Here is a 72,089-nt window from a genome sequence, read left to right on the forward strand (position 1 = left end):
AAAAGTCCGTTTCAAAATCGTTTTTAGCACCAGTCCTAAATTTGGTGTTCTTATCAATGTAGGGCCTAAGCCACTGACTCTGATTAAACTGAATGGCCTGGTGTACTCTTTTCAGAATTAGGCCACGCTTTAGCGCTTCATTGAGTGCTCTGATATGCACCACATATATTTCTTCTTGCTTCGCAGATTTGGTACCAATTTTTTAACCTTGGCAATCGTGATCCGCTCCGGCAAAAATGGCAGTTTATTATGTTTTTTATGCAGCTCACTTGCATAATCCACATCAACCTGCAATATGTACCCGTGTTTATTTTTCTTCACCAATTTGGCGATCCTTTGGGATGTGAAATCATCGACATTAGTTATCCATGTAAAGTCATGCGCTGGTAGATCCTCCTGCATAGCCCAACCATACAGATTGTTGGCATCGAGGTGTTGTAAGTACGACGATTTTACATCAGGATTATATTGATCGCCCATGTATTTGTTGTTTGCCTTGGCATAGCGATGAACAGCCTGTACAATGCCACCCCGAATAGCTTTTTTTAAACATAAGGTGCATATCTGGGTCATTTAGTAGTTCCAATTCAATTCCAGTGAATTTTAATGAAGCCTTTCATGCCAGTCCGGGAGCACTGTAAAAATGTGCAGGATCCAACTTATAATTTGTAAGACATACTCTCCTGAAATTTTCAAATATATCTGCTAGGAGTAGCACGTCGGTGGTCAGATACAAATCATGGTAATCGGCCAGTGTCACTTGGTCACCCTCTGGCGCGATACAATGCCATGCTTTTTGTGCATATTTATAATCGATGTCAGATATGCACTCCATATTCAGCTTACTGTAAAATTCTCCTTTGGGGGTAACTCCGATTCTTCAAATCGTTCCCAACTATCCATGTGTTCGTAGGGATACAGTCCTTTTCGGAGCATCAATCGAAATATATCATCCTTATCGAAACAATTTGCCATTGAGGGTTTTTAATTTTTCTTGACTCAATTCTTTACAGTTTCCAACTTAAAATTTTTACAAAAAAATCTTGCAAAATAATCATCATTGATACCCTTAAATTCTAAGCATTTTTGTGCACAATGTTTACATTTCATATCACTAGCGTTTGTTCCAATTAGATTGCTTGATAGTTTACTCAAGCCTGGTGCCAAAAATCGAAAACTATCGATGAATCGAAGAGAGCTTTTTTTCAATACCTGTTCCCTGCTAGAATTAGTAACACCTGTTAATGGCACCATGATCTTGACGTTGAAATTGATATATTTCTCCTTATTTTCCGCAATACAACCAACATCCTCAGTGTTGAATTTTTTACCTAATTCTCTGATAAAGAGTGCGCGTCATACCCACTCAGATTATGGAATATGATGGGGATGTGGTCAGGAATTCTATATTTCAAATTACAATTGTTATGGGCTGCACCTCGGTAGAGACCTGTATAATAGCAATGATCTCGCACTTTTCGGTTTGATGGATCCTTGAATAGGTTCATGTAAATATGACATTCTGATGCGTTATTATGCTTATTTTCTTTCTCTGGTGTGATTACCATAGTTTTCTCTGGAAACGTATTATACAATCGCTCAACCTCATTTTCCAAGTGCCCTATAAATTTTTCCACGCAATCCTTGCCACGGTATGTTGTTAGTGGATCTAGTGGGTGTCTGTAGGCAAATCTAATCTGCATCAGAGAGAGAGAAGCAGCGTATTCACGTCTGAACCCTAAAACTATACAATTTAATTTTAAAACTATACGGATCTCCATCGGATCTCAATAGAACCTAGGGTTTTCCGCTTTAACCCCGAAATCATGTTCTTGGATATCGGAAGTAGTATTGGGACAGTAGAAAAACAACACTGCGCTAGATCATAGAAATTATAATCTCTAAGCTTTTGGCTAACATACCTTTTAGCGTTTGGGTTAAAAACCCTTTCGTCAAAAAATGCTATGTTAACCAAAAATCTCTGGCGCTTATATCTCTTTATTAAAATTATTACTCGGGCCTCATCAGAAATGTTTGCATTTTTCGCTTTAAAAGATTCACCAGTCGAAGGCTGTAGCTGTAGTTCCACTTTGACATCTTTACAAACTTCACGTACAACTTCACGGTTGTGGAGCCGTAGATTAGTGGTTATAGCTCTCGTGTTCTGTGCGGGAGACCGAGGTTCGATTCCTCTTGTCGGCGATTCAACATGAGCGAGTGAATGTTACCATATCCCCGGGTTAACCCAAGCCATGTGAGGGGAATTGGGGAAATGGCACATTATGTGGGCCGTTGGATGTTGCCGGGAGTTGTCTAGTAGAGCGCAGGCCCTAATTGAGTCCGCGTAGCTCAAAAAGAGCATTAAGTACTCTAGGACTCTCCATCTAAGCCATGGTCACTCCTGGAAATAATAGACAGGGTATAACCCTCGATATTTGTGAGGCTAACCATGTAAAATATGCCCATCATCTATCTATCTACAATTTTCCGCGAATATCCTAGTCATGCGGGATATTTCGGTGGAACTAGTTTCCCGGTCTCTTATAAAAAGGCCCTAATAGTGCTTTCTTGTGATACAGGTTGGTCTAATAAGAAAAGGCTTTTTTTTAATTCTTATTTTTTCTTTAAATTTTTCAATTGGATCAGGAAAATGTTTTAGATGTGTAAGATTTTACGATTAAAAAATGTGCCATTATCATTTAGGTTTATAATTTTTTGTAGGTTTATCATTTTTTGTTTCTTTAGGCTTATAATTTTTTGTTTCTATTTTGTTCCAGTGGCCCCCAGTGGAAAGAATCCACTAACTATAGGGTTTTGTGATTTTCTGGGCTAGCCACTTTAAATATTTATTATTATTATTATTATTATTATTATTATTATTATTATTATTATTATTATTATTATTATTATTATTATTATTATTATTATTATTATTATTATTATTATTATTATTATTATTATTATTATTATTATTATTATTATTATTATTATTATTATTATTATTATTATTATTATTATTATTATTATTATTATTATTATTATTATTATTATTATTATTATTATTATTATTATTATTATTATTATTATTATTATTATTATTTCGATAAAGCCCGTGGAAAAATCCACTGAGGCAGGATAAAAATGAAAAAGAAGCGTCATTTAAATTTTCATGACGTTAGCAACCCATCCACAAAAAAATAATTTAGAACCTTGATTTCACTTTGCTTCTATTGTGTAGAGTTCAAAATTCTGAGCAAAATAATGTATAGAATCATTTGCTTTTGATAAAAGGTTAAGGAGATATAAGGTGTTTAAAATTTTGCTGATGTCAGCAAAGACCTGCGAAAAGACGAAAATTATTTTTTTTGAAATTTTGATACCCGTTGCCTTTATCGTATAGATCTTAGAACGCTGATCAAGAAATTATATAACACCAGGAACTTTTGACAAACGGTTGCAAAGATATTAGGGTTTGAAGCTTTTTTGGTGACGTCATCAACCCGACCATTCCGAAACGGATTCGAGGACTCAGGTTTGGGAAACTTACCCAAATTGGTCCCAGGTGGTCCCTAGTTAACTACGCAGGAGATGACGTCAGTTATTTCCACCCTTTTCCAAGTTATTTAGTCAATATTGCTTTAACTTCAAAGTTTGGTAATTTACAGAACAAATTTATAGACGATGTTTTATAGACTTTATTAAAGATATTCTATCCACTTTGCAAAAGTCACAGACAGACAGAGAGACAGAACTGGCGTATTATTATATAGACTAGTCGTTGCCCGTGGAAAACCCACGGGGTCGCCCATCCTTTATATTTAACCGTCGCAACAAAGTGGATGAAAATATATCGCATTTGATATTTGTGTTTCCGTAGCACGATTTTCTAACTCAGCGGGGGGTCTGCGCAGAGACAGACAGACAACGGCTATTTTTATTAGCGTTAATAAACTAGTAGTTGCCCGTGGAAAAATCCATGGGTTCGGCCGTTCATTATATTTACCCGTCGCAACAAAGTGGATAAAAATATGTGGCATTTGATATTCGTGTTTCCGTGACATCATTTTCTAACTCAGGGGGGTCCGTGCAGGGAAAGACAGACGACTGCTATTATTATAGAGACTAGTCTTTAACCCGTGGAAAAATCCACGGGGTCGCAAAATAACTTTCCCGCAACAAAGGCTGAAATAAAAACACAGTTTACAACCGTTGTGACCCTGTCATAGCAAAAACAATCGGTCAATATTATTTTATTTTGCGGAATAAGTTTTTGTAAAAGTTAAAAAATTAATCGTGACACCGGACTGAGAGCTTAGTACAGTTAAACGGTGTTACACAGGTGTATAGGGATAGAAAAAAACTTTCTTGCAGACTCTATTTAAATGAAAACACAAGAAACAGTCCTTCGCTTCTTGCACAGGGCTAAGCGGTTAGTCCAGGTAAACATTGTTGGACATTCGTACAGGCGTGATTCCCAAGAAAGCTTAAAAATTAATTGTCACAGTGGGCTGACCCGCATAGGCGTAACAGCCTTTTCCAAAAAACAGGCTATTGTTAACACTGAGCTGACCGCTTAGTACAGTTAAACAGATGTGAACAGTACCCTTCTCCAAAAAAACTTTATCACAACTTTGGTTTAAATGACAACACAGGAAACAGCCTGACGTTACCCCTCCAGCTAAAGCAATTGCTCAGCCATTTTATTTGCAAAAAATTTTTTAAGGAAAATAATTAAAGATGTAGCTACCTAGCTGAACTGCATTTAGCATAAGATTTATTGCTGAGAATATTGCGATATTGATAGCCAAACTGAACTTTTATACTCTCACTTTTTAGGTAAATATGTAGCTAAATGGCTATATCCTCGACATAAAAATAATTGTTGGGTTGGAGAAAAACCTCTTATACCAAACAAAATTAGTAAAAAGTAAGGCTATTAGCTAGCTAGCCTTCAAAATATTCGTTCCTAGTCAAAAATCCTAAAACTGGGGCGTTTAAGATCTGTACGTAGCTAAAAAAACGTGACAATATATTTATCTTCACATTTTAGAACATAAAAAAAACAAATATTACAAATATAAAAAGCTTATAGAAGACAAAAAGGTGAAACAGACTTAGAAACAACACTGACCACCATTACTTTTTGAATTTCCGCGCCCGAAGGTGTAGGAAATTCTTTAAAACCGTCGTTTTTTTCTTTCGGAGCATTTTTTGAGAAAAAATCGACCCTGGGATTTCACGTTCCTCTGAGAGGAGGATAGTATTGGTATAACCTTGGAGGAAAGAATACGTATTCTTTCCTCCAAGGTATAACTGACTAACTAACTGACCCTGACCCCAAATGGTCAAGCTCCCTAAGTACTGGGAAGTCATCTAAATGACGTTTCAGGCCAAAATTCGTATTTGTTTTCGACAAAATTTGGCACAGTTAACAAAATAAGTATGCTGAACATAATGGTGACACCAAATTTTTGATTTCTTGTTTCCTAAATGTCATTTTAGGCCAAAATTGGTCCAAAAATTAAAACTACTTTATTTTTGACAAAATTTGGTACAGTTAACAAATAAAGTATGCTGAACATGATGGTGACACCAAAATTTTGATTTCTTGTTACCTAAATGTCATTTTAGGCCGAAATTGGTCCAAAAATTAAAACTACCTTATTTTTGCCAAAATTTGGTACAGTTAACAAAAAAAGTATGCTGAACATGATAGTGACACCAAAATTTTGATTTCTTGTTTCCTAAATGTCATTTTAGGCCAAAATTAGTCCAAAAATTAAAACTACTTTATTTTTGACAAAATTTGGTACAGTTAACAAAAAGAGTATGCTGAACATGATGGTGACATTAAAATTTTCGTTTTTTGCCACCTTAAATGTCATTTTAGGCCAAAATTGGTCCAAGAATTAAACAACAAAATTTAGCAAAGTTAACAAAAAAAGTATGTTTAACATAATGGTCACATCAAAATATTGATTTTTTGTCAACTAAATGCCGTTTAAGACCATAAACGTTTCAATCGCAAGACTTTCAACCATGAATGATAGGCTGTATTTGTTGTTAGCAATTTCTTTTAAAATGTGAGTTTATTATGACACGTTTCTTTTTTTTGCGTTTGTTGTAAGATATAATGTCACTTGCGTGCTTTATCTTCAGAGCTTTATGCACCATACCCCTTCGAATGTTTGGTACGACAACACAACGAATTAGCAGGTTGTCATCAAATATTGTGGTAGCGAGCGGAAATTCTTAGAGCCCCCAGGGCTTCTTGTTTAAAACTAAAATGGCCATCATGTTTCTTCGTTGGCATGTCTAGGCCGCGAAAGTCTTGATTGGTTTTTCAAGGAATCAGGCGTTTTGATTGGTATACACGTGCGAGCGGTCAAAACAAAGTCAGTTAAACTGTCAGTAAAACCATCCTATTTGTTTTCTGTGGCTCCTGAGCGGAATCGGAGATTAAGGTCACGGGTAAATTATTATTAAAATGGCGCATTTAAATAATGAATTGATTTTAATCACTTAATTTGTTTTTTAAATTAGAGGTTTATTAATTAAGTTAATTAAATTATGTAAGGAAGTAAATTAATTTCTGTAATTTAAGACTTCCAATTAAACAACCCCCTGGTTTCTAAAAATTTGCGGAAAGATCAAAGGAATATCGGTAACCCTTTTGAACACACAAAATACGGCTATTATTATAGAGACGGAAGCCGATAGGTGCAAAAAATCTTTCCGAAATAAGTGAAGATCTTTTTCAAAATGGTGAAAATCTTTTATAAAATGGAGAAAATCTTATTCAAAATGGTGAAAAGCTTTTTCAAAATGGTGAAAATCTCTTCCAAAGAAAGAAGAAAGTCTTTTTCGAATTCGTAAAAATGTTTCCCGAAAAAAGAGAAAATATTTCCCAAAATACATGACCTTAACCTCATTTCCAGGGTATATTATATCTTGCATCGACTACAAGAACATAGCGAAAGGCTATGACCGCAAAGCTTGGTAACGAGGTACAAGACCTCATCTCTTTTAATCTACAGAAGATACAACCGAATTGGTATTTGGTAGGTGAATTAATAAGAAATTAGCTATTTTAGCAAAATTACAGAGTTAGAGACTTGCCCCTTTTTACCCAGTGCACACAGCCCCACCCAGGCGAACTATTGTTGGAACGAGTTTTTACTTTTGCGCCGCAGATTTAGGACGCTAATCAATCAGAATACGGAGTTTCAAAAAAAAGACGGCTTCGTTACCTATTGGAAAACAGACTTTAACGGAAAAACGATTTTTCGCTCCTTTAAACTTCCTAGTAGTTATTGTGGTTCCAGTAGTTATACAGGAGACAGTGTCAATAGGGATTCAACATGGGCGAATATTCAATTATTTAACTCTAAAAAAGAAGTAACACAAAGAAAAGTTCATCTTTATAACATGACGGTATACAAATGCTTGGCCGAGTGGAAGTTCTCAGGTGGCGACATTCCCACAAAATCAATCAAGTAGTTGAAGTTTGACCACAAAATTTTCCAGTCTGCAATCCACACTCAGAGAAAACATGATGAATATATAGTAAAGCTAAAGGACAATGTCCATGGCCTATTTCCTGGACTGTCCATTTCATTCTCTTTACTTTACTTTTCCCGCTAAAAAAGGGAAATTTCGAAAAACATTTTCACACAATTTCGAAAAAGATTTTTTGCACCTATCGGCTTCCGTATTAAAGAGATTAGAATTAGAAGCGTGTTCCAGACTATTTTCGTGTACTTTTTACAAAACAGCATAAGAGTGTTACAAATTACATTTGAAGGCCACGATGCGTTGTTGTTTTTCTAAAGTTTTTTTATAATTGAGAAAAAATGAACTTAAAGTATCTCATATATTCATACTCCTTATATTTTGCTTTCGTTTGTGTGGTGGTTTACAATGACGTTAAAGCAGAAAACGTACCAAATAGTTCAAAATCTCAGAAAAGTCGAGCAGTTCGGATGAGCAAATATGCTAAACAGCATCTTTCTGACGAGAGCAATCCAAATAATTATCCACGTCTCCTTGGCATTGATTTTCCTGGTAACATTTCCTAATTTTTTTAAGTGCCGTGTTTTTCTTTGCAGCTGTTCTGCCCAATCTTGGAACGCGCCCCGTCTTAAGACTGGCCAGGCCAATCTTCCGACAGTGACAAATGGGGGGCCAGTCTTAAGACTGGACTGCCCAATCTATTGACGTACATGCCCAATCTTAGAACAATTGTGGAAGACAAACAGAACAATAAAATTTTTAGAATTTACCTCTTAATAGGAACTTTAAATTGAAACTTTTCTTGGAAATTCAAAAGCCAAAAATTTATATATACCATGTATTTTATGTATACAAAATTGAAACTACTCAACCATTTTAGCATAGTCTATAAAGTTTTTCTTCTATAGACTATGATATTAGCTAGCTGGCTACAGCTCGCTAGCTGGCTAAACATCTCATCCAATGAAATTAACGTCTAGCTAACTAATAATATGGTTGAATACGACTTTTCTGATACTTCATAAATATAAACATTTTATTTTTAAAATTTAGCCACTATTACAAGCTGTATATAAATGCTAAATGTATAACACATGCTCTACCAGCTACCTAGCTACGATTTTCACTCTACTGTGTCCAAAAACAGGTGGGGTCAATTCAACAGTACCCAAAATAAGATGTTTTAATGTGCCTGAGAATGTTTGTTGGGAGTCGCAAAAAACACAGCTCGTGTGGTGCATCCCTTCCTTAAAATTTAATCAGCGCCAAAGATGGGCCTAACATGGTCTTTTGCCCAATCTTGTGACGCCCTGCCCAGTCTTAAGACTGGCCGGCCAGTCTTAAGACTGGGCAATTTTATGTCCAAAGATTGGGCAGCGTCCTAAGATTGGGCAGAACACAGCCGTGTTTTTCTTTACAGCCATGTTTGAGTGCCATAGTCAGCCATGGTGCAGGGAAAAATCAGGTTGGCCCCTCCCAAATAGTAATGTACTGTCAAAAAAGGAGTAATGATAGCTATAGATGAATTCCGGCGTGACTTCCATTGTTAACTTTTTAGCGGTAAGCTTCTTGGCTCTGACATTTGCGTGGCAGAAAAAAAAAATGCTAGGATTTGGTGAAGAAAGGTCTTTTACTGTGGATTTCTTCTAACAGGTACTTTGATTGTAGGTTGATGCCTTCTGATTTGTTTGAATTCATTAAAAGTCATAAGAATGCCTTTGTGTAAAGAAATGAACGGATAATGACTTTGCGCCGAAAGAGCTTACCGTTGAAAATGTAAACAACAGAATTCTTCTATATATAGACGGATTTCAATGTTTACATTTTCAGGTGCATATATTGCGTATGCACTTATAAGTGGAGCTGTTCTGACCCAACTACAGACACCGGCCCAACTTTGGAGGCAGGACTCGTCCGTCTTTAGACAGGCCGCCCCGTCAAAAGACGGGTTGGTGCGTTCGCAATCGGGATGTCCCATCTATTGCCAACCCAGGCCTAACTTTGGACAAATGTATGCAAATACGTCTTAAGTTGGTACAGGCCCAACTATTGACGAAGTAATCTCTTGCTTTTAAAAGCAGATGGGACAAACTTAACTGTACGCAAAGCAGGCCTTGCCATGAGCAAATAATCTCTCGAGCAATTAATTGCTCGCGTCAGAGTGTCCACGCGAGCAATTTTGCTTGCCATATTTTCGGTAAAAAAACTTTACATTTAGTCCCTAAGGGCATATTTTTCAGGAGAAGCGTGCGCCTTGGCCACACCTAAATTGGTTCAGGCGTGTGATTAAAACGTCCAATAGATCTCCGTATTGGTCGGACACTTTTAGATCTCAGAATTATTGAATAGTCTTGGTTTTTTAAATCCATGAGAAAGCCTATTCATAGCCAACCTGACCATCCTAGCTAATTCACCGACTCAAGAAATCCAGGCATGCGGTTCTTACCTAATGCGGAGGTGAACGCCGATGGAGCACGAATGATGACATTCTGCAAAACTGCACTTACATGCGGAACAGACAATTTATCATGGATTTAATTGTAGATAATTTCTTCATTTGACGAAACAATTGGAAACCATAGCAGGTCCAAATTTAATGGATTATTTTCTTTATGTCGCAACTGTTACGCAAACAATTTTAAAAACGAAACCTACGTGCGGTATACTTTATTTTTTTTGTATAAATTTTATGTACCTGACGTGTACCTTTTAAAAAGAGATTTTATTTATTAGTTTTATTTAAACCATGCGGATAAAGATTTTTTTTAATTTGAAAACGAAGCATATTTTTTCCTATTTGCTTGTGATGACCTGAAAAATAAACATTAAATTTATGAAAACGACAGTATAGTCATGCATACTATTTCGGACATGTAAAAAAGGAAGTTAAGATTGAGAGAGTTGCTATACCAGTAGACGCTCGATCATCGTGTTTGGGGTTCACGATTAAAAACGTCCCCCACTTTTCTACTGCAAAATGTATGCGCAACAAAGATTAACCTTAAAGCCTGTATTGTGTTTTATAAAATGGCGAATGAACTGTTGCACGATGGGTGAAAAATAATCACACCAAATATCTTTTCAGTTTCACTTAAAAGACCAATCAATTCTTGAGAAAAACGTTTACACTTATCTCAAAATGTTAATAAGATGGGACAGGCCCAACTATTGACACTTTTTAGAAACAGCCACAACATGGGTCAGTTTGAAGACTCCCAGACTAAAGTTAAGCCTTGTAACATGGAAAACACACTGTTTCAAATTTTAAAAAATTGAAGACAGGTCAGGCCCAACTGTTGACAAATGCAGTGTCAAAAGGAGAGGACAAAAAAAATATATACAGAGAAAAATAAATCATGAATTCTCTAAACATAATCTATTACAAATATAGCTGAAGTAATGAGCAATACAAATACAATGGCAAAATTTGTTTCCTTAAAAATTGAACAAACACAGACATAAATTCACAAATATTAGTAGCACAGTCGGTGGAGGGTACAACTCATTTCCAAGTGGTTGTGGGTTTGATCCCCACGTAATGCTGTTGTCCAGTTATTATGCCATCCAATTATTTCAATCATGGATGCCCCAGCTAAAACAATTCTCACTCTCAAGTTATGTAATAGGTCAAGTTGCGATAATTCCATTACAGATTATATTGAAAATTAAACATAGCAAAATAGCTTAAACAACAGCTTTAGCTATACTATAGCTAGCTACCTGTGAATATATATAATATGAAATTACACTGAAGTAAATGTTATATTTTGATATCTGAGTCATAACTATTTAGCTAGTCATTATGCACACAAACATCTCCAATAATTCAACAAGAAAGTCTCTGACTGCTTTTTAAAATGCAATCGCAGATATGGTCTTGTGCCAAGAGTTGCCAAGTAGTGTTGTTTTTGCTACCCACAACAATCTGAAAATGCATAACTCGATTTAATCTCAGCTAGCCATATACAACAATACCTCAGCAAAAGTTGTAGCAGTACAGTTTTTTCACTTTATTGGAGTTAGTTTACGTTAAATACAAGGTCTTGAAGTATGCAAACATTTTTTAACACCATGTTGCAAGTTGGTCCTGGCCTGTCAATTGACAGGGCAGCATGTCAAAAGATGGGCCACCGTGTCAAAAGATGGGCCACCATGTCAAAAGTTGGGCCACCGTGTCCAAAGATGGTCCGTCCAGTCTTAAGACGGGCCGTGTTCTAACTTGGGTCATAATAGAGCCAAAACATTCACAATCTTCTCCATTAGTACTTAAAATCAGAGAAAGATAGTAGCTAACAGATCATCATTGTGGCTACATGCTAATAAAAACTGGCTAAAAAAGTTATAAATAATGCTAGAATATGCAGTGTGCACTCCATTTCAGGTATGTTTGGTTTATAATTCTAGTGGTTTCTAGTTTTAAAGAAGTTGGAACTTGTATTTAGTTGATGTTTATTGTCCCAGTTAATCCAATAAGAGCAATCCAATAAAACCAACAAAAAATCCAAAAAAGCAGTTTTTGCTTTTTTTACATTTTAGGGAGAAAGTCTGATGAAATATAAAACCCAGACTATGTGCCCTTAGTTTTCAAACACAAGTGTTATTTTTATTCAAACAATTTTAAAAATGAAATCCACATGCAGTATTTTTTTTTCTGTATAAATTTTGTTGTATAGTTAAATGATGTATAGCTAAATTTTCTGAATGAATTTTGAAGTTTTAATTGAGCCACTTGATAAACTTAAAAGATTTTTCCTATTAGCTTGTGATGACTTTACAAATAATAATAATAATAATACAAACTTAAAAACTTATTTTGTTTTATATGTTCTAAGTTTTCTTTAGTGACGGCATTTTTGGGATAACATTTGGTTTATTAAAATGCTCAGCCTTACTTTGTTTTTTAACGGCGATACATTTATTATTTGTGGTAGTGTGATCATAATTACGAAACTTCCATGATGGCACATGGCAGATAAAAACAAAACGAAATAGATGCCGAACGAAGGTTGATTAAAAGAGACAGATTATATTTGAATTGTCTCGTTATTTTACATGTTTCGATTTTTAATTTTTGAAGTTATAATAAAGGACTGTAAACTGAATGCATCGTATATATAATTATTCTGGTAGATATATAGATGATCTGTATATTTTATATGGCTAGCCTCACAAATATCGAGGGATATACCCTGTATATTATTTCCAGGAGGGCCATGGATTGGGAAGTCCTAGAGTATTTGATGCTCATTTTGAGCTACGCAGACCCGATTAGAGTCCACGCTCTACCAGACAATTCCTGCAACATCCAACAGGCCTCACATGGCTTGGGTTAACCCGGGGCTATGGTAGCATTCACATGCCCATATTGAACTGCTGCCAAGGGGACGTACTTGAGGTACAATTTGTCAATTTGAAATTTCGGAAGGTACATATGAACTGTGAACTCTCAGTTTTCTCAATATGACAAATTTCAACATACAGATTCTCTGAAAGATAAATTCAAATTTGAGAATTTGGATTTAAAAATGATAATAAACAATCAAACTTATTGAATTCAATAAATTGATTTCGACAAAATAAATCCTGTATTGTCCACAGGTTTCAAAACATGTATCGCCTGCTTATTATGTTACTTGTTTAACAAAGATATAAAAAACCAGCTTGATTAAATTTTCATACATATATTTAATATATAATATACCTAGTGCATCACTCAAATTCCCTTTTCAAATCTAAGAGGCAAAGAGAGTTAAAGAGACAATAATTAAACAAACTGGTTTTAATACAGTTTATGATAAAGTTGTATTCTTGTTTCTTATTTTTAAAACATATTTTCTTTTTCAGATCAGCTGTTATAAAACCATGCACCATCAGTATTTTCAAAAAATCTTCAACAAAAGAGTAAATTTTGAAGGCCTAAATACTGAAATATTCAAATGCTAATATATATTTAGTGCTGAATTAATTAACAACGAACTACTTCATTCATTCAAATTGAGCTTGGTCAGAAGTTATTATGTTCGAATCGTCAAGTTTAACAATTTCTATTCTGAAATTTCCAGAATTTTCCTGGATCAGTTTTAAAAATATCTATTTAAAGTTTTAACTGTTATTTTCATATAGCTATGTAAAATTTTTATTTTTTATTTATTGAGTAGTATTTCAACATTGCAGGTTAGTTGCAATAATAATTGAGAATTGGGACAATCAATGATTTGTTTAACCCCATACTTCTCCGTTTTCAAGGTCTACTTCAAATTTTAAAATATTTCAGTCTAATGACAGAAATCTTCAAGCCGCAGGGCTTCTTGTTTCTCTTTGTTGTTGACGAAAATGTGCTATGTAAAATGTAATATTGCAAGACTGTTAAACAGACCACTATATGGGACACAATGCATGCAAAAAGACAAGGCAGGATATGCTTGCTGTAACATCCTCCTCCGTTATCGGTTTTAAATAATTTTAATGCTGCAAAAGCCTTAGGTATTGCTAACTAAACTATAATTCATCATCATCATCATTCATCATTCTTGGCTTAACGTCCGTTTTCCATGCTAGCATGGGTTGGACGGGGTATATTAATGACCCTCTTCAAATCTGATCTAGATTGTGTTAGATCTAAACTCAACTTCCTCTGTATCAAGTCTGTCCTTATAACCTCCTGCCAAGTCTTTCTCGGTCTGCCTCTGGGCTTTGCCCCAGGAACTATCAAGTCTCTACACTTTCTTACCCAATTATCCTCCTCCATTCTTTCCAAGTGCCCCAGCCAATTCAATCTTCTTATCTGGATAACATCTTTAATTCTACGGAGACTTAGCCTGCTTCTTAACTCATATGAACTCTTCCTGTCTCTCAGACTGGCGTTACACATCCACCTAACCATTCTCATATCATTCCTTTCTAAAGGGTCAAGATCTTCCTGCTTCACTGTCCATGTCTCACTACCGTACAACATAACACTTCTTACACAGGCCTCATACAACCTACCTTTTACCTCAATTGACAGGACTCTGCTAGTCAACAAAGGAAGTATCTCTCTGAACTTTTTCCAAGCAGAACCTATCCTGCAAGTAACACTTCTTCCAACACCTCCTTCACCGCCCAACATATCACCTAAGTAACAGAAGTTCTCAAGTATCTCTAACGAGCCACTGTTGTACATCGTTGAAGCTGGAAATACTCCATTCTCTATGATCTCACCTTTGCAACGCTTGCATACAAACTGAATGTCAACTCTTAACCTTCCACTAATACTACTGCACTTCTTATGCACCCAATGCTTGCAAGTCTGACAAAAGATTGAGTTACTACCAACCCCTTTCCTGCAAACTCCACAAGGCCACTTTCCAACTACAAGGTCACATTTGGCTGCAATGCTACTAATCATGACTTAAGACTTTGCTGTGTTTACCTTTAGCCCTTTCTCTTCTAGTCCTTTCTTCTACTTCTCAAACTTATCAACTAATTCTTCCATCCACTCTGCTATGAGAACCAAATCATCTGCATACAATAACTTCCACGGACAACCTGTTCTGAACTCCATCGACAGCGCTTCTAAGACTAGAACAAACAACAAAGAACTAAGTACAGAACCCTGATGTACACCAACATTTACACTAAATTCATCACTAAGTGAATCGTTAATCCTGACACGACTTCTAGCATTGCTGTACATGGACTGTACCATCGTAACTACCCACTCATCCACACCTAATTTTCTCATAGCCCACCAAATAACTTTACGTGGCACTCTATCTAAAGCTTTCTCTAAATCTACAAAGGAAACAATTCACTGTTACACTCGACTGCCACTCACTCGGAATAGCACCATCCTTTATAATCTGGTTAGCAAGACTTGTAATAAGCTCAACTCCAATATATCCAGATGCTTTCACCATCTCTGCAACAATACCTGATACTCCTGCAGCCTTGCCAATCTTCAGTTTCCTAATAGCCTCCACTACCCATTCTGTCTCGATCTGCATATGCATAGCTGGCCCTTCTACAACATCATCATCAGACAAATTATCCTCGTCCCAATCAAACTCAGTGTTAAGCAACCTCTGATAATGATTCTTCCAAGCTACCCTTTTCTCCTCCTCTGTGCTAGCCAAAACACCATCATTACGTATACACTTCTCACCTACAACATCTTGATTAGTCTTCTTCATTTGCTTTGCTATCTTGAATACCTCATTGCGCTGGTCTTCCCTTCTTAACCTGATTTTGCCTTATACACCCAGCCCTTAAAATTAGAATTTTTTACGTCGGCAATAAAACTGCCGACGTGAGATACATTTTAACTGATTTGCGTCGGCATTGCTTCAGCATTTTTTTTTTTTGTAGTAAAATTTTCAGCTGGCAAAAACTTTCGTCATTCATCTTGTATTGGGGCTAGACCTCACATAAATTCGATGTATTGATCTCCGAAAACGATGACAAATGGAAACGGAGTACAAGTCCCATTGACCTACCTTCCCGATGATGTACTTCGTTAAGTTAATAGTTCACTGCCAACTGGCTTGCTATATGTTTCGAGACGAACTCATTAGAAAGTACGTTGTGCACGTGCTATTTACGAAATGAAGGTCAGGGCATTCAATAAGTTGTATATCGCGAAAGTCGCCGGTGACATGTTTCGAAAATTCTTGTCACCGGCACAGTTCACCATGAAGCAATACTGTACAGAAGACTCAATTTATAGAGTTTTCGCAGAACATCTTTCCTCACAAAACCGAGGGCAGGGCTGACTTATTGCCTGCTGTGTTGTGAACTTCCGGACTTTTTTTAATACGATATACAATTTTTCGATTATTATTAATCGAATGGCACCACAGTAATTCTGTAACATGAATAATTTCACTGAAAGTCAAGTGTAATTATTCTTCAGTCGCAATGAGTGGTAGAACCTCGAACAATACCACAATTAACATTATGATGAAATTATATAATACATTAAATATATCAATCAATGGCAATAAAATCTCGAAAAAAAAGACTGTCACAGTTCTGAAAATAAACAAAGCAGAAGAAAAACAACAACGTATTAAAATCTCCTTATATGATGTAAACAATGGTTTCATTGGTTGTAATTCTAACAAAAAGGCAAAATAGAAAGACTGTATCAAATATCACTGTCACACAAATCCTGATAAAATTGTCACATGCTCAATCAGAGTCACTGCTGTCTGTCCAGTCGTCATCACTGATCTCTTCGATGTTGATATCGTCCAGCAATAGGGCAGGGGGCTGCTGTTCCGAATCATCCTCACTGCTACTGTCAATAAACAAACCAATTTTTTTAGTTGGAGTTTTGGGGGGCTTCTTTTTTATGCTTTAGCCAACTGGACGTCATGATCTTTTACGCACTTCTCCGTAAGGGTAAGTAGAAAGAAAAAGATCGATGGCCTTGTCATATGCATCATCGGTGAAGTGACAACCACGTAACTGCAACAGCATTTCCAACGTTTCATTTTTGTTTGATAGACGATCCTTTCGAACTATTCTTGTAAAGAAAGAAAACACCCGTTTAACTTCAGCATTTGACATTGTAGCACTATGGATATTTCGATTACATTTAATTATGTTCGATTACGTTTAATATTATCCAGGCGTTGATTCGATGCGAACACTTGTTGCCATGTTTTAGTCGGATTACCATGGGAACAGAATTTTAGAATATAACTATGTAATGTCTCCATTTCGTCACCAAGCTTCGAAAGATCACAACTGTTAGCTTCGAAAGGGTGCTTAAAATGATCAGAGATGACCATTACAGATTCCATGATATCTTGTGGTGTTTTGTATGCATATGATTTAGTGTCAAGTATGGATGCTGCAGCGACAAAGATCGGATTCTCAATAATCTCTTCCATTCTGGTTTTTAAGGATTCTTCCAGTTCGTCCAAGATGATAAGAAATTCATTTTTAGCTTGTGTCATACTTTGCTCTATAGAACCACGCATTATGTAATAATGATATGATTCTGTTAAAACAGCATCATCCTATTGTTCCATGTTTGCAAGGGACATAAAACCTGGACAAGATGATCACCAATTTCAGCCTTTTCGATGCGATACAGCTTGACGTTTGTACTTGTACCATCCGATCCCAGGCCGATTTCACTATGTCAACGGTCAAAAGTAAAATTACCTTTAGCGAGGGCTTTGTCGAGTGAACATTTCAATCCATCAGCACTGGCTTCTTCGGGCTCTTCAAGAGCGATCACGTCATGCAATGGTCTACCAACTTTACATGTTTTCATAACGTAAACTTCCTCGTCGACAAGAGTGGCAGAAGATGATCCGTCAAACAAAACGCTGAAATATCTCCTTTCACCACTATTTAATGGATCAATAATGTTCTCCTGGAGGGAAACTTTGGAAAGATATTTTAAAATTTCTTTTCCAGCAAAACTAGTTAAATATCCGTTACCAATGTCAACGTGGTGGACATCTTTCTCAAATTTGCCAAACTTTTCGTACTGTTTCATGGATAGGTTATTAACAGCAATGAAAAAAGCAAGTTTAAATTTCTTACGAAGTTGTTCACGTTGTTTACTACTCACAACTTGAATCAATGAAATAATATTACTTTGTGATTTTGCAATGGAACTAGATGATGCAACAGCGACGGCTTCTTGTCGAGAGGTGTCTCCGTTGTCTGTTGTTACGGCGTTCATTGTTACTGCGTTTTTAATTGTTGAGGACTTTAGAGCAAGAACTGCTGTTTTGTGAAAGTTACTTTTAAGATGATCCGTAAAATTATTTTTTTTCACAACCTCTGTACCAGCAGTCCACGATTTGATTCTGCTTGCCACAGTTCCTTTCAAATTTTCATTATTTTTGTTGTTTTGATAATGACATCTACAAACTTTGCAAAACACTTTTGCGATTTCATTAGAGTCATTTTCCAATTCAAACCCTAACTCAGGGAAATTCCACGAAAGAACTGTTTTCTTTTTCACCATGTTTACTTTTTTATTTTATTTTCGTGAATTCAGGAAATTATTCCATCCGTCAGTTTCGAATAAAATAAACCACCCGCCAAATACTGTGTGCATTCCCGTGTGCATTTCCATGTGGGGACCTGGTTTCTTTTAGGATAAGGAACTGAGAAAAATGTATGCTAGTTTTCATATTACGCCAGAGAAAATGTGATATAAAAATTCACTGCAAAGGCTTTAATATTACAAAGAATAACATGTGATCAGTTGAAAAGTTTGTTTTTCAAAAAAAAAGGTAGTAGAAACCAGGTTATAATACGTAAACAGGTACGATAGAAATATACATGTTCTTAAAAGTCCGCCAAAATAAAAATTAATTCTTTGTTAATTTTTTTCTTCGTTGATGTTGAAAATGAGTTGTTGTTTTTAAAAATTTCACAGAAAATTATGTCCGCAATTTTTTTGCTGACGCAACTACGGTATTTTCTCATTTTACGTCGGCAATCACGTTGGCAGTGCCGAATGCCGACGCTAATTTTAAGGGCTGTACACTGCTGTTCGAGCACGACGCTTAGCTTCTAAGTAAATATTTTTACTACCACCTGACTTCCACTCTTTCAAAAAAGGTTCCTCTTTTCCTTTATACACTGGTCAACCTCATTATTCAACCACCAGGTCTGTCTGTGTCTAGCCGGTCCTTTCGTCCACCCAAAGATATCATCAGAAGCTTCTAGAAGACAATTCTTCAAATAGTCCAAGTCTTTTCAACATTGTCACTATCACATTGACTATTGTAGGCCAACTGCTGAACTTTTGCACTAAATTGTCTTGCTACAATCTCTTCCTTCAGCTTCCAGACTTTTCGACGGGGCCTGTACTTTCCCTTGGCTTCTTTAGCACTCTTCAAGATAATATCACAAACCAGCAACCTATGCTGGGAAACACACTCTTCCCCCAATATAACGTTTCACGTCCTTAACCACTTTCTTGTCTGACTTTCTAACCAGGAAGTAATCTATCTGTGTCTTACAGCCACCTGACTCATATGTTATCAGCCTACTCTGTCTCTTACTGAATGATGTGTTGCAAACCACCATGTTCGTTGCTATTCCAAACTCAAGCAATCTCTCCCCTTCCTTATTTCTGCTCCCAAATCCATAGCCTCCATGCACACCTCTATAACCTTCAAATGACTTCCCAACATGATAAAGTCGTCGCCCACCATGACAAGTTCAGTCTCTCCATACTTTGATGTGACTGCTATTAACTCATCATAAAACTTATCTTTATTTTCCTCACTGAGTCCACTGTGGAGCATAAACTGACAGAAAAGTGACAATCCAATTACCTATCAAAAACTTTATCACTATTATACGACTATTAACATGCATAACATCCATTACTTTTTCTACCCACTTCTCTGCAACGAATATGCCAACTCCTCCATATCCATCACTATTACCAATCCAAAAAAGCTTATACCTTGCCCTCCTACCTTCCACAAATCTCACTGAAGCTCCTCTCCACCTGACTTCCTGAACACAACACATATCAACAGATCTACGTTCTAACATTTCAACTACTTCACCTGCTCTACCTCTCGTACCAACACTTACACTAGCCATCCGCAACCTAGTGTTATCTACCTTGTTTTCCATAAAAAAATTTTTGGAACATGTGGGACTTTAGGTTTTGTTATAAGACTATGCAAAAATAATTAAAAGAACACTGAAATTTTTTATAAAAACATTTTTCTGTTGTTTTTATTATTTGGTAGGAGAACAACTTGGTATAAATTTCCAAACTGCACAAGTATGACTTGCTGTATAACTTTCGAAACAATGCAAGTATATTGTGCATAACTTTTAAAATAACACAAGAAAAATCCTTGCTGCATAACTTTTAAAAACAAGTTTTTTAGCATACAAGTATTATTTATCTTTTTACCTTGACAGCAACTTGTTTTCATAAATCAAAACAAGAGAACAAATTCATCTAAACACTTTTTTTGGCAAGACAAAATATTGTTTATTTTTCCTTTTCAACAAAATGTTATTAATTATCTGCATGCATAAAGCGAAAATACAAGGAAAATTATGCTTGTCGTAACACCCTTCTCTGTTGTAGCCAGTAATTGAAGAATTAAAAATCTTCATCATACCCACCATTATGAACCATTTTTAGACATCACAAGATTTCAAGCCTCAGCAGTATTGTATAGACTCACTGGAAAGCCTCCATGGGTTTTGTGATATTTCCAAATGTAAAAAATCCTGCTTGAGAAGCTACGCCTTGACATTTAAGATTTTTAATAAGTTTGCAATGTAATATAAGTTTGTAATACCACCAAATGAATCCAATAGAACACATTAGAACACCACTAGATTAAATGCAATGATTTTACCAAGTGCTTCTTATGGAAAAATAACAACTACACCCTGTCAAAAATTACTTTTTTTTATTTAATAATTAATTTTATTTTATAATTATTATTGTTACTATAAATTCAGACCAATTCACTGAGATCACCAAAAAAATGGTTCCTGTCTAATAGTATCAAAATCATATTGCATTTGTTACGACAAGTGTATATGCTAATTAAACACCTCCTGATAGAGCCTGATCTGAATATCTTGTCCCTGTAGTTCAGCTAAACTACTATCTTAGTCTATTGTTGATCGATGTTTAAAAATGCCAAAGTGCTGAAACATGCATTGCAAAGAAAATGTGCCATAATTTTTTTGATTTTTTTAGGATGCAAGATCCATCCATTGTTTGAACAGGTCAGGCCAAGTATTACCTAATCTTTATTTGTATTTGATCAAGGACTTTGTTATAAAGGTATTTCTTTATAAACAATATAAAACTTAATTAATCAAAATGGATTACCAAGTAAAAAAAGTGTCAAATTTTGTTTTAAAGTCTTCGCTTTTAAAGATATTCACATTTTATAAGATTTTAAGATTTAATTATGCTGCACAAATTATGATGTCATATTTTGAAAATTTTGACATTTTCTGTCATCACCTTTGATTGTTCCAGGCCTTTTAAATTTATGTATACCTGTATACCTTTGAATCTGCACGTTGGTCATATTAAAAGTTTGTAGGTAGTTTACTTGTATAGTCAAGGCTCCTGTTAATGAATATCTCAGTTGACAATGAATGTTCTTTTTGATGTTAGTCAAGTGATTTGATAAAGTTGGTTGCAAGCTATGGTACAGAAGCTGATACAACAACTCTACAAGAACTTGGTATGTAAACAATATTATTGAAATCCATGGAATATTACTAGCCCTTATTCTCTATTGATTGTCTGTGACAAAGAAAACAGAAAGTTGCCTTTCAGTACCTGTAAACAGAAAAAACTGCCAATGACCATAAGATCTTGACACAGACAAAAAAGCTGTATTTAGGACACTTTATTTGGATATAAAAAAAACTAAAATTGGCTTTGCAAATGTAATTTTGCCCAAATAGGACAGCGTTAACGAACTGTGTCTGTAATTTGTTGTTGTTGTTGTCTGTTCAAAGGGTACAGGAAAATTAAATCATAATAATTGTTAAGCATTGAAAAGAGCATTTTTTTTTTACTAATCTTCCCTAACAGATTCTGTAAAGATCAAACACTGATCAATGTAAAGTGAGACATCCGGTTGTATATTGAATTAATTGAAAACGGAAGGTCAAAACCTGACAGATAATCTAAAGGGAAAAGTGTGTGAAAGGTTTCTTGTCTGCACATAATCTGTTAAAACCTTTTTAAAGCAAATTTTTTTAACTTAAGTTACTGCCCACCTGCAAAATTAAGTGCAAACAAAATTAAAAATTACTACCTTCACTAAACGGTATAAACATTATTTGCCCAAGGTTAAAAGTGACATGTTATTACATGTTCAGTTACAATTATTTTTTAGCACAAGGTTTTGATGCACTGCACTCTTGTTCTCCTGAGGAAAGTTATGAAATCTTCGATGCCATCATTCAGGTACAAAAAAAGAAATTATTAAATCAATTTTATCAAAAAATTCTTGCTTTGTTATGTATGTAATAATTAAATAATATTTTTATCGTGATTTGTTACAGCATTTCCCAGACTCCATTTTTTCCTACATTGGGCGTGCGATCTCACTTGGGCGTCTGGCCAACAAGGTATATTTGTTTGCTTGCTTTTTTTGCAGACTAAAAATAAGATGTATTTTAACTAAAATAATATTTTTTTGCATTTAGATCAAAGCCAGTTCTGAAAGTGCTATGAAAGATTTTGACCATGCATTAAATTTAAAACCTCATTTCCAATTAGCATATCGCTGCAGAGCAGAGGTAAATTTAAAATTTCAAGAAACTTAAAGATTTTGTATTTTCAAGTTTCCCTGGACTGTAAAAACTTTGTTTCTTTCCTTCTTTCTTATATATTTCTTTTTAAAACAGGTTCATTTCCTTACTGGGAGATACCAAGATGCTTTACAAGATGCTGAAAAAGATCTCAGTTATAAACATGATGGCTCTGCTTATGTAATGGCAGGAATTATTTCATACAAATTAGAGGTTCTTCTTTTTGCATTTTGTTTTGGTGTAAGAATATAATTATATTGGGTTAATTGTGAACTATTACTCTTTCAGAAAGACTTTCAGGCAATGCAGTACTTGAAAATGGCACAGAAATTTATCAGTGGTCATAATGCAATATCATATGAATATCTTGGACTTGCCTACTTAAATATGGGTATGTTACGGGTTAGTATAGTTAAATTGTATAGTTCTATACTTTAATAAAATCTTCTTTTTTTATTTATTTCACTTTTTTATTTTTTAGAAATCAGTTGATGCTTTAAAAACGTCATTAGAATACGAAGGAGAGAACCTGATTGCACTTCAAACTTTGGGCACATTGTTCAGGTAAGTTTGAAAACACCTCAGCCATATAAAAAGCCAGGTATGTAATTTTGTTAACTTTTTTTTCAGTGAGTTAGGGGATGCAAAAAGTGCTCACCATTACTTGGATTTGGCTTTAGGAATGAAAGCTGATGATGTGAAGGTATTATTTATTTGTTTGTCCTTCCTTTGATCATTTATTCTTTTATTTACCCCTTTGCTTATTCATTCATTTATTTACATATTCATTCATTCATTCATTCATTCGGTAAAATGAACATTCATTCGGTTAATGGACATTCTTTCGGTTAATGAACATCCTTACGGTTAATGAACATCCTTACGGTTAATGAACATCCTTACGGTTAATGAACATCCTCATATTTTTAAAGATTATCACATCCTATTTTTCTTCTTCTAGAGTTTAGAGACAAAGGGTCATGTTTATTATTCCAGTGGAAATTCTAAAAAAGCAATAGATTGGTACAAGGTTGGTTTGTATTTTATTCTTTCAAATTAAATTGACTAAGATTATCACAATAAAAGTTTATGTAGTGTCAAATTTGTTTCTAAGAAGTGGCTAAGGGTGAACACAGCAAAGTCTAAAGTCATGATTAGTAGCATTGCAGCCAAGTGTGACCTTGTAGTTGGAAAGTGGCCTTGTGGAGTTTGCAGGAAAGGGGTTGGTGGTGACTCAATTTTTTGTCAGAAGTGTTATGTTGTACGGTAGTAAGACATGGGCAGTGAAGCAGGAAGATCTTGACCGTTTAGAAAGGAATGATATGAGAATGGTTAGGTGGATGTGTAACACCAGTCTGAGAGACAGAAAGAGTTCAGATGAGTTAAGAAGCAGGCTAAGTATCCCTAGAATTAAAGATGTTATCCAGATAAGAAGATTTAATTGGCTGGTGCACTTGGAAAGAATGGAGGAGGATAATTGGGTAAGAAAGTGTAGAGACTTATAGTTCCTGGGGCAAAGCCCAGAGGCAGACCAAGAAAGACTTGGCAGGAGGTTATAAGGACAGATGATGATGATGATGATGATGATGATGATGATGATGATGATGATGATGATGATGATGATGATGATGATGATGATGATGATAATGCTGAATTGTATTTTATCGTTAATGTCATCATGTCATCTTATCAGTATTGCGGATGTTGAGTAAAAATGTGTTCTCTAGTTGTAGTTGTTCTTCTTTTTAGTCTTGTGTGCGTTATGACGCAACTGCATTTACGTGTGTCTTTATGAGAGCTGTAGCATATGCAACTATTGGACAGTTTTATAACGCTGTCAAAACTATGACAAGAGTATGTATATTTTTCTTTTCCATTGTTTCTAATTCACATCCATCAAATTTACAGCTTTTTAGATCAAACCATAAATAGTATGGACAGAAATACCATCAACTTCCAAAAATACTTTTTTTAAACATATGTATTAATCTTAAATGCTGGTTTGTCTTGCAGGTGATGTTGTCAAGTTCTTGCAATCATGAATACAGAGAACCGTTATATCTTAGAGGTAAAGACTGTTCGCTGTTATGTCCGCAAAGGAAAAAATAACAAACTTTTACGTCATAGTTTAAAATTTGCCAAGTGAAATATAAAAAAAAAATTATTACAAATTGTGTCTGATGTGTTTCATGATTGAAACAATCGATCATTTTTAAACATCACAAATGAGCGCCAATGGTTTGGCATGGGGGGAGATATAGCTGCATTTAATCGGATCGATTTACCTACCACACCAGACATAATATATCAGAAAAAAGGCAGGAGTTACAAAGATCGCAACCATAAGCAATTAGGAATGCCGTTTTTGAGTAGCAAGCACAAGGATACCAATTTTTGCTGACGTAACCATGTGTTGATTTCACCATATTTCAGATCTTTTCGGGTGATGCAGTGGATTGTATATTGTGAAAAGTGCAGTTAGTGCATTTTTCGATGTTGCTCGACGCAGTTAAGGTGGGTTCCGTAAAATACACGATTTTGGGGGATTTTCCATTTCTTCAACTTAAATCTTAAAGTCTTGCTTAATAATGTTTCAAGGGCCTTAAAAGTGATATTATATATGGTCTGCAAGCTTTCGGATTTTAAATTAACTTCTCATCTACATTACTTAAACATTTTTAATGAAGTTATTCTTTTCTAAAGAGGGTGCACTTTTGGTAAGTTTTTTTAAAAATCGCATGCTTATAATAAAATATCCTGCTACACGTGACTTGTTTTTATGTTACGTCATTTGGGGCTATACGTTTCATAAAAGTATAGGGTTTTTTTTTGAATATATAAAAAGATAATACCAAAACACATGCGTCTTTTTTTGCTATATGGTACCTAAATAGTCCACAAATTTCGATATGCGCATTTAAGTTCTGTAGACTTTACACTGAACGTTGTACTAAGGAATGCTCTTTCCAAATATCACATAAATTATATCTGTTTAGTGTGATATAAGCATGCGAAAAATCGATAAAGAGACCTAGTACCTAGCTACAAAATCAAATATACAAAAATAGACAAAGTTTGTTAAATTGTGATTTCAAGAACAGAACATACAAACAGTTCTTGTCCAATTAAATCGTTAAACGTCATCAAACAAGGCAGAATAATAATGGCAGTTTGGTGGTAATGATAAGAAAAGGAACACTACAGAAAATATAACCAGAATGTTTAAAGTATAGTTACAAATAAACATTTACTTGAAAAGGATTTTTGGAAATTATGAAAGTTATCTATACTCTTATTAAAAGAGAACTAAAGTATAAGTATAAAGTAAAAGTAAATAATAGATATAGTGCTTATTTGAAAAATATTTTAGATTAATTTTATTTAAAAGTTAGCCAGTAAAGTGGTAGTAGAAATTCTTAGTTAAACAGGCAATCTTACATACTTTATCAGATAGCTAGCTACACAATCTTGCAAGTTTATACGTTGAAGCCATTAAGTGCTAAAAAGCCAAAAAGTGTATCAGTATTTCTCAGAAAATATATATAAAACGCTGAATTAGAATATCGTTCCATAGTTTATTTATTTCTAAGATGATGCCCCTGCTTGTCAGTCATCAAATGTTGGGTATGTGGAATGCACGCGCAGAGGTCAAACGACTTGGCACATGTATTTAATATAAAGTATACATCACTGCAGCAGAAGCTGGAATGTCTGTCAGCTACGTCATACGATCGAAGCACATTAAACAAGAAACTTTTGAGTTATACAGATAACATATCGTTTGTTTATCGTCTCAATGAACACGAAGTTAAACTTGGATGTAAAAATAAGAAGCATGTACTCCTGAATATGCTATACAGTGTATTGAAAGGAAGTCAGCGTGCTCCAGCACTGCTATATCCATCACCAAACTGTTCTTTATCCCGGTCTGGTCTCGCCAATTACGAAGTTTTGCCTTGCAAACCATTACATTGTATTGCTAGCCATTTAAAAAACTTTTGTTAAGAATTGCCAGTCAACCAAAACAAGGACGATGTAGAGTTATTCAAGACAACACTTGCAGCCTCGTATAGCGGTGAAGTAGCCAAACGTGCTGCTGATTACAGATTGAGCTTAGCAGACTGCACCAACTACTTATGCGAGAAAGTGGATCCAAAGGTTTTCGAAGTTCTTAAAACAGCTTGCGAAATTCAGGAGATCATGTATAGTCCTGAGCGGTGCCGCACAGCTATATCCATATTGCGACTATACAATACCACCTTCTTACATGCTTTGGCAATTAATAAAGTAATTAAAAGTCCAAAATCGTTAACCAAACGCAAACTGCATGAACACGCATCGTCAATAATTACGTCATTTAATTTGCTTTTTTATTGCTTTTTAATTAAAACCCATGGCACACAAAAAAGCTGCGAAGTCTTCCTTAATTTCGTTGAGTGGCTACAATAATATTTCCAGGGTTGTAGTTGTTGTTATTTTTTAAGATAATAAACTTTTACAATAAAGCTCTCGACAGCGAAATTGCGGTAACTAACGTAGTGTTTAGCGTAAAAATCGTTTTGTGTTAGTATGTGCAATGAGAAAAAAATTCTGGCACCTTTTATTTCTGTTTTTAGATTTTTATCGTTATTTAAATCATAAGTTGGACAAACCTTTAAAAGAATACAGGTTTGACGATGACCTTCCTGAAAATTACAGACATATTTGGGCGAAGAAAGTCCCACCCAACCACTTTGTAAGCCTGTTTTTACGTTTTGACATCATATTTATTCTTGAGAACTTTAAGCTATGAAGACAGTCGAACACCTTTATAAAGATTTATCCCAAGAAATGTATATAACAAGCCCTTGAGCTTTATTAAATATGATAACTGCCTCGGTTTTTTGCTATGCAAACAACATTCTGCCTCTTATGAATTTTTTTAGAACTACACGGAACAGCCAGGAATTGAGCCTCACATGAGGTTAGATGTTGTATATACATTTCTCAAATAGATCGCATAGCATAATCTATAATATAAAAGTAACAGCGCATATATAATAATAATAATAATAATAGTTTATTATTTTTTTTCTTCTAGAGATGTAGAACATGTGGAGTTTTTTGAACTGAACAAAAATGCGAAGGTAAGCTCAATATTGGTAACTTTAGTATACTTCTTTACAAGAGACCACCATGGTAAATTGGCTAAACGTTTAGTTGTTGGGTAATTCTAAAGTTAGTCATTGCTTTTGAAGAGAAAAACACAAACATGTGTGAAATTTCTTGCGCTTGGTAAAACTTTATCGCTTACCGATCTTCAGTTACCATTTTGAATCTGGCATTTTAGATACTATTATGTAAAGCGAATCAATTGTCTCACTTATTTCAATATCGTGTTGATGGTTTCATGCCAAACTTGCGATGTAACAAAGCTATGGCGCTAGCAGCGATGGATGTTGCTCAGACTGCACTGAGGTATGTATTTATGCGTCGTCACTTTTTATAATTTATTTTCTGTATAAGGAATTAAATGCTTAGTGAATGTTTTTGAGAAAGCACCCATTATCTTAGAACTGATTGTTAAACGCTTACTTTTTTCACTCGATCAGTCAAATTTCCTCAGTCTCTGTTATCCCATTTTTTTCCCTGCCTACTCTACGCTCTGAAAACGAGCTGGCTATTTTTAAGAACATTGTCCTATTCGAAAATACCATTTGAAAAAAACTGAAAAACAAAACAAACCGAAAACGTTTTTGCGTTGTTCGTTTGAGTTGCGTAAGGTTGGTGTCAGGTTAAGTAACAGCTCATTCAATACGTCACAAAGTACAACAAATGGTTTGAATTATATAGCATCATCATCATAGCATATATAGCATCATCATCATAGCATATATAGCATCATCATCATAGCATATATAGCATCATCATCATAGCATATATAGCATCATCATCATAGCATATATAGCATCATCATCATAGCATATATAGCATCATCATCATAGCATATATAGCATCATCATCATAGCGTATATAGCATCATCATCATAGCATATATAGCATCATCATCATAGCATATATAGCATCATCATCATAGCATATATAACATCATCTCAAAATGAATGTCAAATAAATTTAGTAGTTCGATTAAAGTTTGATTAGTTTTAGGCAACGTTAGCTACAAAATCTTCACTTAAGACACAAATCAGAAAAATAGCTTTGGCTTGGTCTACAGCTTTTTGTAATTTCTGATAAGTATGGATTAGCTAGATGAATGAATTGAGATTTTTAACAGTTATTTTTCGATTTTTGTGATAGGAATAAACAGTATGATAAAAAATCATCTTTACCCATAAAGCGAATTGACGTTAACGTTTTCTATAAACGAACCATCTGAACCTACTTTTTCTTTCTCTGTATCTATTTTACAGATTGCACAACCTGTGCAAAACTTGGCCGTCGTCTTGGAAAAGAAATAGTCCTCGTAAAATTTTTAAACTGCAACATTAGTTGTTGGGAGGAGAGGAACTTTTACATATGTTATTGCAAAATTTAAACACATCCTTTTATTCAGTTTCATTATAATTTAATTCGAAAAAATAATATTCAAACTGTAAAAAACAATGATGTGGTTTTTACTGTTTTAACAATGTGAAATTGTGACGTAAATTGAAACAACAAGAAAAAAGCTCCTGAAAAACAATGTTGTTTGTTAACGTTTGCTTTGTTCGATTCATCAAATTTTAAGACGCTGGCCAGAATGCTCTATAAAAGTACGTGCAACACTGCAAGGTTAACCTTTATTTCTGCTTTGTATAAAAATATTTTTACTACGCGCGTGGTTAGGATAACTGAGCCTGATTTTTTCATTCTCCTTTTTTGATTTTTCCTTATTTTTTGTTAAACAAACATATTGTGAATATCTTTTTCCAGGGCTTATTTTTTCGCAATCTAGGGCCGGGCCAGCACGCATATATCAAAAAGTAAAAAAAGAAGCTCTGGGGACAAGATTACATTTTACTCCTAGGAACTTTTTTAAAGACCTTGTTTAAACTGTCTAATGGAGCAGATAAGAGTTTTCTCATAATTTTGTCATGGAGTATAATGTAAATATTTAGCTTGCGACATAGGGGTCTGTTCCCGCTACGCAACCCTTTATATATTTATATCATGTTAGATATTGGAATAATTCAAAAAGTACGAAAGGCTGGAAAGGGCGTCAGTTTTCGTGGAGAGATCTATTCGAAGTAGGTGTAAAGTGGCGCAAACTTGTCTCGATGGACCAGCCAGTTATATGGTTGGATCAACTTCCAAAACAAATTGTCGATGCTGGTTTTATAACGCATATGTTAATGAAGAAAGGCAACGTGGAGATACCACGATACTCGACGTACACTGTTGAAGCATTGCATTTAGCAAAATTTATGATACGAAGTTTACTTGGTCAAAAGTTACCTGTCAAGGCACAAGAACAAGTCATGAAAGCAGTGACGCCGAGTAACATTCTAAGCGTGTTGAAAAAATATGACAGCACTAATCCCAATGGCGGTAAGCGTGTTGAAATTTTTGTATATGTTTTTACCTAAAAATATTTAGTAATATAATCTATATAATAATACGCCAGTTCCGTGTGTCTATGACAGGCAAAGTTGATATGCTTATTTTAAAATTGTCAAGCAGAATCGCATTCTTAAAAAAAAACTATTAAAGCTCCAAATTCTTAAAGTTTTTACCACGTTTTGTTAAAAGTAAAAAAGCTAGCCATATTTGTTTACAATGTTTTTGCATAATTAATGTCTCCCCTGGTGCGTAACTAATGTATTTGTCCTAAAATTCAAAATGCTACACAAAGCTGTTAGATGGCAAACAAACTAATTTGCTGGACAAACGGAAAACTTTGGTTTGTTGAAATCACTGTTATCATTTTTACATTACTATTGTTTCCCCTTATAATGTCTTTTACTAAGCATAAATAGCTAGCTGTAGACCCAATTAAGTCTCCCCTTAAGTATATTTAATATTCTTAAGTATATTTAACTGGGTGTCTTTGTTAGCTGATAGCTAATGTTAACTTTCAGGCTCCATCCCAAACTTAGCTAGCTCTAACCTATCTCTTCTTTTATGAACACGAATTATGATGTAACAAGCTAGCTATAAAATCTTTCTTGAACTTTTAGGATGGTGTGACTCATTGTTATGCCCATAGAGTATATTTTTTCACATTACCCGTGAACTTTACAAGGGGACCACAATATGACAAGTGGAACGAATTTTATAGAATTTAAAGTGTGTGTGTTAAGTTATTTTTATTGTTTTGTTTCTGACATCCCGTTAAACTTTTGTCAGCCTACATGTAATATGCAAGTTTTTTTACAGGGATTTTTTACATCGATTTGAAATTTACGTGGGTTTATGACTTGGGCGGGTTAAAAAAATTATAAGAGGATGGTATGGTTGTCAGTTCATATTGTAGTTCATATTGTTCGTGTTGCAAAATGCTGTTTTTTAAAATTTTGTGTAAACTTTTGTGGAAATAGACCACATGCAATATATATACTAAAAGAACAAATCTTTGTAAATCAGACTTCACTGTAAGCTGTTGTAAAGCTGATGTCTTTATCGGTAAAAATAACAGCCATATTTTACTGATTAAGAAAAAATAAAACGAGTTTGAAAGTTAAAAAGTATTTATTTGTTAAGCTTTTCGTACACTAACTACATCTTCAGGCTATATAAGCAACTTTGTCTTTATATTTCGTATTATAAACTTTTGTTTGGGAGAACTAACTGTATGTGATGTAATTTTTGCTGGAAGAAAATACCATGGTTTCACGTTTTTGTTTTTCTTGAGAATTTTACAAAATTTTGTAGGGATAAATGTTTGCTGATGATAAAAAAATTATATACTTAATGTTCTGACGGAAACTGTTTTTGTTTTTCATATTTTGTAATCTTAATGCGAGGACTGTATGCACTGAAATCACTGATTTTTTAAAATTTTGATGTGTTTCATAACCTTTTTGTGGAAGATTAATGGGTAATGGCAATATACGACATGCTGAATGAACTTATTTTGGTTGATTTAGATGTGTTTCTTAAAAACCGAACATTTTTACATTTTGTGTAAACTTTTGTTTACGAACCGTATACAATGTTTCCAAAATAATGATCTTTGTTGTTTCAAGTTTATTCTTTGCTCATTGATTTTTTGACATTTAGGTTCATAATTGTTGGTAAAGGGCAGTACGAAACTAAAAAGGAAAATTTTTGTGTTCTTAACTGGTTGATTTTTACATTTTGTGTAAGTTTTTGTGGGAGAGGTTGGTATCCAACCGAAATGACTGATTTTTCTAGATTTAAATTTGATGTTTTCGAAACTATGGCTTTTTCATATTTTTGTATAGGCTTTTAAGGGAATGACAATATTTAAAATGTGTAAAATAACTTTTATTTGTTGATTTGTGCTAACACTTGCAGGCCTCCTTTTTGACATTTCAAAATAAAATACTGAGGGTTTTCAACATAATCACTTATAAGATGTACATATTTGAGATGCATTATTTCTGAGATTGTTATTATCCGTGTTGTGACTGTCGGTGTTGTAACTGTCGGTGTTCTTACTGTCGGTTTGTGAGTATTGGTGTTGTGAGTGTCGTTGTTGTAACTTTTTACACCTTGCAAGCTGTTCTTTTTTATTTTGTGTAAGATTTGTGTGGAGGATTTAATGCGATTTGACATTTTTTTTGTATATGCACTACTAACATCAGCAAAACACCTAAAACAACCTATTTTTCCTTGGCCTTTTTCCTAAGTGGAATTTTCCACGGGCCTTATCGACTATCTATTATAATAATACAGAGGCTGTGTCTGTCCGTAACAGGCAAAGTGGATATCGTCATTTTCCTTTGATGTTGCCGAAAAAAAATGTCTAATATGTTAAATTTTCTGAATGTTAAGGTTTTGACGGGCGATTGCTGACATCAGCAAAATTTTTAAACCCTTATATCTCCTTAGGCGTTTGTGAAAAACATACGATACTATACATTATTTTGATCAGCGTTTCAACACAATAGAGGCAACGTGAAAACAAAATCTAAATAATGCATGGGTTGCTGACGTCATCAAAATTTTTATCCTGCCTGAGTGGAATTTTCCACGGGCCTTATTATAATAATACGCCAGTTCCGTGTGTCACTTTTGCAAAGTGAATAAAATTTCTTAGATAAAGTCTATAAAACATCGTCTATAAATTTGTTCTGTAAATTATCAAACTTTGACGTTAAAGCAATATTGACGTCAAAGGAAAGTATATTATAAGATTAGTGAGGCCATTGCATTGTAGTTTTAAATTCAAGGCTAAATAACTTGGAAACGGGTGAAAATAACTGACGTCATCTCCTGCGTGGGTAACTAGGGACTACCTGGGATTAATTTTCAGAATGGACGGGTTATTGACGTCATCGAAAAACTTTTAAACCCTAATATCTCTATAACCGTTTGTCAAAAGTACATGATGCTATACATTTTTCTTGATCAGCGTTTTAAGATCTATACGATAAAGGCAACAGGTATACAAATTTCTAAAAAAAAATTTGTGTTCTGACATGTCTCTGCTGACGTCATCAAAATTTAAATGACGGTTGTTTTTCTCTTATCTGCCTAAGTGGATTTTTCCACTGGCCTTACCGACTAGTCTCTTATAATAATACGAAGACTGTGTCTGTCTGTAACAGGCAAAGTGGATGTGTTCATTTTCCTTTAATGCTGCCGAAAAATGCATGTCTAATATGTTAAGTTTTCTGTCGTTACGGCGCGACGTCAATAACACTACTTTAACGTCAATATCCTATATTAAATTAATGAAGCCATTACAGTGCACCTAAAACTTTGAGGCTAAATAACTTGGAAACGAGTTGGTGACGTCAATGATTTTTCACCGCGTGGGTAACTAGGGACCACCTAGGACCAATTTTGGTAAGTTTCCCAACCCTGGGTTCCCGAATCCGTTTTGGAATGGACGGGTTGATGACATTATCAAAAACTCTTTCAAACCTTAATATCTCTGCAACCTTTTGTCAAAAGTACACGATCCTATACATTTTCTGGATAAGTGTTTAAAGATCTATACAATGAAGGCAACAGGTATACAAATTTCTAAAAATAAAAATTTGGGTTTTGTCGGGCCTTAGAATTAGCTGAAATTTGATAGTAAAAAAAATTATATTAGCAACTCTGGTGTGTCAGTCTGTACTGTCCCGTGTGTACATCAGTCTTTACTGTCTCATGGTTTATACTATGAAAGAAATAAATGCGAAAGGAATTTTGTATATTAATTTGGGATTTTTCTGCTGTGATATAAATCGCATGAAAATAGAAAAAAGTAACCAAATGCGATTTTTATTTTCTTATTTCTTTATTGGATAAAAAAGGGACAACTCAGGCGTTTGGAAAAAATATTATGTATAAAAAAACACAGGAGAACTCTAATCCCGATTTTAATTTTCGAGAGAATTCCAAAAATTTCGTTTGCATTATTTTCCTCCGATTAAAGCTTTCGTTTTTCCATAAGTACCAAGTAACAGCAACGATAGCTACACGGGACACCTAATCTTCAAAAGAAGGGACGGGAGTTTGGGGTAATATTTATATTTAATTTGACGTCTCCTGCACAATCTCCAGTTTTTATCCTCGACTTTATAGGGTTTACCGTTGGAATGCAAGTTCCATCAACTCGTCCAAAAGGTGGCCTGCTGCATGGAGTGATGTTGTCAATAGTTGGTGAGACAGAAGAGGATATCACCCTCTCTATACAGAGCGCTCGAACTTCGTCCCAGATTAATCAGTATCATGCCGAACTGTCGTATGTTTTTAACGAGTTGAGAGATGAAGTAACGAGGAAGAAAACGAAACAGATTGTAATTTTGTTGTTATTATTATAGTTGTTGCTTTTCGTTTTTTCCTTCAGAGGGAGAGAGGATCCTTTAAATTGTTGTTACGGCTTCTTAAATATTAAATTTGCATTTTAGGAATCCAAAGAGAAAATAGTCAACCTAATTTTGCAGTTAGTTTATTATTTTTACAATCTGCTACCATTATCACGTGGTACAAGGTAAGGTGATAACAGCAGTCCGTACATATTCGTTTCTGTTCTTGCTGAGTTTTAACTTTGTGTTTTTGCTGAGTTATAACATTTGTGTTCTTGCTGAGTTCTAACTTTATATGTTCTTGCTGAGTTCTAACTTTATATGTTCTTGCTGAGTTCTAACTTTATATGTTCTTGCTGAGTTTTAACTTTATGTGTTCTTGCTGAGTTTTAACTTTATGTGTTCTTGCTGAGTTTTAACTTTATGTGTTCTTGCTGAGTTTTAACTTTATGTGTTCTTGCTGAGTTCTATGCTGAGTTCTAACTTTATGTGTTCTTGCTGAGTTCTAACTTTATATGTTCTTGCTGAGTTTTAACTTTATATGTTCTTGCTGAGTTTTAACTTTATATGTTCTTGCTGAGTTTTAACTTTATATGTTCTTGCTGAGTTTTAACTTTATATGTTCTTGCTGAGTTTTAACTTTATGTGTTCTTGCTGAGTTCTATGCTGAGTTCTAACTTTATATGTTCGTGCTGAGTTTTAACTTTATATGTTCTTGCTGAGTTTTAACTTTATATGTTCTTGCTGAGTTTTAACTTTATGTGTTCTTGCTGAGTTCTATGCTGAGTTTTAACTTTATATGTTCTTGCTGAGTTTTAACTTTATATGTTCTTGCTGAGTTTTAACTTTATATGTTCTTGCTGAGTTTTAACTTTATATGTTCTTGCTGAGTTTTAACTTTATATGTTCTTGCTGAGTTTTAACTTTATATGTTCTTGCTGAGTTTTAACTTTATATGTTCTTGCTGAGTTTTAACTTTATATGTTCTTGCTGAGTTTTAACTTTATATGTTCTTGCTGAGTTTTAACTTTCTGTTCTTGCTGAGTTTTAACTTTATATGTTCTTGCTGAGTTTTAACTTTATGTGTTCTTGCTGAGTTTTAACTTTATGTGTTCTTGCTGAGTTTTAACTTTATGTGTTCTTGCTGAGTTCTATGCTGAGTTCTAACTTTATGTGTTCTTGCTGAGTTCTAACTTTATATGTTCTTGCTGAGTTTTAACTTTATATGTTCTTGCTGAGTTTTAACTTTATGTGTTCTTGCTGAGTTCTATGCTGAGTTCTAACTTTATATGTTCGTGCTGAGTTTTAACTTTGTATGTTCTTGCTGAGTTTTAACTTTATATGTTCTTGCTGAGTTTTAACTTTATATGTTCTTGCTGAGTTTTAACTTTATATGTTCTTGCTGAGTTCTAACTTTATATGTTCGTGCTGAGTTTTAACTTTATATGTTCTTGCTGAGTTTTAACTTTCTGTTCTTGCTGAGTTTTAACTTTATATGTTCTTGCTGAGTTTTAACTTTATATGTTCTTGCTGAGTTCTAACTTTATATGTTCTTGCTGAGTTCTATGGTGAGTTTTAACTTTATATGTTCTTGCTGAGTTTTAACTTTATATGTTCTTGCTGAGTTTTAACTTTATATGTTCTTGCTGAGTTTTAACTTTATATGTTCTTGCTGAGTTTTAACTTTATATGTTCTTGCTGAGTTTTACCTTTATGTGTTCTTGCTGAGTTCTAAGTTAATGTGTTCTTGCTTAGTGTAAACTATATGCATTCTTACTGAGGTCTAACTTTGTGTCCTTGCTGAGTTTTAATTTGTGGTTTTAGTGCTGTTGCATATAGTGTGGCTATAGGACTCTTTTTGGCAATCAATAAAGAAGTTACTGCGAACATTCCTGTGGAAAAGGTAAGGTCGACTTTGTTTTGTAAGAGGCTGATAGTTATACTGGTGTAAAATATAGTATTTTGAAATTTCATGATTTTTTCGATGAAACGCTAGCAGAAGGATCTTTCACGTACACCTTATTTTAATCTAAACAGCATGGTTTCTTTTGTTTTGTATACATCATCCCTTCTGAAAATAGCTCACTTTTAAAATTCAAAAGTAGCTTACCCTTTTTGTGTTGTCTACCGTACTACAAAGAAGCTCTTAAATATTTGGAAATATTTGGACCAGAAAAGGTGCATAACTGCTCCCTTTTGGTTTCTGGCATAAATTAAGAAATCTAATCAGATTGTCTAGCGAATTTATTGGGTCAAATTGCAGTTTTTTTCATTTTTGGGGCCTTCATTAAAGAATTTTACTTTAAAAAGTGTGTACACCTTAAAAGTAGAAATAGTCCATTCAAATAATTTTAGTAAACTGGTCATTTTAAATATCTTCAGGGTTTTTTAGGGCTTCTTAATGCCAATTGTTTAAATTCAGGGTTTAGTGTTTCCAAGGTCTGCTGGCAACCTGCTAATAAGCGCACGTTCACGCTAACATAATGAGCGACGGCGCTCTGACAGTGGTTGATCTGTTTTTGTAGCAACCTGATATTGAAGCATATTTTGCCGGAAGTTCCGATGCCTTCATCAAAAAGATAAAAGCCTGGCTGACTACTAAACAGTATGTTGAATGTTTTTTTGTTTCCTTTAAACTCGTTCTTTCTTGTGAATTTTTTTTGTAGAGTTGTCTTAGGCCATACACCGCTAACGAAATATTTCACATGGAGCGTTAAATTCCGATTGGTTGGCGGAAAATGGTAGGCCACCAAAAGTAGAAATTAATACGACCCTTAATATAGCTAGAATTCTACCAGTTAATTAGACTATTTTATGAGGAAAATTTAGCCGAATCGGTACCCAGTCGCTAATGTTAGTATTAATATCTGTTATAGCGTACAACGCCCGATCACAGACTACCCCTTTGTATCGGAGACGTTTTATTCGTCTCGCGCAATTCTAGAAGCTTTGAACATCGACCTAACAGATGCAATGTGCAAAGATTTTAGCTTTGTATGAATACTTTTTTATAGCCTATTTGTATACCGAATTTTTTATACGCAGACGTTCTACTATTTTTACGGAAAATTTTATCGTTTTTAATTCAGTTTGTAAGCATTGAGTTAAAGAAGTTTTGAACATTTGATTTTGTTTCTTTGGTGTTCACGTGCTTTCGCGATTTTTGCCGACCTTAACGGGTAGTCACGTGGATTGTTCTGTAATGTGGACATGATAGGCGTTGTCAGTAGCGCATTTTTGACACTTTACCTGGCCTATAATTTAGCAAATGCAATGCTGCAGAATGTTGGCAATGTGATTTTGTTTGGCCATTTTTGAAAAATCGCTTAAAATCAGCTTTTTTTTATAATGTTTAAAATAAATTTTATCTACTTATAATACGTTGTATCTTGGAAACTCCTGTTTGTGGACTTTTTTAGCGAAACTTTTCGGCAACTTTTCATTCCTGAGCACGCAATTATGTAATTGTAACCAGGTAATTGAAACCTCACATAATTTTTCATGACCTTGTTGTATGCATTGCCTCATTCGTCACATACCTTAAGGGGTTTTAAAAAACGATTTCAGTAAATTTTTTCTTTTAATTTACTTAATAGATATACTAATTTTAAATTCAGCATCTTATGTCTCGTACATAATTCCCTTGAGGATGGTTAAGTTCAGAAATAAGTGTCATCAAATTCTGGCAATCCACAGAAAGCTAAAGCTCTTGCACTACTTTTTACTGTACAACAATTTGAAATTAAGATTCTAGCTTAGATTTCATTAGAAAGAAAACTTCCTCAATGCCTTACGCAGTGCAAAAAAGCAGTTAGGACTGACAGTTTTTTCAAGGACATTCCACCACCTCTGTACTTGTAACTGGTTAAATGAACTGGTACACACTGGTTTACTGTCTCTTTTGATAAAAGTTTAAACCGTCATTAGCAGTGACGCCAAATTTATGTGAGAATTTGTTATTCGGAAAGTGAAAAACGCGATGTTTCCCAATTTCGAAGATTTAAGAAAACAAACTTTCTTTTCGGATTAAGAACTGCAAGCAAGAAGTGCGCAAATTACGCGCATGCGCTTTTGCTAGCGCGTCTAATATAAATACAACAGTTCAATAGTGTTATTTCTCTTCGGATTTTAGCAAACACGAAATACCAATATTTACCAAAAAGTATTTGTTTTTGTGCTTGTCAGGAAGATGTGAAAGGAAAAGTTGTCGTATAGTCAATGTATCAAGTTACATATTTTGTTTATTCTGAACAATAAATTTTGTTGTGCAACCTCGTCCCCATGGTCTTGTGGCCCTTGAGCCGCTATAACAGAGTGGCCAATAATGACCCTGGAACAGACTGGTCACGTGATACAAAAATGTCCAGATATACTATGCATTTTTGTGCATATATATTTTATGCAAATTTAGAGATAGCCGGCAAAAAAGACACAACATCGAAGAAACTTTTTTTTCGATGAAAGCAAAACTGTCAGAACATTACTGACTTTACTCTATAGATCTGGCTTAGCTTGATTTTTTAATACTGCCAAAAGGCCTTTAATTTAGAAAATGTTTTGGAAGTTTGTTCCCATTAAAATTCATGTGCAGTAGCTAGCTAGCTAGCTGCGCTCTGTACAATAGTAGGTAGGGGTTATGATGAGTAGGATTTCGCTCCTTTGACACCTTTCGATCGCCAAACCCCCACCAAAAACGCTCCTCCAACACCCCCTCCAAGGCCCTATTTTCAACAAAAAAAGTCCCGCTAAAACAAACGTTCCTCCACCACATCCCCTCCACCCTCCCCAAACCGGTAAATCCAACGAATCTTCCATCAAAATCCGAAAACCGATAATCCCAAGCCGTAGCAATATTGCTGACATCAACAAAATCCTACGCATGCGCAATGGAGTATGGGGGAAGTCGCTGGAAAAATGACCCCAGTTGGGGGATGAAATAATATATAAAGAGAAATGAGTTGGTTTCAAAATATTCCTGACCAACAAACTCGTCCCCAGCGCCTTTTGTCTCTTTTTTTTTTACTGAACGGCAAGACGAAAAGACACTGGAATCGTAGGCCGAAAATGGTCAATATATGGCCAAATTATGCGAAAAGATAATATAATGTATGCGTGACGTTCTGCATCGTCATATTATAAAGATGGTGTATTCAAGCGGGCTTCTTGAGATCGGTCTGATTCAAGTTCAAGTAAAGTTAAGCGAAAATAAGTAGTACACGCGTTTCTGAAGTTTTAAATAGAATCCAGGTTGCACTTGGTAGGAATTCATTTCCTGATATGAACTTTAAACCAAAGCAAATAAAATGCTTAGAAGCAATTTTAAAAGGAAGAGACGTTTTAGCTGTTCTCCCAACTGGATATGGGAAATCGATCATTTTTCAGTTGTTGCCAGATTTTCTTTCAAATGAAGAGAAAGGAACTATGATAATTGTTATCACTTCCTTAAATTTGATTATAGATGACCAAATGAAATTTTTAAAAAAAGTTGGAATGGAATACAAAAAAGATATTAGAGGGAATGCAATATGCTCATTACAATACATAAGGTAAACACGAAATAGATAAACACAAAGGAGGTACTAAAAGACAGAAAATGTTGATGTATTTTTACATACCTTTGTGCATGACATAGTATTGATACACTCAAAGGCATTACTGATATTTTTACCACCAAAATTATAAGAGAAATGAATTGACTTACCATAGATTACGTGAGACTTTCATTTTCCAAATGTATTCTTTAGGGTAAATTGCAGGGTGAATTGCAAATGAATTTGAGAAGCCAACAATGTTTTTAACAAAAACAACTGAAAATAAAAACAACAACAAAAAAACTTCTATCACTTCTTATACACCATTTTCTTTCATCGTCGAAATGTGCTTGCGCGGTTACAGCATAATTCTTAGAAATGCGTATAATTACGGTAATTATACCCAACCAATCAAGTGCAGAATTCCGGCCTACGATTCCAGTGTCTTTTCGTCTCGCCGTTCAGTAAAAAAAAAGAGACAAAAGGCGCTGGGGACGAGTTTGCCTGATCGATTTAAGACACAGGAAGTGTGTACCGGGGCGCTTCAAGTGGACCCCTGGCTATTCAGGGACCATTTCAAGACTATAGAAATGTGTATCGAGGCGGTTCAAAAGCACCCCGGGGTGCTACAATATGTTCCGGACCATTTCAAGACCTTGGAAATGTGCGCCAGGGCGGTTGAATGGGATCCCAGGGTGCTCGAGGATATTCCAGACCGTTTCAAGACTCAAGAAATGTGCAACAGGTCTGTTGAAGAGGAACCTTGGTTGCTCGAGTTTGTTCCGGACCATTTCAGACTCGTGAAATGTGTACCATAGTGCTTCGGGAGCACCCCTGGCTGCTTGAATATGTTCCGAACCATCTCATGACCCAGGAAATGTGCACTTGGGTGGTTCAAGAGAACCCCTGGATGTTCTATTATGTTCCGGACCACTGCAAGACCCAGGAAATGTGTACCGTGGCGCTTCGGGACCACCGGTTGCTCGAGTTTGTTCAGAGATAGTAAAATGTATGTTCTAGCGCAGTCGACCGACGACAAGGGGAATTCCCAAGGCCACCCCTCCCAACAAATCCGATAAATTCGACAATTCCGGAAACTCCGATAAAATATCGAGCATGCGCACTCGGGAATAAGGAATAATGTTGAAATCAACAAAATTTCCAGCATGCGCAATTGAGTAGGCGAAAGTACCATAGAGCTGTGAACGTACTAGTTGGGGCTTGGATATAATATAAACATGACCCGAAATCATGAGAATGCAACTCGCGACCATATCAAGACACAGGAAATGTGGACCATGGCCATTGAACGGGATCCACGGCTCGAATTTATTCCGGACCAATTCAAGAATCAGGAAATGTACACTATGATAGTTTGGTCGCATCTGGGGATGCTCAAGTTTGTTCCGGAGCATTTCAAGACCCGGGAAATGTGGGCCAGGGTGGTTGAAGAGGAACCCCAGATGCTTAGGGAAGTTCCAGACAACTTCAAGACCCTAGAAATGTGTACCAGGGCGGTTCAAGAGTACCCCTGGATGCTTGAATATGTTCCGGAACGTTTTAATACCCTGGAAATGTGCACTGAGGCTGTTGGATGGAGACCCTTGCTACTAGAATATGTTCCGAACCAATTCAAGACCCAGGAAATGTTCCCCTGTGGATCCACGTGGGAGTTGAATTAGATGAGATCACTGACTATCTTACAACAAAAGGTTGTAAGATAAATGGAACACTGCAACGACTGCGAACGTATGCTCGACACCTATGACAGATGCTCCTGCGGACGGAGGTTCTTCATAAGAAGCTAAGCTCGGGCAACTTACGGACAGTCTCCAATTATTTCGGGTAAAACACGGGTATACCGCGTTTTATCATAATCGTCTACCGCGTTTTGCTATCTGACGTGCTTTTTGTCGTTTCAAGTTTGTGAAGAAGACAAGAAGGTGCCGCCATTTTTGTGTTTTTGTGTTGACAGAAATGGTTGGTTGTACCATACATTTGGCTGTTAAGGTATTTGTGATCACGCAGTAAAAACAAGGTTTGTAATATTATTTATTCTATATATTTGAAATTTTCTATATTCTATTTGCCTATAGCTACCTGTCAAAATTATATATATAGTAGCTATAGCAAAAGCTAGCTATATATTTCTGGAAGTGTTTACCTAAACTTTGTAACTGTCAGAGCTATACATAGCCTTTCTGGCTGTTATATACATAGATATATACATAGATAGATATATACAATATAAAAACAGTTAGTCAAGAAATTAAACTGTTTATGTAGTTCTTAGATCACTGCAGATTACTTAGCTAAATAGTTGTGGGTGCAAATCCTACCTCTGTACGAAAGAGTAGCTTAATTAGAAAAGCAGTTTAGCTAGTATTCTCTTGATTTAGGGTGCAGATATATAACCCACATAATGGATTGTAAAAATGGACCTTTTTAAGACTGTTAGCTAGCTAGCTATTTCTTCTAAGTTTTGCACAATACAAGATTATTGCGTATTAAGCCCGTCAAAGCAACAACAAATACTTTGATATCTTTTTAAAGGTATTAATTTCCTTCTCGTGTTGTTCTTGTTTTTTCGTTTGTGCAAAATGATGATCCACAATAATATAAAAATACATTTCCCATACGAAACGTATCAGAAAAAAAGTTTTGTATATATATATATATCAAATGTTTTTATTTTAGCTAGCTCTGGCTAATTTGTTGAAAAATATGCTTCTTAAAATTTAAAAGCGCATATTGATCCTTTTGCTGAAAAACTAAATATTTGTCCATTGTTCAAGAATTTTTTTGGCGTGGTAATTTAATTTATATTTCTCCATGTAAATTTTATTTGATTTAAGCTCTTCTGTATTCGGCATCTTAAAATTTTTTGCTATGAAGTCTTTTTCCCAATCTTTCGTAGCTTTTTCTGCTTCATGCTGAACAGCCATCACTTTTTCACGAAAATGAATGATAAATGCTCTACATTTTTTTCTTGAATGTTCACTTTTAGTCAGCTTATATGACATATGATGACGGTCGAAGTCCTTCAATTTATCTGAATAGCCAAGAACATACATTATGTTCTTGCATACACCTGATTCAAGAATTGGGTTTTGGTCAGCTTTCGTCTGTCTGTCTCTACAGATCTTTTCCAACTTACTATTTTCTGCAGTTTTTTTAGGATTAGTAACTGAGTCAGCTATGCAAGGTTGTTGTTCCAATGTAATTGTGTTTGATGTTTCTTTCTTAAAATGAACAGCTTGGTCAACTTCTAAATCCAATAAGGAAGGTTGCTGTTCTAATGTGATATCTATCTCCATTTCTATCTCTTCATTATTATCATGTGATATATACGCATTATCATATTCTGCATTATCATCATCAGCCATCAGTTTGATATTACTTGTTATGTTTGCTTTTGGATTTGTAACGCCAGTCTGAGAGTAAGAAAGAGTTCATATGAGCTAAGAAGCAGGCTAGGTATCTGTAGAATTAAAGATAGATGTTGTCCAGATATAAGTAGATTAAGTTGGTTAGGACACTTGCAAGAATGAAGGAGGATAATTGGGTAAGAAAGTGTAGAGATAGACTTGATACAGAGGAATTTGAGTTGGGGGCTATTAATATACCCATCCTACAGACAGTAAGCCAAGAATGACGTATTACTTACTTCTTCAAGTGCCTTGCATTCTATTAAATCTCCATTTTCGTCGAAAGTATTTATCTTTGTGATTGGCAATTCAATACCACGATCAACGCATTTCTTCCAACAAGCTTCTACATCTTTTGCTACTGATTGCAGGTTGTCTTGTTTGAAATTTGTCATCAAAGGCCCTTCAACTCTGAAATCATCATCCTCTTTTCCATCATGAAATATGATAATATCATTTTCTCTATGCCACCAAACACCATTACCATAGAGCAAAAAATCTGCAATTCTTTCCAAGTGTGCCTGATATTTCCGTAGAGGTAAGTTAATGTTAAAACAACTTCTTTTCTCATCTGAAAATTCAAAAAAGTTTATTTCGAAACAAAATGACAATCATACACTTTTTATCACATGTTAAAATTTTAAACAAAATTAGAAAGATTAATGTTTGAATATCAAACCAGACTTTTTATTAAGTCAAGCACTTCAAAATATATTTAATTATCACATAGAACAGCCTTTCTGTTTCAGTTTATTCCATGACGACAGAACATTGCCTACGTAAAATGACATTTTCCTGTTTTGCGTTGGCAAACTCGTGTTCGACATTTGCAATTTATATTTGTTTTGCGGCCAAATGCTGCAGTACACAAATAACAGTTAAATATTTGCCAATGTGAATTGAAAACTTTTGTTTTCATGTGGACATTCGTCTCAGCAATTTCTGAATGCCAACATGAATTAGAAAGCCAGTAGAAACAGATATTTTAGACTTACCAAGTACACTCTCTGAAAATTTCGATATTTTAGATGTGTTAGTTGATTTTCTAGAACATTCTTTGGCAATAAATTTCTGTTCAGCTTGAATACGGATGATGCTATTATCACGTATGGATTCTAAGGATCTGGCTGATGTTCTCAAACTTATTTGATTAATTTTGCTGAATAGCTGTTCTTCATTCTCTGTGTGTAAGGAGCTTGGTGAGATAATTCTCGATACTTCTGCTAAATGTGTTGTCAAGCCATGATAATAAATGCCATAAAGCTTTTGTGTAGACATTGACTTTAAATTATGCCCAAACAGATCTTGGCACAACATGGCATGCTGGAAACTAATATTATGTAATCGTAGAATAATTCGTGGGGACCTTTTTTGGGATTTAAGATATGATAACCGAACTAGCTCCATCAATGTGTACAACAACTCTTTGATTTCCTTTCTGCAAGTGCTTTGCATTGATTGGTAAACAACTATTGATGACAGCCGATAGTCAGATCCTCTCACCTTGTCCTTCGAACCATATGTGGCATCTAGGGACTGTTGAAAAATTTTATTCTCTTGAGGTGTCAACACTTCATGCAAAACATCCCACAAATTCTTGATATGTCCTTTACAATCATGCAGTGGTTCAATCGGCATCACTTCATAATTAGCAAGATTCAAGGACTCCATTGTACTATGTTCATTTCCAAAGCAAAGAGCTGGAACACGGATAATTCCTTTAAAAAAAATTGTTGACTGAATTTATAAATTTTAATGAGTGTAATTTTGAAAATAAAATCAGAATTGTTTTTATGCTTTTCAATTTTCCTCAACATATCTGATTTTCTTTTGCTTTATTTGTAGAAAAATTTTCAGACAAATATCAACTAACATCAACTTATATAAAACTTTTGCGAAAAAGGCCAAAATTTGCAAAAGTTATTTTAGTTTATCAAAAATAAAATAGCCCTAACCTGTCAAATGATTTTTTAGTAGCTGTTCAAGGTCCTTTTTGTGCAACTTTTGATGAACTGGTAAGTCACGGTCAAGGTTTCTGTAATTTACTTCAAGACCCAGTTTCTCCACATTGAGTTGTTGAAATGGAGACACAGCTTTTTGTTGTTGTCCTGCTGGGCCTGATATTACCTAAAATAATCAAAAATAGTTAGTTAAAAATAGTTAATGTTATGTAATAGAAATCTATAAATTTGTCATTCATATTTTGTTTCATTTACCTGGAATAAATAATTTTCTATACTTTTTGTCAAAATTACAAATAACGAACAACTTATTTTGAAATTTATGTACCTTCTTCCTTCTTTGTTCCAAGGACACTATTTTGTTACTGTAGACATGGGCTATATCTGTAAATCTTGATTTTTTGCATCCACAAAGACAGGGAAAGTTTCCACCATGAGAGTTACCACTCTCGTATTGTATTTCAGGATGGTCACCTAAAATATAAATGAATTCCTGTTATCCTTTTTTAAATAAATTGTTGCATTATGCAGATTAAACTTGTGTGAATTGAATTCCATCAACATACCATGAAAAAACCTTATCACATCAACCACTTTCTTATCATTGACAATTAATGGGTCAGACAATTTTCTAATGTCATTAAGTCTGGTTTCGACATATGAAAGCTTCTCTGCAATGCTATCCTGGGCAAAACCAATAATATAAACGGATGGACGCTCCACAAGTTCTTGAACATCATGACAAATTCCTAAAATTTAATTTAGCGAACATTATTAAGTGGCATTTAATGTCTACTATCAAAGTAAAAAAAGTAAATATTTTTGATTTTAGATATCTAGAATTTTGGTGATCAATAACAATACTTCTAAATGACATACCTGTTTTTGCATACATTTCCTCATCTGTATAAAATAACTTGTCATCGTAAACAACTTTGACAGTCAATAGTAAATGGCCAGCACTCAAAAGTGATGCATGATCAGACCATAGTATGAAGTATCTTGTCAAAGCACCTTTTGGATTTCTCATAATCCCCAAACTTTGATGTTCTTCAAAAATCTTTCTGCGAATGTCACTCAGTGGTATACAACGACCAGATACTGTGAATTCTTCATTGAAAATCACTCCATTCTTTATCACAGCTTTTTTATATTTTTTTGGCTCAACCAAAGATCCTAATAGAATATCTCCAGATTCAATCTTCTTCAGTATCTCCTCTTTTATTTTTTCAAATGTAGGGGGCATAGGAACCGACACTCCACTTCCATCTGTAAAAAATGAAATGTTCTCAATATCTCTCTTTCTGAACAAGGAATGTTAAGTTGATTGTACAAACGCTACGATATATACATCCTCTTTTTGTATAATACATATTTCTAAAAGTATTGTGAAGATGCAATGTGTTTTAGGTAAACATTGTTCTACACACAGAAATCTACTGTAACACTTGAAAGAATTTAAGAATCTTTTGCTATAAATTATACAGATTTGATGACAAGACACAATGTTGGAAGCGTACATTATATATCAATTCTTCTTTTTTTTAGGTACTCACCTGGAAACTTTTCATATTTTCGACGATATTTGCATGGGTTAACAAAATTGTTTGCAAATTTTGATAAATCAACACCGTTATCTTCGAGAAATTCCTTAACAACTGTATTTCCAGTAGTTCCAGGTATATGATATTTTCGGGCCAAGTCAGAGTAATTTATCTGCAAGAGGAAATAAATCGATGTGTCACACAAGTTATTTTTTTGTTCAAAATTGGACAATGATATAAATGGCAATGTGTTCAACACAAATGTTAACAGATACATGAAGATATACCTTACTACCAACATCCATTCCTAACACTTCTTCAAGTAGAGCATGACGATCGAAATTTAATTTGTTTGGATCTGGACTATGTCGTTTTTTCTTGATTGGTGTGTCATCTACGTCTTGATTTTGTTGTAATTTTGTCCGCCCTATGGTTAGAAACAACTCCTTAATATATTTTGTTTAAAATAATTTTTACAGTTTTTAGTTTAGTCAATAATGATTTGCGAGACTGAATTCTACGAACCTAAGGTTTTATTTATTTTTGCTATTTTTTTTGCATTTATTCACACAGCAACTTATTTTCATAACATAGTTTTAATTATTTCTGCGTGTTAATTTCGTGGGGTTATATACTTCATCATGATATATGTTGATTGCTTATTTTTTCATTTTAATATTTGTTTATATATATATATATGCGTGTATATAATTATTTATAAATTTATATTCAAAAAATGCAACAATAAAATAATACCATTCAAGAAAAACCAGTGCCTGTAGGTGAATGGAGATACAGTACAGGTGAAAGATTAAAATTAAAAAATATATATAGCTATACCTATCATTCTTTTAATTGAATTTTCTTTACTTTCAAAGTATTGAATCGATCTTGATTTTTTGTAGGAAGCTTTTGATTGTCTGATGCCAAAGATTGTGTCTGTTGCTTTATTTTCACCAAAACATTTTTTTTCCAAGGATTTTTTTATTATTTTATTCCGTTCTCTAAGCTCTTTCTTTTTATCAGACTTGGACTTCACTTGAGCAATATTAGCTGATTTGACCTTTGTGAGAACCTTTGTGAATGGAGTGTCATATATACTGTCCCATTTTGAGTTGATACTATTAAGTACAGATTCTGCCGTTGTTTTCATATATGACATGTCAGTCTTTGTTTGAGGAATTGTCAAATTTATGGTGATTGGATGAACTGGTGTTGTGTTGATACTGTTTGGAGTAGTAATCGTTGATATGTTGTTATATGTTACATTTACAGGTGTGGACGTATTATTTGTTGTAGTTGGAGTTTTATTATTCGTACTATTTACAGTGTTTGATATATCTGTTAATGGTTTTTTAACATTGTTGATTTTTTTTGTTCTGTGTGATGTTGAAACAGGAAATGTATTTTTATTTTTTTCTAATAAACTGCATGCTTGACATGCATGTATAGTATGCCTAATCTTCTCATTATCTTTGAGTTTCTTCCAATTGTCTTGAGAAAAATCATCTAGGTATTTTTCCCTTACTTTACCGTTCCACTTTTTTTTTCTCACAAACGCAGTAAGTTCCTTGGACTTTCTGTCAAAATGATTTTTCGTTATGGATACATCAGGAAACATCGCCATAAAATTTGAAAAACGCAAGTCACAGTGATGATGACTTATATTTTTCATCCCATTCAATACTTCAGCACGCATAAAAGCGCATTCAAAAACGTTTGCCATGATATTCGTTATTCGTTCTTACTTTATTCCACAAAAAAAATTTCCCGCTGAAGCTACCATATTTATGTTTTTCTTTTCCCGCAGTTTTTGCGCGTCTTTTAATATAACGGGAAAAAAATCCGACACCGTAGTAAAAATGACGTCAAAGTACTGAAAATGACGAAAAATCAAAGAAAACGTCGTGTTTTACAGTTCGCACCACTTAGGGGTATGTGGCGTCATCGGATATTTTTTTAATCCACAGATAATATGTCGACGACTTAAAAAAAAGCCGTTTATAGTTGATCGCGTATTTATTTATATGGGTTTTACCGAATTAAAAAGGTGAATAAAATCACGAAAGCGAGGCTATATCGACTTAAATACAACTAAAAAATTTTAAACAGCTTTTTTTCAAAAATCGATCCTTCACCTGAACGAATAAAAAAAACCAGGATGTTTTATTATCAGTCAGGTTGGTGCGCTTAGTAAAACCACGTTTTGGAGACTGTCCGTAAGTTGCCCGAGAGCTGCTCTTCTGGCACTGCTACCAGGAGTCACGTACAACGGCGGAAACTGTCCTTGTACTAAACCCTAGTTGAAGTCTCGTATCCACAATAAAAAGGATGTTGATGAAATTTGGAGACAAAATTGATAAATCCGAAGACTTTTACACCAACTCGAAAGTATTAAACATCGAAGAAGTGAACATTGAAAACCTTGTGCTGAGCGACTCCATCCCAGCAAACAAAGGCAATGATGAGCGTTTCGTGATTGGCTATCACGATCAAGACGGTAACCTAGCACCGTTACTGATACTGACCCCTGAAAAGATCCGCTCCAAGGGTGTCTCTCAATACAGCGAGGGTTCCGCGCTAACTATGTCGTTCGATTGATTCACCATACAACAGACATGAACGTTCCCGCGCTGAAAAAGGAAGCGAAAGCACTGAAGATTTCTAATTATTCAACTATGATTAGGGGCCCTCTTCTTGAAGCCATTCGTAAGGCCAAGTACAAGAACGTCTCGACACAAAACGACGGTCCCTATTGCGAACCTTGTACCAGGTTCGCCTGGGAGAAAAACCTCGAACAATACCTTAACCAGTTCGCCGAAAAGCAGCGACGTGTCGTACATGACTGTGGTCTTATCATCGACTATGATACTGGAGAAGTACTCGAGATCGGGTAGCAGGTGATCTAGTGTGTTGTTCAACACAATAGACTCTATGAATAAGCGGGTGGCTCTTCTAAGTACCGCTGACATAATGCGCAGATTGAAGTTTTTTGAGTAGTTCATCCTTGGCCTTCTCACGCCCTTGCGCGACAAGCTGTTGTCGCTTCCGTTCGTTGATCGAGTCCACGATTTTGCTCGTTCGTTGTCGGGCTTGCTCCTTCAGCACCATGTACTTTTTCTTCTTCTGCATGATGAGACTGAACTCGTAGTCACTAATTACACCATTTTCCACAGCTCTCGAGATCAAGTCAACGATAGAGTTGATCTTGGTCTCTGCCAGTAGTCTTATTCCCTCGTGCTTTTTGCTCTTCGCACCAAGTCTCTTCCCGGCCTTCGTAGACCCGCTTGTCCCAGACCTACAACGATAGTGATCCCACCCATCGCAATGCACAGGGGAGCTCCCAGACCAGAGGCCAATGCCCCTATTCCAACACCTGATGTGATAATGCTGATGCTTAACAAACCGTGGTCGCAGAACCTCACCCAGGTCCCATGCATCTGAACTTTTTAGCGAGCTTTAATCTCGGCTCGCAAGTATTGTTCCACTTCTTCGATTTTGCTGAGCCTGTAGACTTGTGAAGTATCCTCCGTACCCACCGGAGGTGCAGAAGGTAAGCTCGGATATAGCTTAGCAATGTCTGTCATTTATTCTATAAGCAAGTGCATCGTTATTCCCACGAACGAAGCGTTCTTATCCTCGTGATACTCGTCTGTCAGATCGGTCGAGCCCTTCAGGCGGAGGTACACAGGAGTGTCGAAACTCCATGTCACCATATCTCCCCAAGCATTTAATTCCTTCACCGGAAGCACGGCGAGAATTTTCGATTCCTTCCCATCTAGCAGGCAATTCATTTCATCCAGTTGCTTACAAACGGGTCTCAGTCGCTGGTAAACGTCGGTCTTGCAGAAGCTGTCATGGTCGCCTTTGGTAAACTTTACCTTGTTATCGAAGGCCCGTCCCATAATGTCCTGCAGTCTTTGATCGATTATCACATCGTACCCCTCGTTGACACGGAGTCTACAGGTTCCGTTCCTGAGTACAAAGAGCTTGATCCTATCCCCTGCTTGACTATTGACTATAGCCGCAAGATCCTCGATTCGATACAAACCCCCCGCAATCAAGATGGAGACTTCCAAATCCCTGACTTCCGTCGACTTAGACCCTGCCTTATAGATGTTGATCTCGCTCTTACTGTCGAGGTTCAACCACGTAGGTCGAATGCTGATCGACTTCAGAGCGATCCTCGTGTCCTGCTCTAGCCATGGGTCGAATATCGTAGGTTTCTCTATATCCGTGACGTAGAGCTGTCCCATGTTTCTTTAGAGAAACATGAGCATTTACTCGTATAATCCCATAGCAAAGTACAAGTCGAACAGAGGTGAGTGGCCTCTCGGTGTACTCCAATTAGAGCTTAAAGACCTGTACGTGTCTACAACTCAGCACATTTCCGTGGCCTTCCCACTGTTCACCAAGTACCCCATCAAAGTCCCCAGTAACCTGTTGAACGATCCCGTGAGTGTAAATTGGGAGGGGCAAGCCCTGGACTATTGGAACATCCAGGTGAATTTCGCTTGTCATTGCGCGACAACGGCGCTGGGTATCTCTGCCAAGCACATGAGTGGCTCCGTACCCATAGTTCAATCCATTTTCAAATTCCACGTCTACTATCACATGCGACGTATTCTCGTGAGGATGAGTGTGCCCATGCCCTACGACGACGTATTTACCGAGTACGAGAACCCCTACTCCACCTCGGGGTATGCGCAAATATGTCGTGAGTACGGTGCAGAATCCAACGCTTTATACAAGTTCAAAGCTCCCTTGTCGTCGTTGACAAATGGTACATGGTGGCCTCAAGTGGCTGGCGACTGGGCCAAGTTTATCATCCCCACGAGCCAGGGTTTAACATCGGAAAGCCTGACGAAGCTTAGCGAGAGTATTCGCGTTTACGTGATCTTGATACTAGGATCCCAAGCGAGTGCCAATGCCTCAATCCTAGGCTCTAACGCCGATAACTTCACGGTGAGACAGATCCTCCTGCAGAAATTCGTGGTCCTGGTTCAACGTGAGGAGAACGTAGGTCACGACATCAGCGAGTTTTAAAAGGTGCTCCAATATGCTAGGACTCCGGTAAACTTCGCCGTGATGTCCCGCGTGTACATGATTCCCTCCAACATGGACCTCCGCATTATTAAAATTGTAGGGTATAACATCAACGTTCTGATTGCGCCCTCTAACGTAGGTGTAGGGGTGGAGCTAGACCTGAATACCAAAACCTTGGGCAATGCCGTCAAGCATGAGGCAGCCTTCACCACACCTCCTAGGTATACTATCAAGTCGAAGAAAGCCACCCCTCATCCTGACACAAAAGAAGCCCTCGGGTAGCACGAGGATACCAAGGCCACTGTGATAACAGTAGGAGTAGGACTCATCCTCGCATCCCTATTGCTTAGGAAATAGGTCTAGTGTGTCTTGTCAACAAACTAGACTCTCATCGATTCTTATCACCCCTCTTGTTCCCCATACAAGCCACAACAACACCCACAGCAGCAGCGATTGCCATGTATAGATGCTTAGCTGCATACTCTACAATTTTGGCAGCTAACCGGAAAAAAAACGAGACCACTCTGCCAATAATCCCTGGGAGGGCTGCACCCGCTTTGGCAGCCAGATACTTCAGGAACCGTCCAAGTCTTTCAAGTTGCTTCTCCACAAAGCCTTTTTTACCACTGCCTCCTGCTGCAGCACCCACTCCTGCACTTCTTCCTGTAACGGCAAGTACAATGGTGGAAACCAGTAGACCTATAGCGGAGACGATGCTAGCTATAGTAAGACCTTGCTCCTTGAAGAGAATCTTGAGCTTTTCAAGCAGGGATTTGTCATCCTCGGAGATTTTCAATAGAGTATCCTTGGTGTGTCTCAGCTGCCTGAAATATCACGCTTGAGCTCTTTCACCTTTTACTGTAAGGCATCTCTTTCATCCTTCATTCCCTAGTATCTATAGTCTCCATTGGAATAATCTCGCCAGGGTCCTCCTCACCCTCCTTAACAATAACATCAACATTTAGCGCGGCTTTCTGGTCCGCTTCCTTTTTGTTGGACTTAGTGACATATTTGGTGAAGCCCATATCTCGAATATCTGGAGCCGTAAGGTCATTTTTTTGTAGTGTACTTAATGCTAGGAACCCGGTCCCATATCACTACGGACGTTAACGGGCCCGAAATCTGAATATCTCCTCCTGACGGAATATCAGTCATTTATTCAACAAAAGTCCCTACTAATAAACAAGTACGGAACCAAGTTAGATCCATACAAGGAATTAAAGACTATGCTGGCCATGAAGGGAAAAAGGCAGCGTGTCAAGGTCTCCCATACCCCCAGCACGATCAACCAGAACGAAGATTTGTATGTAGACATCCCAACTCTCCGAAAAAATGAAGTGATTTTTCCTGGCTCTCTCAAACTTCTCTTTGACCTGGAGCTTACTGGCACGAACCCCAAGCGCACCATCGTCAGGAACATCGGCAAAGCCTTGGTGCAAAACTTGCGCATAAACCTGAATGGTCACGAAGTGCAGAACATCAGTGATTTCAATATACTCGCAGTATATAGGGACTTGAGGCTACCGAAAATCGAGCGTCAGAACAATCTAATTCTCGAGGGCATCAACCCCAACGATGGCACCATCAGAGCTCTGCAAGTCAAAGCTAGCGACCATGTAGGAAATGACGAGGAAAAGTCGATCGTGGAGACGTATGGCAATACTTTTGCCATCCCCATCGGCTAATTTTTTGAACTCACTAGAGACTTGTCTTTCTATCCACATGGGCTATATGACAGGTTACAGTTCGTACTGCACTTTGCACCCTATGACCAAGTCATCAAAGATGGTACGGCAGCTTCTGGAAGCACACCAGCAAAGCCAGCCGATACCGCCTACAAAATTACCAATTTTTGCTTGGAAATTGACAAGGTGACAAACGAAGGTCTCGCGAGTGCTATGATGTCACGATACTCGAGGCTGGCCCTACCCTACGAGAGCATCCTCTGCAGCAAGGTTGTCACGATGAAGAAAGCTGATACCTCCTATAAATTGCAAATCGATACACCGGCAAAAAGCCTGAAGGGTATATTCCTATTGTTCGTAGATCCTGGCAAAGTGAAGGCTTATGCTGGTGCTAACGAGGTGTTCTGCAACCCCAAAATCGCGATCACTGTCGAGGGTGAGCCTAACGAACTCTACTCGCAAACCATGCTCGGAAAAGATCATCTCGAACAGATCTTTGAGGTCTTCGGGGATGTAAATAGCGAAATGACCATCGGGCAGTTTCTCACGGAAAGATACGCGTTATTTATCGACTTCCGTGCGGCACCTGACGATAACCTACATGGTAGTGGAAGGCCATTACAGAAGTTGTCAGACGGTATCACCATGCACATGACGAAGAAAGCCTACGGAACCGGAGATATCCGCAGGTGGTATTCTACAGAGTACTAGAATGAACATATGGCAACAATCTGTGTTATGGTAGCTGGTGCAGCGATTAACGCACTGGCATTTAGTGGCTCAAATTTCCTTTTCAGCAAGCTCTTGGGGCATGGTGAAGCAGAACGTAAGAGGCATGATAAAGCTATTGAACAATTACAAGCAGTTCAAGCACAGTGGGTGAGAGACAGGCAGGCAATGATCGACTGGTACAACAAGCAACTAGAGCTTCAAAGACAAGCTGGTAAAAGCTTGATGAGTTGGATGCAGGTATGAGAGTCTACTATATCGCCACTATCAAAAAGGCACCGAAACTATCAGATTTTTACGTACCTTCCAAGCAACAGCAAGATGGCGAACTGACTTTTATCGTAGGATCCCTGGCCCTCGTCGGGTTTGCGGTATACAAGTTCGCCTAGCAGCAACGCGGAACATAGCTCCGGCTCTGCAGGGGCTATATGTAAAGAATATTTTGGACAAGTAATAAACATGTCAAAAGTACATATCGTTACGGCTGAAGAAGCTGAAAAGTTAAGCCAAATCTACTACACTCCGGAGCATATTTGGACTGGACGCAAGGCGATCAAATTATTTGCCGAGGGGAGTAGTCTCTCTAAGAAGAAAGTAGCCCATTGGCTGTCTCGGCAATTCTTATGGCTTCGACATATTCGAGGCCTCAAGCGCATCAATTATCCACATTTCACAATCACGAAACCGAACGAAATGCATCAGTTCGACTTGCTGTATATGCCTCATGACAAGCTGTATGGTAGCACGTACAAGTATATACTCACAGGCATCGATGTAGCATCGAGGTATAAGGTAGCGAGGCCTTTGCGTACGAAAAAAGCCAGCGAAGTTGCCGACATGATCAAGGATATTTACAAAGCTGGACCTTTACGATACCCTAGGGTTTTTTCAGTGTGATAATGGCTCCGAGTTCAAATCTGCCGTGAGTAAGCTGCTAGAGGGCAAGGGTGTCGAAATTAAGCGCACAACTACCAAATATCATCACACTTTCACGGTTTTTGTGGAAAGCTACTACAAAGTGCTCGCTGAGAGACTTTTTAAACCCCAAGATGGTCAAGAGTTGGTTTCTGACGAACAAAGTACCACATGGGTCAAGCACTTGTACACTATTGTCGAAAATTTGAACAACACCAAAACCGCTATGACCGGTATGAAACCTTCAAAAGCGATCAAGCTAGACGAAGTCCCGCTTACGAAAGAGCAGCGGCCCCCTGAGAGAAAGCCTTTACCCGACGACGGCCTCTACCTTTATCTGTTGCAACCGCGAGAAGAGCATGGTGATCAAAAAAGACGCGCGACTGACGCATGGTGGAGCAAGAAAACGTATAGACTCGATTGTACTATTGGGCCTGATCGAAAGGTGGGCCTGATCGAAGCTTTGTGTCAGAGGAGTTGATGCTAATAACAGAGGATGTTGAAGTACCTCCAGAGCATGTTAAAGAGTGGTAATGTATCGATTCAGTTGCCACTTATAAGCGTAGTTAATATGAACCTGTGGTTCATAATAATACTTACACAAGCAGCAAAAGTCTTAATCGTCGTCATCCTCGGAGTCATCCTCAATCGGATGAAGGCGTGTATAATCATAAAGATGCAGGGTGTAGAACGGGTACCCGTAGACGATGCCCCTGATGACATTGGGCTCGCTATCAAGTCGATGATGTCAACCAATGCCCTATCCTCGATTTGAATGTTGAGTATGTCGCCAAAATTGTTGCCCACGGCTTTTCACCCGATGCTACTCTCTCTAGAAGCTCGTCATCATCTGGATATACAAACCCCTCGTAGTATGTCCCATTTCTAAATTCTAAAATTTTCCAAACACTGTGAACAATAACCAGTAGTAGAACCCGCCTTGATGCAGCATCTCAGCACGGGTACCTGAATATCGTAAAGGTTTCTAAGTTGTTGGCTCTGTACGTAAGCTTCCATATTTTTGTTTTTGATATTCAGTAAGTTTTTGATTGTGAGCGTAGTGGTCAAGCAGCATTATCAGGCGTGTTTTTTGTGGCTCGATCGAGCAACAAAAACTTTGACTTAGTCATATAGTGCTGGGACACCGAGATCGTACAAGTCGTCTCGACCAAGATCGATACGCCGGAAGTGGCATCTGTGTCGCTCGACGTGTCCTCACTATTCGAACCTGTTAAAGGTGTGTATACCGTTGGGATTGTCAGTGACAACAATCTCTACTAACTTTGGTAATTTCTCTTTGAACCAACCCCTTATGCTAGGGATATCACGTCTTTGAATAGTACGGGAGATGATGGTACTCGTCATCGTCCTGTGTGGTATGCTTGCGATAAATTACGATCACATTGTCTTTATCCTGCGCGCGGCACCTCTCTCGAAGGCTCTCAATTTCCCGGGATTGTTCTAAAATGTATTGGTCCATCCATTCGAGATCACCCTCCTGCAGCGCGAGGGTCGCATCCTTTTCTTTGATTAACTTGCGCTGCTCCTCAAGTTTCCTTTATAATTTTGCAAGACAAGACATTTTTATCTTAAAAGCTTTGGATCTGGGGATCGTGTTGCGAGGACGGTGCTCACGCTAAAATTTTCCAGGCCCTAGGGTGCTCAAGTCTGATCCAAAGGCAAGTATGCTTGGACTTTTTCAGATCAGCTTTGATAGTCTCCCAGTCATCTATCTGGTTCGTTTCATCATTGATCAATTTCATGTCCTGCACCTCGTGGGTTGTACCACATGAACAATTGCTTCTTCTGCCTTCTCAGGTTCTTTGGTAGGGCTGTGTAGCTTTGCGTCAAGAGCCACAGGCTATGCCTACGATGCCTACCACTGATAGCGAGCTAGAGCAAGGGTTGTTGACGCTTGTCCAGAGTCTTGTCGGATATCATATCATCGACTATGAACAACGTCTCTTCACCCGCTAGCAACCCCGAGAATTTTTGGATCCATTCGAACAGCTGATCCTGAAGGTCTATCAGAAACCCGTAAGGGTCCTTCCAAAGCGACGATCTCTCCAAATAGGTCCTATTCCACTGTATTGTAGGACATAGTATCACTATATGGTAGTAGTGCTGTCTATACTCGTTCTCAAGGAAATCCAGGACACGCTGCGTCTTGCCACAACTTGTCGGCCCAGTAAAGATTGCTATGTGTGGATCTTTTACGATGTCTAGCATTTATTCTGTCTGCCAGTAGCAGATAGAACCTCGCGCTTATTCCGAGATATATCGGTTACCCTTAGTTTGATTTTCGCTTGCCCACAGAGGCTGCATGTTAGTGTAGTGGAGCCTTGCTAATTCCACCTCTTCGCTAGGATATTCCCCATGTTCTCGATATTTAATCGGGATTTTGTGGTCAAACTCCCACTGCCTCCGGTTTCCCCAATTCATCCCGCCCCTAAACTGGGCATGGATGTGCTTCATGAATGTTACGATATCACACCCCAGGTACTCGGTAGAGCTAAGCTCCGTATCATACATAGAGCATTGCGAATCCTGGTTTTAATAAGCTGATAGAGATAAGCAGGGCGATCGCATTCTTTGCAATGCCTTCTCCGCTTTTTATGAGGGCATTTGGTACGTTCCCGCCATGCATTCATATTATCGATGCATTTGATGCACCGTTTTGTCTATTAACCATTTTTTATCGCCTTGAACCTCCATATTAACCTCCATATTAACTCGTGTCTACCCCAGAAGGAGCAAACACGAACGTGGTCGGTTTATTTCGGTTTAGGCACGATAGATGCAGGGATCCATCCTTTGCTGACGGCCATTTCGCAGCTAGCCCGTCCAGCTGAAAAATAAGCGATCATCTTCATCACGTCGCTTGTATCCATCTTGGTGCTGGGGCTCGTTATACCGAGGAATATTTTCCCCGCCATGGCGTAAGCGAAAGTAAAGCCTAGGTCCACGACAATCTCGTAGAGCATGTCGATTATCTCCTTCTGTTGAGGTGTTACGTTTGAACTCATGGTTTATTATAGGCTTATCCCATCTTGAAAATGTCGATATCAGGCTGACGGGGAGGGGGGGGGGGTTCTTGCTTTCGCGTGGGCTGAGGCGCACGTGGCTCTGGTGTTTCGGTGGGCTGCTGCATGGGCATAGGCAGCTTACGTACGTTCCTAGCACTGACATTTAACCGGCATTTTGGCACAATTTTTTCCCGACTGGCACAATTTTTTCCCCGACTGGCACAGTGTGTGGTAGAAACCGGGGCCAAAAGGCCGCCTCCAGGTAAGGCATGGTCTCGCCCGTCCATCCGTACCCTTCAGCCAGGTCTAAGCCTGGTAACACAATTTTACTATATATCGAGCTTCGTATGTAGCTATTCAGTATCACCCATCCAGTATTACCCGTGCGAAAATTCACGCATCACCGGTTAGCTCGTTTACGCATCATACAGAAAACCTCTTGATTATTCAGAAATGTGTTTATCATTTCTGAATGGATGAGGCAAATGAGTTTAATTTTGTTGTTACCGCTTCATACTGATAAGGAGTAACTAAAAGTTGTGATAAAAAAAAACAAATCTATTCAGCGCGACCTACAATTCCAAAGGCATGGTATGTACACCATCCTCAAGCACGACTCTTTTGTCATAGAACGCTGTGAGTCCCAGCTTGTTTTGCTCGTAAGTCACCATCCCCTGGTTGTGCACCCGGAAACCCACGTTTTTCGCAGTGTCCCTTTTAACGTGCTCATGTACCTAGACTAAGTCACCGCATTCTGCCTCTTTGACATCCCTTTGCACGAGAATTTCGTGCCCTCTTTACCTTTAACGAAATAGCACTTGGCTGTCAAAGCGATCATTTGAGACCCTATAAATTCAGGTTTGAACAACCCTCCCGTTCGACTCGAGTACTTGTCAGTGACAAGCCAGTTTTTCACGTCCTCGTCGTACTGCTCGAGCAATTCGGGGCGAGCGACATCTCGCAACTCTTCTCCAGAGATGGCAAAATACGCCGAGTCCGTATCCATGTATACATATTCGAAGGTCTACGTACTTGTCGAAAAAGTCGTAGTAAAATTCCAGCATGCGCAGCTTGGCCCTTTGATAGACGGCGATACGGTACTGATAAGCGCGATCGATGCTAACCCCGTGCCTGCCCTTTCTAATCTCGTACGCGTCGTCTCCAATCTCTTCAAGGTCCTCGAGGTATGGGGATCTCATCGCCGCATCTACCTCTTTTTTTGTCTCTGGTAAAGAGGGTGTTGGAGTGTCTGGCCAAGTCCTCAATCATATTACCGTAGAAAAAGTTGCCCTTCAACTTTTCCGTATCTCCAGCGATACGCTTGTCGGGGTCTTTATCAGTTTGTCGTCGCGCATCGGCAATCTCCTAAGGGAACCACGCGAATGGCTTGCCTCGCGAGTACTTGAGGAACTGATAAAAAGCGGGGACTTTCAACCCGTGCTCGAGGTACCCTTTTAGCACGGGTGTGCATAATAGGATCTTTTCGGCTTTCATCAAACCCAAGAGCTTTTTGGTTCCCGAAACACGCTCGTGCCTCGTCTTGGTCAAGTACTCGTGCATGTGTTGAGGTATTTGAGCGTCGGGTATCTCTTTAACCACGAATAGCGCGCCATCTCGCTGAACTTGTCATACAGCTCAGGAGGCACTTCTAGATCGACTTGTGCAAAACCAAAAAGTGAGCCGTCTAAAACGCCCGCTGTTAGCGTCTCGAGACTCGATGTTGGTTAACCCATTTTAATCAGCTTTTCCTTTCCGCAAGGGAAATCTTCCAGCAGGGTACTCGGGTAGAGCATGTTCGCGTCGTATCCGAGAATTGTCTTCACTTATGAGGTTCGTCGTATATGTGAGATCTGATACCCGCCACATCCCTCTCGTGGTACCGGCAAAAGACGATCGCTGGACCACCAATCATCCCCGTTCGCAAGAGGTCGTAGGCCTCATTTCTCGTGCACTCCATAGAGGTTTTTTGAACCTCTTTACAAGCTTTCCACCGGGTTTTTGAGCATTTATCCTTACACTTGCACTTGCAGGGATCGTAGAGCTCTAGCTCGGGGTTCAAGCCTAGAGATTTGTTCAAGACGTATCTCATCGACACGTCCGGAAAGCTAACAGCATCCTTCAGTATGTCAATCTCGTCGACGTAGTACTGCTGCCTCGTCTTGTCGATAGCTTCAATAAAGGGTTCTACGTCGGCTAGGTTGTACTCACGCAGCCAGTCCATCATAGTTATACAGCCTCACTTGCAAAACTCTCCCCGGAATTGCTCGTATCCCTCGGGCGAGAGTGTGTTTTCCCCGCTAAGACTACTATAGAATTCTCCGTGCTTGACGGGGCCTACGTGATTCAGCTTGTCGTAGGCTGTTAACCATTCGTAAGGGAATACGAGCTTTTCGAGCCCACATTCCAGAGACTTGCACCATCCGGCGTAACTCATCCCGGGTGCGAGAAAGTTTTTGATATCAAGGAATGTGAACTTCGGGGTTGTGAGGAACATGTAGTCATTATCCTTTTTAGCCACGTTGATTTTCTCATCGTCTTCGGTAATTTGTTCAACAAAATACCGCTTGATTAGGTTAATATCATACTTTCCGCTATTAAAACCGATCACAGCCACTTGGTTAACCCACTCATCCCAAGATTCCCGCTTAAGATCGGGGAGCATCTCCAAATCCTCAGGCTTTGGTACACACCTCTCAACTTCCGCGACGATGAGGGTCAATCTTTTCTCCAGCTCCTCAACGAACCGCCTAACCAAGACCTTGGGATCATCATGCTCGATGAATATTGGTCTTTCGCTCCGCAACACTCACGGGATATGTTCCGAGATATATGTTAGATCGGCTGTTTGCCTTTGGTGCAAAGGTGATAAAAGAGCTTCAAAATCAAAACAGATGTAATGGGGGTAGGGTCGAAATCTGTTCCCGAAGCACCTCTTGATTTTTGGTGGGTTCTCGCACTCCCAGGTACTGACGATAGTGTAGCCACGTTTTCGGATACAATCTTCTTTAAAAAGGGTGAGCTTAAGATTATTCTTAACTACGTTGGTTCTTCTTGGTTGACAGGGGCATCCGTGCCATTTACAGCCGTGATACTCGAAGACTGTTGTGGTCTGAGGTACGTACCCGTCGATCCTGTAGAAATCGGTCTTGTGGTACCCGCACTTAATCCTTTGTTCTCCACCGTGCCCGCAGAGCGCGTGATGTATATGTCTCCCCGTCTTTTTTGACATTACTTCTAACCATTGACACGCCGCGTAGCTGAAGCCATCCTTTCTCGGACTGGCTCGGTATGCGTTTGACTTTTTTGCCTTTGCACTTAATCGTCGTCTTGACGCCCTTGCATTCGTTCGGCTTGTGACGCATGAGGTGGTTGCTTTTCGTGAATACTTGGGTGCAGGCCTTGCATTCCCATTTCTGTCGCGCTAGTACGTCTAAATCCTTGATGAAGAAACAGTGCCCATCCAGCATACCGAGGTTTATCGTGTCTAAATCTTCCCCGTGCTTATTCTGACTACAGACGAGTCGCCATGGTGCTTTGTAGGAGTTCGTCTTGGGTTCAAAAACTCTGATGTTGATCTCGAATCCTTTAGCGATACCCTCTGGCACGTACATCTTGTCGCTTTAGCCCAAAGTCTTCGTAGTACTCGCGTGCTAGATTGAAAGCGCTGCTTTCTCTCTCCCCGAGATGGCACCGCGAGGCATCTCCAGAAGCACAGGCTGTCGGTTCTTTCATCATCTTTGTCAAAACTGTATATTCACCTTTTACCCCGCAACCAATCCGGCAAAGGTCCGCAGCCGAGTAAAGGCTCCCTCGTAGAGATGAGCTTGACCCGCACGTGCTTAAAGACTATTTTGCTTTCGTATGCTCCGGGAGTCTCGATAGCTCCGTAGTTGACCAGCGAGAGCGTGGCGAATTGCCGTCATTGGTGCCGACACGGCGTCGTATAGTTTGCTGATAGCGTTCCTGAACCAACTCATCTTTATTATAGGTAGAGTTCAAATTCGAATAGCAGTCACACCTTTGAGTATGGGAATTTCCCCTACTCAAATGCGCATGCGTAGGATTTTGTTGATGTCAGCATTATCGCTAAGACTTGGGCTGGAGATTATCGGTTTTCGGATTTTGATGGAAGATTCGTTTGTTTTACCAGTTTGGAGAGGGTGGAGGGAAGGTGGTGAAGGAGTGTTTGTTTTTTTGTTGAAAATGGGGTCTTGGAGGGGGTGTTGGAGGAGCGTTTTTGGTGGCGGTTTGGTGATCGAAAGGTGTCAAAGGAGCGAAATCCTACTCATCATGACCCCTACCTACTACTTGTACTATATAGGTACCTAGCTAACGTGACATCCTCGGAAAGTTTATTTTATCACATATTTATAAGGGAGCGTTGACATATTACGTAATCAATTTTTTGCCTATTTTCTACTCCCCCCTCCCCCATGTAATTAGTCGGGATTATTTGGTTGACCCCCCCCCCTCCCAAAATTACATCATGATCTACGTAACCCTTCCCCCCTTCGTAATCCGTAAAGATTTAGTTTATAAATTAAAACAAACATTGCTTGTCTGAAAACAGATGCAAGTTATAGAGTATGGCGAATACAAACGCCTTTGATAGTTGATATTTTTCACACTCATGATAAAATATGCTCTTAATTTTTTCGATTTGCTTATGTCATCTGCTTATGTCATCAAACCACTTGACCCCTCCCCCTCCCCCATAATCAAGCGTGAACAATTTCGATGACCCCCCACCCCTCCCCCCAACTTGATTACGCAATATGTGAACGCTCTCTAACCGACATATTCAATGGCTTTTATTATCCAGGTAGGTGATTTTGTTGAGAATACGTTGGAAATTGTATGATAAGAGCTGGGTACTCTAGTTGAACACAAATTTTTTTTAATATGCACAACATTTTTTGCTAATTTAAAAACAAAACTAAGAAGGATAGGTTGTAGTGCTAAATTTATGGATAATTCTCGAATCTAAGTCAACATGCTTGACATTTTCTGATCATTTTCAACAAATATAAAGTATTTGAACTCAGCATCAAAATTTATGGAATCCTGCATTTTTTAAGTTTATACACTAAATAAACTCCGCCTGTTAGGAGCAAAACATTCAATGTTTTATGGTAAAATGACTACACAAATCAACTGCAGTGAAAATGGTTCACCATAGTTGAATATTACAGTCAAACTCTTATAAAATTTAAAATATAATATAGCCTTATTGAAGAAAAACTACTTTGTTCATCACTAACATACTGCCGAGCAGTGAGCGGGATTCGATCCGTGGTCCTCTGTTGAGAATGAAATACGGATGTGCTATGATAAATACTCACCTATATATAATGCAGCCTGTTCTAATAATCATATATTTTTCAAAATTTCCTATCATATATAATTTATGGTATAAATCCAAATGTGCAACTCATTTTCTCCAAAAATTTTTTTTTTTTTTTTTTTAAATAATCATAACCGAGACCCGAAAAGTAAAAACTCTATTCCTAACAGTTTTAAAAGGTAAACTTTTGCCATGTTGTTCTTAATTATATATATAAACTGCCACCAAGACAAGAAACCCTTTCTTTTGCAGATTAATATTTACGGTTTTGCAAGATCTTTTTTCGTAAAAAAGACAACATTTTATATCATTTAACGGTATATATAAATAATGGGTTAAGTTAAAGCTGGTTTATAATATACGTGCAGGGTAATAATTCTTAAAATGCTATTTGTACTTGGCCACGATGTGAAAATATGCCGGTGGAGCATAATCAATCACTGGCCTAAAATATAATAATAGGACCTTTTGATGTTAAATCTAGGCCTTAGAAGAATTAATTTGTCAAAAAACCTTACTTGTTTGTTCTTACTTGGTCAAGATTCAGAAGTTTTTTTACAAAACCCCATCGGCCTCATTTAAATTGCTCAAATTCTAAAACCTAGAAAGTATAGCTAATTAAAAGCGATCATGTGACCAGCCTGTTCCAGGGCCTTTTCGCCGCTATCAACTTCATCAACAAGGCAAAATGCCATGGGAACGAGGTTAGTTTCCCCTTACTTTCCCTTACTAGAACGAACATAATCGGGGCCGACCGGCTTTTATATTATTAGTCATCACTTCTGACAAAAAAATAGCCCTGGTGGCAAAGTTGTTATTGTTCTCAAATGAAACGAAATTTCGTCGAAACTAAATTTTGGTATTCGCAAGTTTAATAACTTTTCAACAAACTTAATTTCCGTAAAACGAACAATTTAGGTCATCTCCAGAATTTAAATTCCCGCGAAAATAAATATGAGCCCACCCATCCGTGAAATTTAGTTACTTCAAAGTAAGTATTATGTTGAAATGTACGCCCATTAGTACGGAAGCCCATTAGGGACATGTTATACTTCATATTTAGTTTATACTACGATTTGAGATAGTTCTTACGATCTTAAGATAATTCTACGATCTGCAGTGACTGAATTCGCCGTTGTCGTCCATGCTCTACATTAAAATGCAACAATTATATCAAACATCATATACAGTTGACTCTCTCTATCTCGAACTCGCAAGGGACCAAAAAATTTGTTCGAGATAGAGAAAGTTCGAGATAGAGAAAAATTGACAAAAATTGGATTTTTTCGTAAAAAACGTATTTTTAACCCTCAGTGTATCGGGAGTTGATAGAGGTCAATGAGAGATGTTAAAATGTTAATATTCAATGCACAAGACTTCTTTTAAAATAAATACATAAAATAAATTTACAGCTTCATTTAAAGAAATCGGTTATGTCTTTTTGTTTAAGTGATGCCACTCTGTCTTCATAATACATTTTTTCGAATTTGGAGATAAGCATTTGCATTTCATTGCCTTTTTCGCAACACATATGTTATTTACCTTTTTTTCCATTTGTCCAGCCAACCATCGGAAGCCTTGAAACTTGAACAATCAAAGTTTTTAGCAAAACTGAGTGCCTTTCCTTTTATCAAATTGCCATCGATCGGAATGTTTTGGCTTCTTTGAACAGTAAACCATTTGAAAACAGCCTTGTCTATCTGCTCATAATCACAGCCTTGAACCTTTTTCGAACCAGACGCGGTTTTTTGTTCTTCCAAGCTTTGTAGGATCTTATGTTTTTTTTCATCCAAGTTGAAATTGTATTTTTGGGGATCCCGTATTTTTCTGCTGCCTCCTTGTTTGACATTCCTTTCTCGATTTCCCGAATTATTTGACATTTTTGAATTAAAGAAACGTTATTGAGTTTTCTTTTTAAAGCCGACATCTTCACCTCAAGAAGGTTTCTGGTTCAAAACACTGTAAACAATGTTTTGTGAGTGACTTTAGAATTCGAACGCCAAAATGTTTGTTCGAAAATGGAACATTTTAATTCGATTTTTAGTGTAAATAGGTTCTTAAATCCGGAAAAGTTCGAGATAGAGAGAGAAACAGTCAGACGGGACCGAGATTTTGGTTCGAGATAGAGAGGTATTCGAGATAGAGAGGTTCGAGATAAAGAGAGGAAAATAGCTTAGAGCCTACACAAATGTCCAAGGGACCGAGACTTTGGTTCGAGATAGAGAGATGTTCGAGATAGAGGGTAGTCGAGATAGAGAGAGTCAACTGTAGCGCTACTGATGCTTCATAAACGTTCATAATTGTCTAGTGCTGTCCAGCTGACAGTACGTGGTTTTTTGACACTTTTGTTTTGAAGCTTTATTTTATATAAAGAAATACAAAATTTGCGTTCAGCCTTGAAGTTTTTTATATTTGTATTTTCAGAGTTTCTTATTAAAAAAAGGTGCAATAAGTGTGGATTAAAAATAGAAAATTCGAGTTCATACGGGTGTTAATTTTCACAGGTATTAACTTACTTTAAAAGAGTAAGTTAATACCTGTAATGTTGTGTGAAATTTATTCGCAATTTGCTCCAACAAGCTTCGATACGCTAAAAATGTGATTGAGAGAAAGAGATTTTTCAATGAATTGAAAGGAAAATTGAAAGGATTCCGCCTCCCCCCCTCAGTAACTTTTCATAGGATTGTTCAAATTGAATCAAACTTGGCACACTTATATTACGTCATAAAATGAAAGTGGCGGCAATAAATTTTTGCTTGCGTCAGCACATTTTCTGTGACGTTATCAGAAGCGTGAAAATTGATAAATATGCCACTATGTGCTTATAATTTAATTACTTTTGTTCTAGAGCGAATTTTTACATTCTGTTTGAAGTTTCTGAAAGCTAAATAAAAAGTTATTTAACATATCTTCCGGTTTTTACATGGATCGAATAAGAAATAGCAAAAATTTGCCCGAAAATCCGTTTTTTTTATTTTCGGGTAAAATCCGAAAAAATCGGGAAATCCGGTTAGTCACATGTCCATATTTTTCCATATGATTCTTCTTGATGAAACAAAGTTGTGTTGCAAGTTTCAAGTTCTAAGGATAATTCTAACAGGAGTTATTATATTTTCCCCATTATAAGGATTTCAATTCGATAAAAAACGTTTTTGTTCAGTTAAGATCGCCAGATTTAGCAATTTTTCAATATCACAAGTTTAAACCCCTATTGTAGAGCCCTTATGGACGTTTGAGACTAAAATAAATGGTGCATGCGTCATCCTAAGATTGAAAATTTAAAACTTCCCATAGATATCAATTTTTTAACGATTTTTGAAATTTTAGCCCGGCTTCAGTTTTTGTCACATGTCTTTTAGTAACATACGTATGTATCTTTTAGGAAGCTTGAAGAACACAAAAATACCCCATTGAAGTTGATTTTCTACGGAATCCAATATTTAATAACTAAATTGTTGAAAGTTAGTGATTTTTACCGTTGGGAAACTTGATATTTCCTAATACCAAGCTTAGAAATAAAAAAATGGATTTTCCTGAAAGAAGAACGTAACATTCGTTACGCTGTTTTAAGCCATACCAAAAATTTCAGTATAAAACGAAATTCACCATGTTTTTAGGTCTGGCACGATTTCCCATTCCCTAAAAAATCAGCTTCATAACTTGTTTAAAACTGACCCGTTAACACCCGTTACAGTAACATTCGTTATCCATTTTTCGAACGTCCGAATTCGGACGCGTTTTATTTGAAGTTCGAATGTTTTTATTCGATTGAATGTTTTATCTTTGCCACTTGTCAGTGTCAGCAAACATTTTCTGGTAGCTTGGACAAAAGAATCGACAGAAAAAAGTAAGTAACAACCAGTTTAGTAGCATCCTACTATTATAAATACGTTTTGAAAAAACATGAAATGACTATTTTGTATTTTCTTCATTCGTTTGTTTTGTTTTATAAGTTTGAAATTTTAGCCAATAACTTCACTCCGAGGTTTTTACCAGCTCTGTCGATTTTTTCTTGCACAGTTTAGGTTTTTTACACATAAGTTGGGTCAAACTAACTTTTCAGATTGATTTCACAGTTTTAACAAGATATCGATTTTTTTTGAAATTCGTCAACCAGCTAGCAGGCCGAATGTCGCACTTTCTCTAGAAGGGCTCATTTGCGTGCTCTTTATATCTAGAATATCGCTCAAAAACCCACCTCAATTACTTCCTGCACCAATCCAAGTCTATTAAAGTTCTTTCGACGAGATAACTGAAGTCCCTTGCCGTTATGCAGTCAGTTGGGGTTGAACTCGTACAAGTCCCCGCTAAAAAGGTCCGCCAGAGAACCCCCTCCAGGAAAAAAGTTATCCACTGAATTTACTCTCCTAGTATACCTCGGAGATCCCCCTAACCAAGCATAACCGCCCGCTTCCCCCATACATCCCCCCCGACCCCCGTCTGCGCATGCGCAAAAAAATGACATCATCTGACAAACATCCGCGCATGCGCAAAACCTTCAACAGAGTGTGATGTCATCATGCGCAAGGTGTCAATTTCTGTCCATTTAAAAAAATTTATTGAGAAAAAAATATATATAATAAAAAGACAAAATGGTTTTTTTAGAAATGCAATCAGCGCAATATACAATGCTGTATCAGCACCAGTAGCACCCACTACCAATGCTCTTACCGTTCGATTGCAGAGTGTGCCGAATACCGTTAGCGATTATTACGACAAAATAAAGGACGAAATAAAAAAATTGAAATTGAAGTTGAAGCACAGGAGGACTATCATATCGAAGACAACCAAGAAAACTAAACTGGAGTTGAAGACATCAAGCATCTATTTCCAAAGAAAAAGACCGCAAACACCGAAGAAGGTCTCGACGATATCCAACACATATTTTATGAGCATGACATGAATATGTTGGAGGATGGAACGAGAGTCAAAAGAATCAACAAGAATTTGAACGGTCAACTTACAGAGCCAATTATGGGAAAAATTACACCATACATTAACATGAGAACCAATGTAGTTTATAGTTTTGAATGCGTGGTACACAAAGGAGGTGGCGAAACGGCAACCCATTATAATACCAAGGGCTCGAAGTCGCTGTTAGCCATCAAGGAGATCGAAGATTTTGTTGACGGATGCGAGACGCAGCGGCTAGACTTGAGGACTATGAGTTTTGGGGCAATGCCTACCTTCCACCAGAAGAAACCATTCACACACCAGGCTCCTACGGCGAAAGGGTTGTGTTTATTCACGCTCAGGTTAAAATAATTTCAATGAATGGCCCCTAGGATGCGGCTCTTTACCAGATTGGTTAAGAAAAATCGATGAATTTACGCAATCGATGGAGAAGATGAATGGACCGACAACTTATGCATGTGGAGATGTCTCGCACTACACTACCTAGGTTACAAAAAACGACTTGCAAAAGATGCACTGAAACTAGCCAGGGAGTACTATGGAAATAACAGCAGTGAGCATATGATAAGAATTGATGGAAAAGAACAGTGGAAGATCGAGGGATATAAGCGAACAACTAAAACAATTTATCAATATCATGGCTGTAAATGGCACGGTTGCGCCTGCTTAAAAGACAGAACAAATACCGACGAAGGTCGTTACATAGCTACAAAGTGGAACGGATGCATCAACAAGGAGCTTGGGTATAATGTTTATCTGTATGGTGATGTGAGAACCACCACAAACCCACCACAAAAAATTTACCCCATATCCCCACTACATTGTGTTTGATTTTGAGGCTGCTTTGGAAGTTGTGAACGAACAGTGCACGAAGGACCTAACTTATATATCAAAGCAAAAGGCGGTCAGTGTTGCGGTTCATGATAGTTTTAATGGTAAACCAACGTTTATCGAGCACGAAGATCCAAATATCTTGATCGTTCAATTTTTCAACAATCTTGAACGCAGGAAGCAATTGATTGTAGCAGAAGTGGAAAAAATATATCCAAAGCCTGATGATTTTGACATGTTGCTCAATGAAGTTCAAAAAGCATGGGGCGAATGGTTAAATCTGGTGCCCGTATTTGGCTTTAATTCTGGAAAATATGATCTTAACCTGATCAAAAACACTTTGTGGAGAAAATCACCGATGAGCAAGTGAGCGATAATATTTTTCTTGCACGAAAGGCTAATACCTTAAGAGAACAAATTTTGGCGGAAAGAAATTTTGGCGGATTTGGCGGATTTGGCGGATCGAGCGAAAATCCGCCAAAGTTAATTCCCGCCATAATTCTTTTTTTTAAGGATCCGCCAAAATTAATTCCCGCCAAATTTAATTTTTTTTCTTAATCCGTCAAAATCGATTTCCGCCTAAATAAACTGCAGCCAAATTTATGTCGCTTTTATTTGTTTTTAATTAGTATTTTCAATCACCAAAATCTCCTATTTGTGATCGCAGTGACAAAACCACTCCTTCTAAGCTAGAAAAGAATAAAAAACAGAAAAACCACAACTTTTCAATTTTTTTCTTTCTTTGCGTTCATCAATTTGTTCAGCATTGTCTTTTCTTTTACTTCCCCTAGGTATAAAGAATGTTCTTATATCGTTCATCCCAGATTCTTTCTTTCTTTGACGAACTGGGGTTTGTTTGGCGGTACTGTTCACTTCCAATTCCATTTGGCGCTCTGGATCGCATTCTAGAAATGAACCTAACACCATTTCTTCCTTTGTTTCTATATACAGCTCTGCTACGAGCTGTTTATGTCTCTCCAATACTAAGAGATTGTTTACAGTCCCCGGGATTTGGGCTTTTATTTTGCAAGGTATTTCCACGCCACCTTGAACTAGCGGAAACTTTCTGTAATGAGTTGCTGTGAGCTGAGCAGAAACAGTTGCTCCTTGGTCGATGAAAAATTTGGTAACTCTCTATATTTCCTTCGGTAAATGACCTACCATTGAAGAGCACAAAATTCCTTCATCCCTTGTAATGAATTTAGATCAACCACCACTCAAATCCATAACTGTATCTCATCATACTTTAGCCAAGAAAGGAGCCAAGTGTGTAGCAATCGCTGGAAGTCCGGGTAAGCGATCCATAACGGGTACTTTCATAATAACACTCGATGGAAAGATGCTTCCATTTCAACTAATTAATGGGGGGGGGAAACGAAACAAAGTTGCCCAGGTTTAAATTTCCTGAAAGTTTTTCGTTGAGTGCGAACCCCAAACACTTCAGCAATACGGAAGTGTCTACCAAAATAATTCACAAAATTATTCTTCCGTACGTCACCAAAGAAAGAAATGCCACAAACAACCCAAATCAACCAGCACTTCTCATCCTTGATGTCTTCAAAGGCCAAATAACGAAAGATGTGACCGTTTTGCTACTCCGAAATAAAATTTTCTTTGTTAAAGTCCCCCCTAACATGACCCAGGTTTTTCAATCTTTTGACCTGACGGTTAATGGGCATTGCAAGTCATTTTTGAAAAAAAGTTTGCAGAATGGCTATCTAGGCAATTTAACAATCAATTGTCTCTCGGGAAGAAGGTGGAAGAAATCGAGATGAAGTTTCCTCTGACAACTATAAAACCAATTCATGCCCCCTGGATTATGGATTTCAAGGTATCAAAATCATTCGAAATGGCTAGAAAGCTTCAGGAATACTAGGAGCTGTCCAAAGTGATTCGGTTTGGATTAGCTCCGATCGATCCCTTCCAAGATTTATCCCCATTACCTCCAACCCCAACAGAAGAGATGAGCGAATTAGAAATGCCAGAATCTGAAGAATTGGAAGATTTTGTTACCGTCATTCTTCTAATTTAATCCGTCCTCTAATTAGTACGAATTAATTATTTTGGCAAAATGAAATAATTTATTTAACTCTAATTATTAGTACGAGTCCATAATTACTAATTTCAGATTTTCCTCTAATTTAGTACGATAAAGGTCAAATTTTCTTCTAATTATAGTACGAATAGTAAAAAACACGTAATTTTTTTTGTTTCAAACTTTCTTTTTTAAAAAAACATGAAAAATTTTAATCTAATTTACAAAGTAAATGGATCGTCTTCAGTATCGTCACTGTCTAGGATGGTTTTAGCTTTTTCCATGCATTTTGAATAAAATTCGCCACTTCGGACTTTCGAAGGATCTGTGGTAGTTATTCCGCATACATCAAAGGATTTCATTATCATATCCTTGTCATCTGAAATAATTTGGAATGCCTTTTCAA

At 37.1% G+C, this 72,089-nt stretch overlaps 2 protein-coding genes across 4 annotated transcripts; one reads left to right on the forward strand and one right to left on the reverse strand.

Moving 5' to 3' along the window:
* The first annotated feature begins 7,744 nt into the window (after positions 1-7,744).
* Positions 7,745-37,821, forward strand: LOC130641527 (tetratricopeptide repeat protein 13-like). 3 transcript variants are annotated; one of them, XM_057448357.1, is made up of 23 exons: positions 7,774-8,064; positions 21,212-21,240; positions 21,641-21,710; positions 22,374-22,444; positions 22,543-22,608; positions 22,687-22,779; positions 22,888-23,004; positions 23,080-23,193; positions 23,273-23,355; positions 23,422-23,494; positions 23,753-23,821; positions 24,541-24,645; positions 24,805-24,859; positions 27,408-27,526; positions 27,717-27,754; positions 27,872-27,917; positions 28,121-28,248; positions 29,948-30,318; positions 34,471-34,685; positions 34,797-34,879; positions 36,519-36,597; positions 37,220-37,299; positions 37,571-37,821. In XM_057448357.1, the coding sequence occupies exons 1-23, from the start codon at positions 7,854-7,856 to the stop codon at positions 37,692-37,694; spliced, it is 2,439 nt and encodes an 812-aa protein (XP_057304340.1). In that variant the 5' UTR covers positions 7,774-7,853; the 3' UTR covers positions 37,695-37,821. The 3 variants fall into 3 exon arrangements, with proteins under 3 accessions (XP_057304342.1, XP_057304340.1, XP_057304341.1); XM_057448358.1 differs by having other exon boundaries at positions 22,888-22,971; XM_057448359.1 differs by lacking the exon at positions 37,571-37,821 and having other exon boundaries at positions 7,745-8,064; positions 37,117-37,256.
* Positions 37,822-42,132: 4,311 nt separating this feature from the next.
* On the reverse strand, positions 42,133-47,050 carry LOC130641526 (uncharacterized). The gene is made up of 7 exons (XM_057448355.1): positions 46,494-47,050; positions 46,181-46,363; positions 45,943-46,088; positions 45,609-45,780; positions 44,649-45,371; positions 43,893-44,224; positions 42,133-43,659 (listed from the first exon to the last, which is right to left on the reverse strand). Exons 1-7 carry the CDS (start codon positions 46,858-46,860, stop codon positions 42,997-42,999), a joined length of 2,586 nt encoding a protein of 861 aa, XP_057304338.1. The 5' UTR covers positions 46,861-47,050; the 3' UTR covers positions 42,133-42,996.
* Positions 47,051-72,089: the final 25,039 nt, after the last annotated feature.

The sequence above is a fragment of the Hydractinia symbiolongicarpus genome, chromosome 4 (assembly GCF_029227915.1).
Source record: "Hydractinia symbiolongicarpus strain clone_291-10 chromosome 4, HSymV2.1, whole genome shotgun sequence".
Taxonomy (NCBI): Eukaryota; Metazoa; Cnidaria; class Hydrozoa; order Anthoathecata; family Hydractiniidae; genus Hydractinia; species Hydractinia symbiolongicarpus.

Bases quoted from the DNA above. Each gene is read 5' to 3' on its own strand.
- LOC130641527 (XM_057448357.1), top strand. From the start codon at position 7,854: ATGAACTTAAAGTATCTCATATATTCATACTCCTTATATTTTGCTTTC. The intron at 27,755-27,871 runs GTTAGATGTTGT...TTTTTCTTCTAG, and splicing joins GGAATTGAGCCTCACATGAG to AGATGTAGAACATGTGGAGT. The intron at 30,319-34,470 runs GTAAGCGTGTTG...TCGACTTTATAG, and splicing joins CAGCACTAATCCCAATGGCG to GGTTTACCGTTGGAATGCAA.
- LOC130641526 (XM_057448355.1), bottom strand. From the start codon at position 46,860: ATGCCCCCTACATTTGAAAAAATAAAAGAGGAGATACTGAAGAAGATT. The intron at 45,781-45,942 runs GTACATAAATTT...TGATTATTTTAG, and splicing joins TGGAACAAAGAAGGAAGAAG to GTAATATCAGGCCCAGCAGG. The intron at 45,372-45,608 runs GTTAGGGCTATT...TTTTTTTTAAAG, and splicing joins ACTAAAAAATCATTTGACAG to GAATTATCCGTGTTCCAGCT.